Below are 72,089 nucleotides of genomic sequence, written 5' to 3' on the forward strand. Positions count from 1 at the left end.
CTTCAGTAAACCATGGCGTACGCCTTTTTGGAGCCTTTTTTAACTTCAGCGGTGCTATACTATCAATGGTTTTGCGCAGGGCGTTGTTAAAGTTGTTAGTGAGGTTATCAATAGAGCCCACATGCCCACATACTTTGGGAACGGTGCCATTACCGAGGGCAGTAGGTCAGCAAGAGTCGTCGTTGTGGCATCATTAATGTTGCGGCTGCTATAGCAGTTATTATTATTATTAGCTTGCCGAACATGAGTCTGAACTTCGAATTTTATAAGGTAATGATCGGACATTACTTTAGTATACGGGAGTATCATAACTTTGGAAACGGTGATACCTCTGACAAGCACTAGGTCTATTGTATTACCGCTGCGATGCGTCGGTTCATTTATTATTTGTGTAAGACCACAGCCATCAATTATAGTCTGGAGCGCCACGCACGGTGGGTCCAATGGGGTATTCATATGGATATTAAAGTCCTCCATTATAATTATATTATCGGCGTGCGTCACTAGATCAGCAACAAACTCTGAGAATTCACTAATAAAGTCCGAATAGGGCCCTGGGGGGCGGTAGATAACGGCCAGGCACAGTGGCAGAGGTGTGGCAGACTTCATAGAAAGCACCTCAAACGATTTATATTTATTATTTAAGTTAGGACTAAAGTTAAAGTTTTCGTTGTATATTAGTGCGACACCCCCTCCCCTTTTGAGGTGACGGGCAATATGCGCATTCGTATAGTTAGGAGGGGATGCCTCATTTATCGCAAAAAAGTCGTCTGGTTTAAGCCAGGTTTCGCTAAGACCGATGACGTTAAGGTTGTTGTCTCTAATGACCTCATTGACTAATAACGTTTTGGGAGACAAAGATCTGATGTTTAGAAAGCCCATATTATAGGTAGTGGGCTGTTTTAAGGAGTTGTTGATAAAATTATCCGTAGTAGCAATATTAATAATGTTGCGTTTATTATGCGCAGTGTACTTAAAATAATTACGACCATATCTAGGAATTGATATGACGGGAATTTTCAGATTGTCTACTTGGCGCTGCGATAAACTGAACGCATCATAATTTGCCACCTCAGTAGAACGCATGTCTAACTCTGACGTAGTCATAGACACAGTAGAAAAAACATTTTGTGAGTTGTGTATTATTCTACGAAAATTGCTATGTGTACAGGGATCATCCAGCCTGGCGCTGGCTAGTTCTAGCTTAACTGACTCCATACCCAGGCTAGCAGGCTCTGTAATTGCCTGTGACTGGGCTTGCTCTAGTGCAGTTAGTCAAATGTGGCTCAATGCGAAGTCTATGTTCCGAGACAAGAGGATAGCGCCTTCCTGGTTAGGGTGAAGGCCGTCTCTCCTCAGCAAGCCAGGTTTGCCCCAGAAAGAGGGCCAATTATCAATAAACGTAAATCCCTGTTGTCTGCAGAAGCTATCCAGCCACTTGTTAAGAGAGACTAATCTGCTATATCTCTCATCATTGCCTCTCCCAGGCAGGGGGCCAGAGACAATTACTCGATGCCTGGACATCTTTCTGGCGAGATTACAAGCCCTGGCTATGTTTCTCTTTGTAATCTCTGATTGTCTCATCCTAACGTCATTGGAGCCAACGTGTATTACTATATTCGCATAACTAGTGGTGCGGTTAGCCTGCCGTACGTGTTTACTAGACCTGTTGCGAGTTAGCTCCCTAAGATTAGCTTCAATGTCAGGTGCTCTGCCCCCGGGAATACACTTAATTGTGGCTGGTTTGCTAAGCTTTATGTTTCGGGTGATAGAGTCCCCTATGACTAAAGTGTGGTGCCCGGTAGACTGGGGTGTAGGACTAGCTAAAGGGCTAAATCTATTATGCGTCTCAACCGGTACACCGTAGCTTGTAGGCCGGTTAGGGCTGCTACAAGCTGGGCTAGTTAGCTAGCTACAGCTAACGCTAGCATATGTGTCCGCAACATCTAAAGTTACGAAATTACACTGCTCTAACTGGCGGACACGGCTCTCTAGCAAAGCCAACCTATCCATGAGTAAAGTGCACGAAGCGCAGGAAGCCATACTCACAGAAACCTTCCGTCGCCGAGTGGAGTGCCAGCTGTCTTCGGGAAGTGGTGGTCACGGTGGCGGGGGAGAAGCTTCCTTCAGACCGGCGCTGCCTTTCTCCGCTAGCCTCGTTAGCTTAGCAGCTAGCTAGCTGAGGGCGAAGTGGTGAGACAGAGATCGGGTGATTTGCAAGTTAAATTGAACTATTAAATATGTTCGATAAGTTGTAAATAAAGCTGCAAAACAGTTAAAATCACACAGATAGAACGATACTTAGCTTTTTTGCAACAAGAGCAGTCAGCGAGCAGTCATTCACGTTGACCCGGAACCGGAAGTTGATATGGGTTGAAAATGATTTGCATATCATTGTATTCCGTTTATATTTACATCCAACACAATTTACCTACTCATATGGAAACAGGGCTTGTAATATACCATAGTAAGCAAACAAATATTAAATACATGAATAATCTTTCTCTCAATAAAAAGAAAAATAGATAAAAGGATTCAAGATGTTCATCATAGTTCTTGTTCTGTGTACTTTGTGAACACTTGTAGTTTGAACAGTCTTTTAGACTTAATCATATTAGACTTCTGCGATAAGGTGGCGACTTGTCCAGGGTGTACCCCGCCTTCCGGCCGATTGCAGCTCCAGCGACTCCAAAAGGGAAAAGCGGTAGAAAATGTATGGATGGATGGATTTTAGACTTAGACTTAGACTTAGACTTAGACTTTATTGAACCACAAGGGAAATTTTTCCACACAGTAGCTCAGTTACAAAGGATGGAAAGTGTAAGGATGGAAAGGATAATGCAGGTATAAAGTAGACTAAAAATGTACCGTAGTAGCAATATAAAATATAACATACATGTAATATTTATTTACAATATGTAAATATAACATATAAGTTATATTTTATATTCGAGTATATATAAATATATATACTAATAATATAAAATATAACATAACTAAGGTTTGTATATAATATGTGAATACCGTATTTTTCGGATTCTAAGTCGCTCCGGAGTATACATCGCACCGGCCGAAAATGCATAATAAAGAAGGACAAAAACATATATATGTTGCACTGGAGTATAAGTCGCATTTTTGGGGCAAATGTAATTGATAAAATCCAACACCAACAATAGACATTTGAAAGGCAATTTAAAATAAATAAAGAATAGTGAACAACAGGCTGAATAAGTGTATGTAATATGACGCATAAATAACCAACGAAGAACATGCCTGATATGTTAACGTAACATATTATGGTAAGAGTCATTCAAATAACTATAACATATAGAACATGCCATACGTTTACCAAACAATCTGTCACTCCTAATTGCCAAATCCCATGAAATCTTCGTCCTCGATGTCGCTTCTAAACAACTCTGCCAACTCCAAAGGTATGCGCCACTTCCTCTTGTCGTTTTCTGCTGCATATTTCACTACGTCCAGCTTGTAATCTGCAGTACATGATTTCCTTTTCGGTCCAATTTTTGTTCAGCCCTTCTCTGTCTTTATAAGTAGCCGCCAACGATGAAATGATCCATTTTAATAGCTACGGCAGTAGCATATAGCAGTTAGCATTCCATGACCCACAATGCACTTCTGCCATGACCCTCCCCCGTCGAATTCTTATTGGTTGACGTGTGTGTGACGATTGCTGACATTTTCTTGGTCTCTTCTGCGAATGAGATAAATTATATTATTTGATATTTTATAGCCCTATATTTTGGCCTCCTCTCTGAGCTGCCACCTTATCGTGGTAGAGGAGTTTGCGTGTCCCAATGATCCTAGGAGCTATGTTGTCTGGGGGCTTTATGGTCCCTGGTAGGGTCTCCCAAGGCAAACAGGTTCTAGGTGAGGGATCAGACAAAGAGCAGCTCGAAGACCTTAATGAAGAAGAAAAAGCATGGACCCAGATTTCCCTCGCCCGGACGCGTGTCACCGGGGCCCCCCTCTGGAGCCAGGCCCGGAGGTGGGGCATGATGGCGAGCGCCTGGTGGCCGGGCCTGTTCCCATGGGACCCGGCCGGGCACAGCCCGAAGAGGCAACATGGGTCTCCCCTCCAATGGGCTCACCACCCATAGCAGGGGCCATAGAGTTCGGGTGCAATGTGAGCTGGGTGGCAGCCGAAGGCAGGGCTCTTGGCGGTCGGATCCTCGGCTACAGAAGCTAGCTCTTGGGACATGAAACGTCACCTCACTGGGGGGGAAAGAGCCTGAGCTAGTGGGCGAAGTCGACAAGTTCCGGCTGGATATAGTCAGACTCACTTCGACACACAGCAAGGGCTCTGGAACCACTTCTCTCGAGAGGGACTGGACCCTCTTCCACTCTGGCATTGCCGGCAGTGAGAGGCGACGGGCTGGGGTGGCAATTCTTGTTGCCCCCCGGCTCAAAGCCTGCACGTTGGAGTTCAACCCGGTGGACGAAAGGGTAGCCTCCCTCCGCCTTCGGGTGGGGGGACGGGTCCTGACTGTTGTTTGTACTTACGCACCAAACAGCAGTTCAGAGTACCCACCTTTTTTGGGAACACTCGAGGGAGTACTGGAAAGTGCTCCCCCGGGTGATTCCTTTGTCCTACTGGGGGACTTCAATGGTCACGTTGGCAACGACAGTGAAACCTGGAGAGGCGTGACTGGGAAGAATGGCCGCCCGGATCTGAACCCGAGTGGTGTTTTGTTATTGGACTTTTGTGCTCATCACAGTTTGTCCATTACAAACACCATGTTCAAACATAAGGGTGTCCATATGTGCACTTGGCACCAGGACACCCTAGGCCGCAGTTCCATGATCGACTTTGTAGTTGTGTCATCGGATTTACGGCCTCATGTTTTGGACACTCGGGTGAAGAGAGGGGCGGAGCTCTCTACCGATCACCACCTGGTGGTGAGTTGGCTGCGATGGTGGGGGAGGATGCCGGACAGACCTGGGAGGCCCAAACGCATTGTGAGGGTCTGCTGGGAACGTCTGGCAGAGTCTCCTGTCAACGTCTGGCAGAGTCTCCTGTCAGAGAAAGTTTCGATTCCCACCTCCGGAGAACTTTGAACATGTCACGAGGGAGGTGCTGGACATTGAGTCCGAGTGGACCATGTTCCGCACCTCTTTTGTCGAGGCGGCTGATCGGAGCTGTGGCCGCAAGGTAGTTGGTGCCTGTCGGGGCGGCAATCCTAAAACCCCTTGGTGGACACCAGCGGTGAGGGATGCCGTCAAGCTGAAGAAGGAGTCCTATCGGGTCCTTTTGGCTCATAGGACTTCGGAGGCAGTGGACAGGTACCGACAGGCCAAGCGGTGTGCAGCTTCAGCGGTCGCGGAGGCAAAAACTCGGACATGGGAGGAGTTAGGGGAAGCCATGGAAAACGACTTCCGGATGGCTTCGAAGCGATTCTGGACCACCGTCCGCCGCCTCAGGAAGGGGAAACAGTGCACTATCAACACCGTGTATGGTGCGGATGGTGTTCTGCTGACCTCAACTGCGGATGTTGTGGATAGGTTGAAGGAATACTTCGAAGACCTCCTCAATCCCACCAACCCGTCTTCCTATGAGGAAGCAGTGCCTGGGGAATCTGTGGTGGACTCTCCTTTTTCTGGGGCTGAGGTCGCTGAGGTAGTTGAAAAGCTCCTCGGTGGCAAGGCCCCAGGGGTGGATGAGGTCCGCCCGGAGTTCTTTAAAGCTCTGGATGCTGTGGGGCTCTCTTGGTTGAAAAGACTCTGAAGCATCGCGTGGACATCAGGGGCGTTACCTCTGGATTGGCAGACCGGGGTGGTGGTTCCTCTCTTTAAGAAGGGGGATCGGAGGGTGTGTTCCAACTATCGTGGGATCACACTCCTCAGCCTTCCCAGTAAGGTTTATTCAGGTGTACTGGAGAGGAGGCTACGCCGGATAGTCGAACCTCGGATTCAGGAGGAACAGTGTGGTTTTAGTCCTGGTCGTGGAACTGTGGACCAGCTCTATACTCTCGGCAGGGTTCTCGAGGGTGCATGGGAGTTTGCCCAACCAGTCTGCATGTGCTTTGTGGACTTGGAGAAGGCATTCGACCGTGTCCCTCGGGAAGTCCTGTGGGGAGTGCTCGGAGAGTATGGGGTATCGGACTGTCTTATTGTGGTGGTCCGCTCCCTTTACGATCAGTGCCGGAGCTTGGTCCGCATTGCCGGCAGTAAGTCGGACACATTTCCAGTGAGGGTTGGACTCCGCCAAGGCTGTCTTTTGTCACCGATTCTGTTCATAACTTTTATGGACAGAATTTGTAGGCGCAGTCATGGCGTTGAGGGGTTCCGGTTTGGTGACCGCAGGATTAGGTCTCTGCTTTTTGCAGATGATGTGGTCCAGATGGCTTCATCTGACCGGGATCTTCAGCTCTCACTGGATCGGTTCGCAGCCGAGTGTGAAGCGACCGGAATGAGAATCAGCACCTCCAAGTCCGAGTCCATGGTTCTCGCCCGGAAAAGGGTGGAATGCCCCAAGTGGAAGAGTTCAAGTACCTAGGAGTCTTGTTCACGAGTGAGGGAAGAGATCGACAGGCGGATCGGTGCGGCGTCTTCAGTAACGTGGTACCGATCCGTTGTGGTGAAGAAGGAGCTGAGCCGGAAGGCAAAGCTCTCAATTTACCGGTCGATCTACGTTCCCATCCTCACCTATGGTCATGAGCTTTGGGTCATGACCGAAAGGATAAGATCACAGGTACAAGCGGCCGAAATGAGTTTCCTCCGTCGTGTGGCGGGGCTCTCCCCTAGAGATAGGGTGAGAAGCTCTTCCATCCGGGAGGAACTCAAAGTAAAGCCGCTGCTCCTTCACATCGAGAGGAGCCAGATGAGGTGGTTCAGGCATCTGGTCAGGATGCCACCCGAACGCCTCCCTAGGGAGGTGTTTAGGGCACGTCCAACCGGTAGGAGGCCACGGAGAAGACCCAGGACACGTTGGGAAGACTATGTCTCCCGGCTGGCCTGGGAACGCCTCGGGATCCCCCGGGACGAGCTAGACGAAGTGGCTGGGTAGAGGGAAGTCTGGGTTTCCCTGCTTAGGCTGTTGCCCCCGCGACCCGACCTCGGATAAGCGGAAGAAGATGGATGGATGGATGGATATTTTATGGTAATGTGTTAATAGTATATGTCGCACCCCCGGCCAAACTATAAAAAAAACTGTGACTTATAGTCCGAAAAATACGGTATTACATGTATGTTATATTTTATATTGCTACATACGGTACGGTATATTGGTGCTTTGTTTGATGTATTTGGTTAATCCATTCCACAATTAACTCCACATACTGATATACTAAAGGTTTTAAGCGTTGTACGAGCATACAAATGTTTTAAACTAGATTTTCCACTAAGGTTATATTTCTCCTCTTTGTTGAGAAGAATAATTGTTGTACATTCTTGGGTAGCAGGTTATAGTTTGGTTTGTAGATCATTTTAGCTGTTTGCAAATGCACCAAATCATTGAATTTCAATAATTGTGATTTAATAAATAAAGGGTTGTTTTGTTCTCTATACCCAACATTATGTATTTGTGGAGATGCGGAGGCGACAGCAAGACAGGGCAAATGGTTGTCCTGACCAAGATGGCGGCCAGGAGGCGGGGCATGCAGCAGAGCGGAGAGGCGGGGCACGCCTGGAGCGACACTGCAGCCATCAGCGTCAGGTGCGTATACAACACACCTGCGCTCAATCGTTACATCGTCTGCTGCAGCATAAAAAGGGCGAGGGAAGAGCAATCGAGGCAAAATTAGGAGAGGAACAACCCGACAACAACGACCACGAGAGCGACGAGATCGACCGAGAGAAAGATGAGCCCCCGCAGCAGACGCAGCCCCCCGGACACCGAAAGGTGTGCCGCGACGACCAGGAAGAGCCAGCAAGCCACAAATTGGCGCGACAGACTGGCAAGACATAATGTTTGTTGGAAGAATAAACACGAGACAAACCTGCTACGATGCGTCTTGTATCGATCGGCACTGCACCCCACACGATGACGGCAGGAAACGCGTCACAGTATTATTCTAATTGATCTTTTTTGTAACAGTTATTTTATTCTGAGCTTGTCATTAGGCATGATGTCTTTATTTACATGCTATTTAGGCTAGCGTCAGTCATTTTTTTGTAGCCTCGCTAAATAGTATGAATAAACTTGATCAATACATCTCTCACAGGCTGCATGTCCCATAGGAATGACTCACTGCAGTAAATGCTGATGTGGCATTTATTTCTGCACCTAAATTTATGTTTACAGGTAAAATTCGGCACAAAATAGGCAGAGTATTAATTTCAGGATTGTTTTGTAACGCACACTTTTAGATCCAAAATGTGGGCGGGCCTGCATCACCTGGCTGATGTCACCGACAGAAAACTGCGGGAAATGTAATATTGCGAATTATGTTTTTTTTTGTTGTTTTTTTTTACTGCTGCTGCTACATATACTGTAATATTGTACATGGTAACTAGGATTTGTTATATATTGTATAAAAGTATATCGTAATATAATGTAATATAACAGTATATATATTATATACTGTAAATATAATATGTATATATTACATATGTTATATTCAATATTGCTACCATGGTACATTTTTAGTCTACTTTATACCTGCATTATCCTTTCCATCCTTTGAAACTGAGCTACTGTGTGGAACAATTTCCCTTGTGGATCAATACATTTTGTCTAAGTCTATATATTTTGGTGGCATTTTCATCCCGAATCACGACATTGTCGTGCAGAATTGGAAGAAATGATCAAATTTGGCTGCCAGATGCATTGTTGCAGGTTGTAGCAATACACCTGAAGGAGGGATTATACTGCATACACTTCCAAATAATGGGAATATGAGGGAAGTATGGACCTCTCCAGGCAAAATGACCGGCACAAAATGGGACGAACCAAGCAAGAGCCATGTATATTATCAGTGGTCATTTTAATGAGTCTGTCTTCCAAAAAAAAGGGTTTTGGTGGGAGTTTAGATGGAAAAATGTGTAAAGCCTGAAAGCCAAGTGTGATCCCAAAAGTCAAGAAAACCCTCGAGGGCAGAAAGACTGAGTCAGAACCAGAGGAAAAAAAGAGAAAGACGAGCAGACCCGGCAAGCATAGACACAATAAAAAGGAAGTAAGTGTCTAGTGTACTATTTTGCATCCTCTTCTACTGATGTTTTCCTTAATATGCATTGTTAATTTTCGCGATCAAAAAATATATGAAGAGAACCTGTCCGTGACATTTTGGTCATCTTAGCTACGGGTCCTTTAAGGAGTGCTCCTTCACCTGTGATGTTATGCAATGTACTGATGTACACGCACACACCAACTTGGAAGAGTGGCGTTGGCGTACTGTTGACTCGGGGAGCACTTTAAGTACCGAACCACTTCCTTTGACCAATCCGGTGACAGAAAAGCCTCCTCCTTCAAAATCCATTTCAAGTCTCAATATGACAGTTAGGAAGTGGAGCATGTTTCTCCTTCTTTCCTTCATTGACCTCCATACAAATATTCCTGACTTGAGACCTAAGGGCTGTGAGAATAAAAAGAAGAGTAGTGCTAATTGCGTCTGTTATCAGTGAATTAAAGTCTTAGATGTTAAGTGCATGTTTAAAAATACAGTATATAAGTTTTGGATTTTCATTTTAATCTGCTTGTTAGTTAAATTCTCTGTTGTCTCTCTGTGGTAATCCAGGGATTAAAAAAAAATGATTACATGGATCTGTGTTTATTTATTTTCTTCTCTGCATGACAGATATGTGGCCATTCCAGTGGGAGAAACAAAGCACTGCTCCTCCAACACTTACCGTTATACAAAACAATTAAATGCATCATATGGCGCCCTTCTCACCAGTCATTGATGATAACAGTGTTTTTTTGTTCACATACTGTATTGCTATTCCCCAATGTGGGCCCAATGTGGCGTCGACATCAATTGCATGCGCAGTTCGATAAAGTGAAAACAAAGGAAGTTGACCAGATTCCGTAAATGAAGAACAAGGAAGTCACTAGTACTACTACAAACTAAACTAAAAGTCTCCACACCTTGAAAATGATTGGGGTTTTTTATATGAAAATAAATTCAAGTAATATAACGTATAAAAGGATCAATACATTTGTATTTATATATATACTATATATAAATATATATATATGTCTATATATAGATATATATACATTTAGTTTTGGAATTGGATTGCATTGTTATGGTATTGCTGTGTTTTGTTTTGTTGGATTGATTTTAAAAAAAAAATTGAAATGAGAATCGATTCTGAATTGCAAAACCTGAGAATCGCGATTTAAATTCAAATCGATTTACATATATACATACACACATACACACATATATATATATATATATATATATATATATATATATATACAAACCCAGTTTCCATAAGAGTTGGGAAATTGTGTTAGATGTAAATATAAACGGAATACAATGATTTGCAAATCCTTTTCAACCCATATTCAAATGAAAGACAAGATATTTGATGTTCAAACTCAAAAACTTTATTTTCTTTTGCAAATAATAAGTAACTTAGAATTTCATGGCTGCAACATGTGCCAAAGTAGTTGGGAAAGGACATATTCACCACTGTGTTACGTATACTTTTCTTTTAACAACACTCAATAAACATTTGGGAACTGAGGAAATTGATTGTTGAAGCTTTAAAAGTGGAATTCTTTCCCATTCTTGTTTTATGTAGAGCTTCAGTCGTTCAACAGTCCAGGGTCTCCGCTGTCATATTTTTCGCTTCATATCGCACCACACATTTTCAATGGGCGACAGGTCTGGACTGCAGGCGGGCCAGAAAAGTACCCGCACTCTTTTTTTATGAAGCCACTCTGTTGTAACACGTGCTGAATGTGGCTTGGCATTGTCTTGCTGAAATAAGCAGGGGCGTCCATAAAAAAGACTGCGCTTGGATGGCAGCATATGTTGTTCCAAAACCTGTATGTACCTTTCAGCATTAATGGTGCCTTCACATACAGTATGTGTAAGTTACCCATGCCTTGCGTACTAATGCACCCCCATACCATCACAGATGCTGGCTTTTGAACTTTGCGTCAATGACACTCTGGATGGTTCACTTCCCCTTTGGCCCGGATGACACAATGTCGAATAATTCCAAAAACAATTTGAAATGTGGACTCGTCAGACCACAAAACACTTTTCCACTTTGCATCAGTCCATCTTAGATGATCCCGGGCCCAGAGAAGCCGGCGGCGTTTCTGGATGTTGTTGATAAATGGGTTTCGCTTTACATAGTAGAGCTTTAACTTGAACTTTCAAATGTACTTTCCAGATTATTGGAGCCCGGACATAAAACGCTCTATAGCCCGCAGACTTTTTTGGGGCTCTGGGATTCACTAATAAGCCGGAGTCCTTTGAACGCAGATTTCTTGCCGGGACATATGGTACAATACAATCAGCAAGATAGAATGGAGCTAGACCGTGTAGTATTTTATACGTAAGTAGTAAAACCTTAAATTCGCATCTTAAGTGCACAGGAAGCCAGTGCAGGTGAGCCAGTATAGGCGTAATATGATCCAACTTTCTTGTTCTTGTCTAAAGTCTAGCAGCCGCATTTTGTACCAACTGTAATCTTTTAATGCTAGACATGGAGAGACCCAAAAAATAATACATTACAGTAATCGAGGCGAGACGTAACAAATGCATGGATAATGATCTCAGCGTCGTTAGTGGACAAAATGGAGCGAATTTTAGCGATATTACAGAGATGAACGAAGGCCGTTTTAGTAACGCTTTTAATGTGTGACTCAAAGGAGAGAGTTGGGTCATAGATAATACCCAGATTCTTTACGGAGTCGCCTTGTTTAATTGTTTGGTTGTCAAAAGTTAAAGTTGTATTATTAAATCGATGTCGGTGTCTAGCAGGACCGATAATCAGCATTTCCGTGTTCTTAGCGTTGAGTTGCGAAAAGTTTGCCGGCATCCATTGTTTAATTTCATTAAGACCCGCCTCCAGCTGACTACAGTCCGGCGTGTTGGTCAGCTTTAGGGGCATGTAGAGTTGGGTGTCATCAGCATAACAGTGAAAGCTAACACCGTATTTTCGTATGATGTCACCTAGCGGCAGCATGTAGATGCTGAAGAGTACAGGGTCAAGGACTGAACCCTGGGGCACTCCACACGTTATCTTAACATATTCCGAGGTCACATTGTTATGGGAGACGCACTGCATCCTTTCAGTAAGATAAGAGTTAAACCAAGACAAGGCTAAGTCTGACATACCAATTCGTGTTTTGATACGCTCTAATAAAATATTATGATTGACGGTATTGAAAGCAGCGCTAAGATCGAGGAGCAGCAACATAAATCAGAATCCATCGTTAGCAATAGATCATTAGTCATTTTTGCGAGGGCTGTCTCCGTAGTGATTTGCCCTGAAACCGGATTGAAAGGTTTCACATAGATTGTTAAACGCTAAGTGTTCATTTAGCTGCTCTGCAACAATTTTTTCGAGGATTTTTGAAATAAAGGGAAGGTGAGACACCGGTCGGTAGTTTACCATGAGGTCAGGATCGAGGTTAGGTCTTTTAAGTAGAGGATGAAAAACCGCTTTTTTGAATGCTAGGGGAACAGTGCCAGAGGAAAGTGATAAGTTTATAATATTTAGCACTGATGGACCTAATAATACAAAGAGCTCCTTAATAAGTTTCCTTGGAAGTGGGTCAAGTAAACATGTTTGTTTTATTCCATTTACACGTTGTAACAATTCCTCTAATGTTATTTCCTCAAAACGAGAGAAACTATTTTGGAGGGCAGTATCCGCCGTATATTTAGCTTTAGCTAAGGTAAGCGCGCGTTTATAAAATATCAAACCATCACTCCATGCTTGATGGTGCACCTCAAGTTTAGTCGTGCGCCATTTGCGTTCCAGCTTTCTACATAATAATTTCTGAGCTCTAGTTTCTTCTGTAAACCACGGGGTACGCCTTTTTGGAGCCTTTTTTAACTTCAGCGGTGCTACACTATCAGCGGTTTCGCGCAGGGCGTCGTTAAAGTTGTTAGTGAAGTTATCAATAGAGCTTACATACTTTGGGAATGGTGCCATTACCGAGGGCAGTAGGCCAGCAAGAGTTGTCGTTGTGGCAGCATTAATGTTGCGGCTGCTACAGCAGTTATTATTATTATTAGCTTGCCGAACATGAGTCTGAACCTTGAATTTTATAAGTTAATGATCGGACATTACTTTGGTATACGGGAGTATGATAACTTTGGAAACGATGATACCCCTGACAAGCACTAAGTCTATCGTATTACCGGTGCAATGCGTGGGTTCATTTATTATTTGTGTAAAACCACAGCTATCAATTATAGTCTGGAGCGCCACGCACGGTGGGTCCGATGGGGTATTCATATGGATATTAAAGTCCCTCATTATAATTATATTATCGGTGTGCGTCACTAGATCAGCAACGACCTCTGAGAATTCATTGATAAAGTCCAAATAGGGCCCTGGGGGGCGGTAGATAACAGCCAGGTATAGAGGCAGTTGTGTGACAGACCTCATAGTAAGCACCTCAAACGATATATATTTATTATTCATGTTAGGACTAAGGTTAAAGTTTTTGTTGTATATTAGTGCGACCACCCCACCCCTTTTAAGGGGACGGGCAATATGCGCGTATGTAAAGTTAGGAGGAGATGCCTCATTTAGCGCAAAAAAGTCGTCTGGTTTAAGCCAGGTTTCGCTGAAACAGATGATGTTAAGATTATTGTCTCTGATGACCTCATTAACTAATAACGTTTTGGTAGACAATGATCTTATGTTAAAAAAAAACAATATTATAGGTAGTGGGCTGTTTTAGGGAATTTTTGATCAAATTATCCGTAGTAGCAATTTTAATAATGTTGTGTTTATTATGCGTAGTGCGCTTAAAATAATTACGACCATATCTAGGAATTGATACGACGGGAATTTTCCGATTGTTTGTTTGGTGCTTTGATAAACTGAACGCATCATATTTTGCCACCTCAGTAGAACCTATATCCAATTCTGAAACACTCAAAGCAGAAAAAACTTGTTCTGACTTAACTGACTCCTTACCCAGACCAGTAGGCTCGTGTCTTCCTTTTAAATCCACCTTCAGGACGGAAGGAAGCGGTGTACTGTGGGGATTAGCCTTTTGCTTTGTTTTTAGGCCCGCTCGGCATCCGCGTTTCTGCTTCCGATCACACCGCTTAAGTCTGTTCCGTAGACGGCCTCTGCTGGTACTATACTCCGCTGCTTCACAGGCCGCTGGATGTAGCTGGCAAAGTATTTCCATGCTAGCTAGCAGGTCTAGCAAGCACGCATCTTTCAGTCCGAAACGGCCCAATCTATCCACATCCAGAATTGTCTGGCAGTTGTAAGTGATCACGGAGTGTCCATGCTGTAAACCAGCCATGAAATTTGCAGAATTGTCCGGTATTTTTGCCAAATTAACCATCTTGGAACCCTTGAATTATATATATATATATATATATATATATATATATATATTTTTTTTTTTTTTTTATTTTTTTTTATTTTTTATTATTATTTGGCCACTATTGGCTAGTGATGCACCAAACATTCGTCGAAAGAAGAGTTTGCTTACCAAAACCAGATGTGGTGAAGTATCCACTTCTACTGACGGGCTGCGTCTTTCCCCGCGCATACGAATGACGGAGCTTGCTTAAAGCTGATGAAAAAGTCACACTGGGGTTGCATTGACTCAAGTCACATTTGAAAAGATCAGATTCCAATCAGATTCAAACTAGCTCCTGATGTAGCCTATATATGATTGGGAAAAGATCCAGATTGAAGCACTTTGGAGCGTTTACACTGGCAAAAAAATCTAATCTTTGCACTTGAGGGCAAAAAATTCAGATTTAGTGTGTAGTGTAAACGGGGCCTCGGATATGGGGCGCAAAGCCAATTGGCCAGGAAGGAATCCTCCAGGTGCGCCTCAAAGATGATCATACTTATTTGTGCGGTGCGATACTGCTCATATGAAGTGGATACAACCAAACAAATAAGAGACGAGACATTATCATCCCAAGTCGACACCTCTGTAAACAAGGACCTGCAGTTTTGCTTCTGACCTAACTGGTAAGACACCTAAAGAGGGCGCCCATTTGACACACATACCCTGAACTGATGAACAAATGAGTGAACATGAACCCCCACACCCCCATCCTTGTGGCACCCTGCAGAGAATTCCTGCCTAGGAATTTGGCCATGTTTCCTATACAGTAGACAAAACTTTTGCAGAATAGGGATGCAAAGATGATAGATTTTGACTGATCGATTACAGTCTAAATAGTCATCACGGTTTCACGACTATCACGATTAAAAGCACAACAAAGAATGTATACAATCACATAGACATTAAAGGCCTACTGAAATGAGATTTTCTCTTTTAAACAGGGATAGCAGGTCTATTGTATGTGTCATACTTGATCATTTTGCGATATTGTCATATTTTTGCTGAAAGGATTAAGTAGAAAACATCGACAATAGTGTTCACAACTTTTGGTCGCTGATAGAAAAGCCTTGCCTTTACCGGAAGTAGCAGCAAGTCTCGGGTTGTAGGGCTCCTCACATCTTCACATTGTTTATAATCATAGCGTCCAGCAGAAAGAGCTATTCCTACCGAGAAAGCGACAATTTCCCCATTAATTTGACCGAGGATGAAAGATTCGTGGATGAGGAAATTTAGAGTGAAGGACTAGAAAAAAAAAAAGCAACCCCCCCCCTCTAGGGGACCGAAAGCAATGGATGTCGAGCGGGTCTAACATGATACTGTGAAAGTTCAATCCATAGTGGCTCCAACACAGCCGCGAGAGTTAAGTTCAAGCGGATCCAAGACAGCAGCGAGAGTCCCATCCACAGGAGACCATCTCAAGCGGAGGCGGATCAGCAGCGTAGAGATGTCCCCAACTGATACAGGCGAGCGTTCCATCCTGGGTCCCGACGAGCGGTCCATCCTGGGTCTCGACTCTGGACAGCCAGTACTTCATCCATGGTCATCGGACCGGACCCCCTCCACAAGGGAGGGGGGGACATAGGAGAAAGAAAAGAAGTGGCAGATCAACTGGTCTAAAAAGGAGGTCTATTTAAAGGCTAGAGTATACAGATGAGTTTTAAGGTGAGACTTAAATTATAATGTCATATTTATTACTGTTGAAAACAACAGTAGTTAAATAACATAACAGTACAGAATAATAAATGTCTCCCTCTTACAATTAAAAGTAACTTTTATGTTCTTGTTTTTACATTTGCTGTCCCCATATGTGGCGAAGTTGGGAGAGTGGCCGTGCCAGCAACCTGAGGGTCCTTGGTTCGATCCCCACCTTCTACCATCCGAGTCACGTCCGTTGTGTCCCTGGGCAAGACACCTCACCCTTGCTCCTGATGGGTGCGGGTTAGCGCCCTGCATGGCAGCTCCCTCCATCAGTGTGTGAATGTGTGTGTGAATGGGTGAATGTGGAAATAGTGTCAAAGCGCTTTGAGTACCTTGAAGGTAGAAAAGCGCTATACAAGTATAACCCATTTACCATTTACCATTTATAATACCTTAAAATGCCTATAGTTTATCCACCGCAGGCAGGAGGAAGCAATCTCTATCATTAAATGGCGAGTGAATGAAATACCTGTTGCTGTTAGTTTTCACTGATGTGACACAATGCTAAGCTAAGTTTCAGTTATACATTTACATTTAACTCCCTACCAACTCAAGTATTCATGAGGTAACTTGCCACTAACAGAATTTAAAGGCCTACTGAAACCCACTACTACCGACCACGCAGTCTGATAGTTTATATATCAATGATGAAATATTAACATTGCAACACATGCCAATACGGCCGTTTTAGTTTACTAAATTACAATTTTAAATTTCCCGGGAGTTTCTTGTTGAAAACATCGCGGAATGATGACGTGTACGCGTGACGTCATGGACTGTGAGGAAATATTAGCGCTGCGCACACACACAGCTAAACGTCGTCTGTTTTCGTCGCATAATTACACAGTATTTTGGACATCTGTGTTGCTGAATCTTTTGCAATTTGTTCAATTAATAATGGAGACTATAAAGAACAATGCTGTTGGTGGAAAGTGGTGGATTGCAGCTGTCTTTAGCACCGAGACCCAGCCGGCGTTTCTTTGTTTGTTGTGAAAGCAGAGCAGTCAAGCCAACATGTTTTCTCTACGTCAACCAGCATGTTTTTGGATGGGGAAATTGTGATACATATCTTGCCTCCCACCCCAGCAGAAGGCGTGGAGCACCGCAGTGGCCAATGTGGTGTATGTGGGTGTTCAAATTGTGTTTTTCTTTGTTTTTATTGCTGTTTGTCTATGCATGGTGCAGTTCTATGTGCGCAATATGTATTATTTATTGCTCATTTTTTGGTTTTTCATTGTGATTTACTTTCGTACCTAGAAACGGCACAGCTGAAGTGGCAAGTGGTTTGCATCAGTTTTCCATCCATCCATCCATTTCTACCGCTTTCTTCCCATTCGGGGTAGCAAGGGCGCTGAAGCCTATCCCAGCTGCACTCGGGCGGAAGGCAGTGTATGCTCTGGACAATTCACCACCTCATCGCAGATGGACTGACAACCACTAGGGCCAATTTTGAGTTGCCAATCAAACTATCTTTGCCCTTTTAATGTATTGTAAGTCATTTATTTTCTTTAATGTTTCCTTTTTTGGGGCGGTATAGCTCGGTTGGTAGAGCGGCCGTGCCAGCAACATGAGGGTTGCAGGTTCGAGCCCCGCTTCCGCCATCCTAGTCACTGCTGTTGTGTCCTTGGGCAAGACACTTTACCCACCTGCTCCCAGTTCCACCCACACTGCTTTAAATGTAAGAATTAGATATTGGGTTTCACTATATAAAGCGCTTTTAGTCACTAGAGAAAAAGCGCTATATAAATATAATTCACTTCACTTCACTTCACTTTTGATTTCACCCTATTTTTTGTGGACTTTTTGTTTCTGCACTGCAATTATATGATTTACCCATTGTGGGCTAAATAAAGTCCATCCCAGAATAAAATGCAATAGAATAGAATGAGGAATGAGGAAAATACGTTGTGTATGTCCTAATAGCTTGCACTATTTTTCACTGTTGCACTGCTGTTCGTGCTGGTATTCATGTTTTATTTTTAACATTTTATTACTGAGGCGGTTCTCAAGGCACCCTTTTAAGTCCTCACCTTTTTGATTCGTGTAACTAAGGTGTTGTGGTAGCTAGTTTACTTCAGATGCAGTCAGTAGTCATACTCGTGTTCCTCAAGGTTCTGTTTTAGGTCCTCTCTTTTTCACCATTTGGGCTATTCAACTGGTGGCCTAAAAGTTTAGTTAAAAAACAACTTGTGAGACACACATTTTTGCAGTTGGGTCTTAAAAACACTAGAGCGCTGTCATAGAGAGGATCTTTGACTAGGGATGACATTCAAAAACCGGTTCTCCCAATTGTTCGATAAGAAAATAACCGATTCCATGGATTCGAATCCCTTTTTGGGAAACGGTTTCCGTTTACGAAGCCACTATAGTAAAGAAAAATATTTGGTTCTTTATTCGAATCCCTGGGAATGAATACCGTGTCACAAGAAATGTCCTGTGGCACGTCACAGGAAATGACGCCGCTCAGTCAATTGGCAGAAAATGCAGAAACAGCAACAACAATGGACCGGAAAAAACACTCCAAGGCATGGCTTCACTTGACTAAGAAAAACAACGAGGAAACCGCTATCTGCAATTATTGCCAGGCTTCGCTTTCCTTTAAAGGGAGCAGCACAACAAACATGTTGAAACATGTTCAAGTCATACATAACCTGAAGGTTAGAGAACGGTGTTGTGGAGAAGCAGTGACAGAGATGACGAAGCACGCCCATCTTTCTCTGCTTCAACCTGCAGTCCCAGTGATAGTGTCGGTGAGTAACCAACGCTAACTGTTGCCGGTTAATTTCCATATCGGCTCACTTGTAGTAGGGGTGTAGGAAAAATCGAATCGAATTTGAATCGCGATTCTCACATTGTGCGATTCAGAATCGATTCTCATTTTTTTTAAATCGATTTTTTTTTTAATCATTCCAACAAAACAATACACAACAATACCATAACAATGCAATCCAATTCCAAAACCAAACCTGAGCCAGCAACACTCTAACCGCAATAAACAGAGCAATTGAGAGAACAATATTATCAACAACAGTATCAAAATTAGTCATAATTTCAGCATAGGAGTGATTAAAAATCCCTCATTGACATTATCATTAGACATTAATTAAAAATGTAAAAAAAAGAACAATAACGTCACAGTGGCTTACACTTGCATCGCGTCTCATTAGCTTGACAACACACTGTGTCCAATGTTTTCACAAAGATAAAAAGAGTCATATTTTTGGTTCGTTTAGTAGTTAAAACAAATTTACATTATTGCAATCAGTTGATAAAACATTGTCCTTTACAATTATAAAAGCTTTTTACAAAACTCCACAACTCTGCTTGCATGTCAGCAAACTTGGGTAGATCCTGCTGAAATCCTATGTATTGAATGAACAGAGAATCATTTTGAATAGGGAAAAAATCGTATTTGAATTGAGAATCGAGTTCAATTGAAAAAAAAATTGATTTTGAATCGAATCGTGATCCCAAGAATCGATATTGAATCGAAATTGTGGGACACCCAAAGATTCGCAGCCCTAACTTGTAGCCTTTAGGCTAAAATAACTTTACATCTTATGTCAACCAGGACTGCAGTAATGTTAGCTAGACTAACGTTAACTAAGCAGAGTCAGTGGATAATGGTAACGTTAACATTAGCCTTTTTGTATGTGTCTGATAATGTTAACGGTATCTTGTAGCCTACACGATTCCAGATTTTGCAGGTCTGTCTAATAAACTAGTGCTTGCAAGATGTGAATTAAGATAATGTTAAGATAATGATAATCCTATTTCATATGATGACATTCATGACGGGCAGCACAGTGTGAGAGGGGTTAGTGCGTCTGCCGCACAATACGAAGGTCCTGAGTTCAATCCCGAGCTCGGGATCTTTCTGTGTGGAGTTTGCATGTTCTTCTCGTGACTGCATGGTTTCACTCCGGGTACTCCGGCTTCCTCCCACCTCTAAAGACAAGCACCTGGGGATAGGTTGATTGGCAACACTAAATTGGCCTTAGTGTGTGAATGTGAGTGTGGATGTTGTCTGTCCGTCTGTGTTGGCCCTGCGATGAGGTGGCGACTTGTCCAGGGTGTACACTGCCTTCCACCCGAAACGCAGTTAAGATAGGCTCCAGATGGACATTCATGGTGGGCAGAGTGACCAGGGCAGTGTTTGCTCTGTAGCACAGAGCGTTAACCCATTTACCATGGCGAGGTATAACCATTTACCATGGCAAGGTATAACCATTTACCATGGCGAGGTATAACCATTTACCATTGCAAGGTATAACCATTTACCATTGCGAGGTATAACCATTTACCATGGCGAGGTATAAAAATTTACCATGGCAAGGTATAACCATTTACCATGGCGAGGTATAACCATTTACCATGGCGAGGTATAACCATTTACTATGGCGAGGTGTAACCATTTACCATGGCGAGGTATAACACAGGGCGCAGCAAGATGAGTGAAGAGGAGACATTACAACATTACTTGCAAGCTAACGAGAATGATGGTGAAAAATCTCCTCCCCTGCAACTTGGTGAACACAGACGAATACAAGTAGGTTGATAATTATATTTTGCTGACATGTAATCGAGTAAAAAGTATTAAAACCATTACTCTGAGATTTGTTTCAAATGTAAAGTGCTGTACAATACAAATAAATGCAGGATTTTCCCTGCATGGATTTTTCTTAAGTGGCCCACTTAAAAGGGCACTAACAGTCAATATTTATTTATTTATTTATTTAGGGTAACAACAGTCAATATTTATTTATTTTTGGGGGTAACAACAGTCAATATTTATTCATTTATTTTAATCTATTTTATTCTTAAAAAATAAAAGTGAGCTTTTGTTAAACCAAGTATTGTGTTTTTTTCCATGTACAACAACCTGGATTCGATAAGAGAATCGACAATGGCATCGAAACCGATAATTTCTTAACAAACATCATCCCTATCTTTGACAATCTTTTTTTCCGAAGATCCTTAAAAATAGCAACTGCAACTCTGACAAAATAAACAGACCAAAATCAATTGTCTACTAGAGAGGACGTTGGTTCGAATATACAAAATAAGATCATGTATATACAGTAAGTACATATAATCAATCAATCAATCAATGTTTGTTTATATAGCCCTAAATCACAAGAGTCAATCAATCAATCAATCAATCAATCAATCAATCAATCAAAGTCTCAAAGGGCTGCACAAGCCACAACGACATCCTCGGTTCAGAGCCCACAAAGAGGCAAGGAAAAACTCACAACCCAGTGGGACGTCAATGTGAATGACTATGAGAAATCTTGGAGAGGACCGCAGATGTGGGTGACCCTCCTCCCTCTAGAGGAGACCGGATGCAATGGGCGTCGAGTGAGTCTAACATAATATTGTGAAAGTCCAGTCCATAGTGGATCTAACATAATAGTGAGAGTCAAAAGTGAGAGTAATTTATATTGTCTGCTGGACCTACTCTCTCTTTTATGCTGCAGCTGTTACATATACTGTGATATTGGACATGGTAATTGTTATACATTGTATATATTATATAAAAATATAATATCACATGATAATATAATATATCAGTATGCATCATATGCTGTAAATATAATATGTAACTATTACATTTATGTTATATTTTATAATGCTACTACGGTACATTTTTAGTCTACATTATACCTGCATTATCCTTTCCATCCTTACACTTTCCATCCTTTGTAACTGAGCTACTGTGTGGAACAATTTCCCTTGTGGATCAATAAAGTTTGTCTAAGTCTAAGTCTAAGAGTTATAAAGTTCAGCCACTGGTCCTCAGCTTTCTGGAAATGTGGCCCCCAAAACAATTTAGTGTAATATGTCTGCCTTAAAGGCCTACTGAAACCCACTACTACCCACCACGCAGTCTGATAGTTTATATATCAATGATCAATCAATCAATCAATCAATGTTTACTTATATAGCCCTAAATCACTAGTGTCTCAAAGGGCTGCACAAACCACTACGACCTCCTCGGTAGGCCCACATAAGGGCAAGAAAAACTCACACCCAGCGGGACATCGGTGACAATGATGACTATGAGAACATGATACTGTGATACTGATGATGCTGATGACTATGAGAACATATGAGAACATGATACCGTGAAAGATCAGTCCATAATGGATCCAACACAGTCGCGAGAGTCCAGTCCAAAGCGGATCCAACACAGCAGCGAGAGTCCCGTTCACAGCGGAGCCAGCAGGAAACCATCCCAAGCGGAGGCTGATCAGCAGCGCAGAGATGTCCCCAGCCGATACACAGGCAAGCAGTACATGGCCACCGGATCGGACCGGACTCCCTCCACAAAGGAGAGTGGGACATAGAAGAAAAAGAAAAGAAACGGCAGATCAACTGGTCTAAAAAGGGAGTCTATTTAAAGGCTAGAGTATACAAATGAGTTTTAAGGTGAGACTTAAATTCTTCTACTGAGGTAGCATCTCGAACTGTTACTGGGAGGGCATTCCAGAGTACTGGAGCCCGAAATGAAAAAGCTCTACAGCCCGCAGACTTTTTTTGGGCTTTGGGGATCACTAATAAGCCGGAGTCCTTTGAACGCAGATTTCTTGCCGGGACATATGGTGCAATACAATCGGCAAGATAGGATGGAGCTAGACCGTGTAGTATTTTATACGTAAGTAGTAAAACCTTAAAGTCACATCTTAAGTGCACAGGAAGCCAGTGCAGGTGAGCCAGTACAGGCGTAATGTGATCAAACTTTCTTGTTCTTGTCAAAAGTCTATGATGAAATATTAACATTGCAACACATGCCAATACGGCCTTTTTAGTTTACTAAATTGCAATTTTAAATTTCCCGGGAGTTTCGTCTTGAAAATGTCGTGTAATGATGACGTGTACACAAGACGTCACGGGTTTTTAGGAAATATGAGCGCTGCACACACACACAGCTAAAAGTCGTCTGCTTTAACCGCATAATTACGCAGTATTTTGGAGATCTGTGTTGCTGAATCTTTTGCAATTTGTTCAATTAATATTGGAGAAGTCAAAGTAGAAAGATGGAGTTGGGAAGCTGTAGCCTTTAGCCACACAAACACATGGTGATTCCTTGTTTAAAATTCCTGGAGGTGAAACTTTACTATGGATCAGAGCGCGGTCAAGCATGAACACGACGAAATGTCAACTAGCAGGTTTCAGTGAGAAAATTGTGGTAAAAAGTCGCTTCTTACCGGATATCAGCTGAGCTTGTGCCGTCCATAAAGCTGCCGTCGACTTCCCTGAGACACTGCGCGTCAACACACCTGTGCACACACCTCTGACTATCAGGTACTATTAAACTCACTAAAACACTAGCAACACAATAAAAAGATAAGGGATTTCCCAGAATTATCCTCGTAAATGTGTCTAAAAACATCGGAATCTGTCCCAATTTTTTTTTTTTACTTTTTTTTTTTTCTAGTCCGTCGCTATCAATATCCTCAAACACAAATCTTTCATCCTCGCTCAAATTAATGGGGAAATTGTCGTTTTCTCGCTCCGAATAGCTGTTTTTGTTGGAGGCTCCCTTTGAAAACAATGTGAATATGTGAGGAACCCTCAACGAGTGACGTCATCGTCTGCAACTTCCGGTAGAGGCAGGGCTTTTCTGTTAACACCGAAAGTTGCGAACTTTATCGTGGATGTTCTCTACTAAATCCTTTCAGCAAAAATATGGTAATATCGCGAATGATCACGTATGACACATAGAATGGACCTGCTATCCCCGTTTGAATAAGAAAATCTCATTTCAGTAGGCCTTTAAGAACTGTGCTGGACAATGGGTTGACAGGGCTTGTAGCTCACTGGCTCGTGCTAGTAGGGACGTGTAGACAAAAAAGTTAAAGTAGCAATGATTGCCACACACACACTAGGTGTGGTGAAATTTGTCCTCTGCATTTGACCCATCCCTTTGTTCCCCCCCTGGGAGGTGAGGGGAGCAGTGGGCAGCAGCGGTGCCGCACCCAGGAATCGTTTTTGGTGATTCAACCGCCAATTCCAACCCTTGAAGCGGTTTTCGAGCACTGTTGCAGAGGCACAAAAAGGCTTTGCATCATTTTATCCTGCAGATGTTTTCTTGAGACATTTCAGTGCAGAATCTGACCATTTGGCCTTCAGAGGGTCAGTTATGACTTGGACATCCCGCAGAAAAACAAGCTGATACGACGCCCTCTGTGAAACAGTTCACTATTTGTCCACTCCAGTCCATTCCGGCTCGACCCGCCAAGAACAACGGGGTCATTTTTTCAGTCTTGAACGTCCCTCCCATCCGTGGCTCTGCAGTTGTGGTCTCGCTTGGCAGCCGTTTGCAATAACCCAGCCCGCAGGCGGAACATATCTCATATCAGGTCTTGCAAGGAAGCTTGGTTTAGCAACAAGCACATCTTTCACTGGTATGTCAGGAAAGTACACAAAGGGCTTAACTCGGATAGGAAATTAAACACATTTAGTCATTTTCCCTTTTCTCAGCGGCACATGTTTCCGATTCCTCAGTGACTAAGTGCTCCAGGCTTGAAGACATTAGTGTCCTAGCCTGCTCTTACTCCCTCAGTCACTCCTTCCATCAACACACCTGAAGACAGGCGGCCTATTCATGCACTACTTGTCCTCCTGTCCAGGCCATGCATTCTTTCTGTAAAAAAAAAGGAGTGTTAAGTGCTTCCTCAATGTAAGCCTCACTGTAATTATTAAAACAGTTTATGTGAGTTTCCAAATGTGCTTCCTGTCGTCAAATTAAGTGCACGAGCGCATGTGCAAAGAACATAAACGTGGATTTTTCACAATTGTTGCCGCTCATAAAAGGGTGATATCGGCGGGAGATGTCTGACATGTTTGCGCAGGCCGCAGGCCGCAGGCCGCAGGCTGGCGTGGAGCGCTCGGATCTGCGGTGGGCTGCGTGTCTGCGTGTCTGCGTGAAGCTGGCATGGACGCACGTTCCCCTGCATCTGGTCCTCATTATAGGAGCCGAGAGTATAAAGCTAGGAGGAGACAGGAGCTGGGAACACTCTTATTCCAGGACTGGATCATGGGCTTTACTGCGTGGCTGTGTTTGCTGTGCCTGCAGGCCAGCCTGCTGTCTCATGCGCTCCATTGCTCGGCAGGAAGCGAGGCCGACTTGTGCGTCAATACACAGACAGCCGACGAGCAGGTAAGACGTCGTCTTCTTCTAATGCGAGAAACACTCCCTTGACCTCGTTGAACATTTCCTGTAACACTGCGTGCTGTGGTCACAGCTTGTTCTATCAGTATCATGTTGTCATCCTCCCAAAGACAATAAATGACACTTAGAACAACTAATCCTATTAAACGACACTAGGAAATAACAAAAGGATACAATTTACCCATCTTTTCTTTTTTTTATTAATCGATCCAACATAACAATACATAGCAGTACCATAACAATGCAATCTAATTCCAAAACCAAACTGGACCCAGCAACACTCAGAACTGCAATAAACAGAGCAATTGTCTTTACCCATCTGACATCCACTCTATATGCCAGTGGTTCTCAACCTTTTTTCAGTGATGTACCCCCTGTGAACATTTTTTTAATTCAAGTACCCCCTAATCAGAGCAAAGCATTTTTAGTTGAAAAAAAAGAGATAAAGACGTAAAATACAGCACTATGTCATCAGTTTCTGATTTATTAAATTGTATAACAGTGCAAAATATTGCTCATTTGTAATGGTATTTTTTGAACTATTTGGAAAAAGATATAAAAATAACTAAAACCTTGTTGAAAAAAAAACCAAGTAATTCAATTGTAAATAAAAATTTCTACACAGAAGTAATCATTAACTTAAAGTGCCCTTTTTGGGGATTGGAATAGATATACATCTGGATTCAACAACTTAATTCTAAACATTTCTTATTAAAAAAAATTAAAATCTTTAACATCAATATTTATGGAACATGTCCACAAAAAATCTAGCTGTCAACACTGAATATTGCATTGTTGCATTTCTTTTCACGGTTTATGAACTTCCATTCATATTTTGTTGAAGTATTATTCAATAAATATATTTATAAAGGATTTTTGAATTGTTGCTATTTTTAAAATATTTAAAAAAAAAATTCACGTACCCCTTGGCATGCCGTCAAGTACCCCCAGGGGTACATGTAACCCCATTTGAGAAACACTGCTATATGCTATAGTCCGATGTTTTTCAACCACTGTGTTGCGACACACTGTGCCGTAAGATACAGTCTGGTGTGCCGTGGGAGATTATCTAAATTCACCTATTTGGACCAGTAATTATTTTCTGCAAATGATGTGTTGTTGTTGAGTGTCTGGACTGTCGGGAGATCGGCAGACTTACCACATTACACTCTTCCATATCAGTAGGTGGCAGCCGGTAGCTTTGTAGATGTCGGAAACAGCGGGAACCAGTGTACAGGTAAAAAAGGTTTCAAATGCTTAAACCAAAAATAAACAAAAGGTGAATGCTCCTAAAAAGAGGCATTGAAAGTTTGGGAGGGCTATGCAGAACGAAACTAAAACTGAACTGGCTACAAAGTAAACAAAAACAGAATGCTGGACGACAGTAAAGACTTACTGTGGAGCAAAGACGGCATCCACAAAGTACATCCGAACATGACATGACAATCAACAATGTCCACACAAAGAAGGATAAAAACAACTGAAATATTCTTGATTCCTAATACAAAGTAGATGCGGGAAATATCACTCAAAGGAAGACAGGAAAATGCCCAAAAAATAGGAGCGCAAGACAACAACTAAAACACTACACACAGCAAAAAACTCAAAATAAATCAGGGTGTGATGTGACAGGTGGTGACAGTACACCTACTTTGAGACGAGAGCTCTAGTGATGCATGCTTGGTTTATGGTTTAAAGTCATATCCAACAATTGCAACAACGACTTTTTACTGCCAACTGAATTTCATTTTTTAATGATTTCTGCTGGTGGTGTGCCTCCGGATTTTTCCAATGCATAAAATGTGCCTTGGCTCAAAAAAGGTTGAAAAACACTGCTATAGTCTATCAAATATACAATATTTGGAGCAAAAATCAAGAAATGTTTCTCAGGGATAATAAAAACTCTTTGGTGCAATGTACAAATATCCTATATTTGTTTTACTCCTCTATATCAGTGGTTCTCAAATGGGGGTGTGCGTACCCCTGGCGGTACTTGAAGGTATGCCAAGGGGTACGTGAGATTTTTTTTTTTTTAAATAGCAGCAATTCAAAAATCCTTTATAAATATATTTATTGAATAATATTTCAACAAATATGAATGTAAATTCATTAACTGTGAAAAGAAATGCAACAATGCAATATTCAGTGCTGGCAGATAGATTTTTTGGTGACATGTTCCATAAATATTGATGTTAAAGATTTCTTTTTTTGTGAAGAAATGTTTAAAATTAAGTTGATGAATCCAGATGGATCTCTATTACAATCCCCAAAGATGGCACTCTAAGTTGATGATTACTTCTATGTGTAGAAATATTTATTTATGATTAAATCACTTGTTTATTTTTCAACAAGTTTTTAGTTATTTTTATAAATTTTTTCCAAATAGTTCAAGAAAGACCACTACAATTTAGCATTATTTTGCACTGTTATACAACTGAATACATCAGAAACTGATGACATAGTGCTGTATTTTACTTTTTTATCTATTTTTTTTAACCAAAAATGCTTTGCTCTGATTAGGGGGTACTTAAATTAAAGAAATGTTCAGAGGGGGTACATCACTGAAAAACGGTTGAGAACCACTGCCCTATATAACCTGTATGTATTTTACGCCCTTGTCCTGTGTTGCGCTTAAAGGGGTCGCACTTTGTCCCGTATTACCATGAGAATCCGAACTACTTTGTAAAAAAAACCTTAATGACTACAATGGATTTTTCTTAAGATTTTTTTCCCAAAATAATGATAATATTTTTTTAAGTTATAACCCTCATCCTTTCTGAAGGAATGTTTCAATCTTTGGAGTGAATAAGGCTGCATTTGCAGTTTTTGTGGCAAACTTTTCCGACCAAGAGAAGCCAAAGGATGCTGGGGCACTGTTTATTTGAAGGGGAACTGCATTTTGGGGAAGACCCAGGACACGTAGGGAAGACTATGTCTCCCAGCTGGCCTTGGAACGCCTCGGGATCTCCCGGGAAGAGCTGGACGAAGTGGGTGGGGAGAGGAAAGTTTGGGCTTCCCTGCTTAGGCTGCTGCCCCGCGACCCGACCTCGGATAAGCGAAAGTAGATAGATGGATGGAACTGCATTTTTGGGGGGAATTTCTGCCTATCGTTCACAATCATTATGAGAGACAAGAACACACGTCTTTCTTTTTTTAAAGATGATAAAAAAAAACGCTTGTAAGATGCGGCTCATGGGAGTCACCATTGTAGCCGTCAAAGCCTCCTAAAATAACTTCAAAGCCCTCCATCAAACATTTTATATACACACTGCAAGTTTATAAAGGATGTAGTAACAAACAGATTCATATAACAGAATAAGCGGTACAAAATGGATGGATGGATAACAATATGTAACATGTTCAATATTTACCATATTTTGGTCATTCTAATCATTGCCGGATCTAATTCTTTCATTTATTTTCGTTTTCCAAAGCGGTGCACGTCTGACTTCTGGCAACAACCCTTCCAGATACAAAACGCTTGTGTGTGTTCTAATCATGGCAGATTCAGTAACAAACAACAAAGACGACTATTTTTGGACAAATGAGGATTCACAAACGTATCTTTTTGAGTCTGAATATATGGAGTGTGAACTGCTGCTTCTAGAAGCCAGTAGGAAGGAAGAGTGTGACATTGGGGCAGACGTTAAAGTGAAGCCAAGGTATTTTCACATAAGTGGTGTGCTTACCTATAGTGGGGCAAAAAAGTATTTAGTCAGCCACCGATTGTGCAAGTTCTCCCACTTAAAATGATGACAGAGGTCTGTAATTTTCATCATAGGTACACTTCAACTGTGAGAGACAGAATGTGAAAAAAAAATCCAGGAATTCACATTGTAGGAATTTTAAAAATGTTATTTGTAAATTATGGTTTATATTGATCTTTCACAGTATCATGTTCTCATATGTTCTCATAGTCATCAGTATCATCAGTATCACAGTATCATGTTCTCATAGTCATCATTGTCACCGACGTCCCACTGGGTCATTATTGTCACCGATGTCCCACTGGGTGTGAGTTTTCCTTGCCCTTATGTGGGCCTACCGAGGATGTCGTAGTGGTTTGTGCAGCCCTTTGAGACACTAGTGATTTAGGGCTATATAAGTAAACATTGATTGATTGATTGATATGGTGGAAAATAAGTATTTGGTCAACCATTCAAAGCTCTCACTGATGGAAGGAGGTTTTGGCTCAAAATCTCACGATACATGGCCCCATTCATTCTTTCCTTAACACGGATCAATAATCCTGTCCCGTTAGGAGAAAAACAGCCCCAAAGCATGATTTTTCCACCCCCATGCTTCACAGTAAGTATGGTGTTCTTGGGATGCAACTCAGTATTCTTCTTCCTCAAAACACGACGAGTTGAGTTTATACCAAAAAGTTATATTTTGGTTTCATCTGACCACATGACATTCTCCCAATCCTCTGCTGTATCATCCATGTATCCATTTTGGTATAAACTCAACTCTTCGTGTTTGGAGGAAGAAGAATACTGAGTTGCATCCCAAGAACACCAGACCTACTGTAGAGCATGGGGTGGAAACATCATGCTTTGGGGCTGTTTTTCTGCTAAGGGGACAGGACGATTGATCCATGTTAAGGAAAGAATGAATGGGGCCATGTATCGTGAGATTTTGAGCCAAAACCTCCTTCCATCAGTGAGAGCTTTGAATGGTTGACCAAATACTTATTTTCCACCATAGGTTACAAATAAATTCTTTAAAATTCCTACAATGTGAATTCTTGGATTTTATTTTCCATATTATGTCTCTCACAGTTGAAGTGTACCTATGATGAAAATTACAGACCTCTGTCATCATTTTAAGTGGGAGAACTTGCACAATCGGTGGCTGACTAAATAGTTTTGTGCCCCACTGTATAATTAAGTGGAAAAAACGTCCCTGACCAGCTGGATTAGACGAACAACTGTCCATCGAGTGAGTCACACTTTGATATCAATCATGATACACGCAGCACGTCATGCGTGTTATTACAACTACAGTGTCTGGCTAGCTGTGTACAAACAAAATGTGAAATGTGGGCTAATGCCGTAGCATGTCGATGTGTTATCATACGCAACAAAAAGAGTTCTTCCCTATTCTCTTACAATAACAATGTCGCTACAGTTTGGTTATTAAACAGGTTACGGAACATAAATTAAGTATTGTCGACAGTTGTTGAAAGCATTTTTAAGGTGATTTAGAGGTAGAATTGATTGCTACCATTAGCTGCATTGCGAGCTACTGAGAACAAGACAATTTTTGTATGTTAGAAAGCGGAAACATTTTTACTTTTGTCTTCTTGTCTCCCATAATGATTGTGAACCAAAGGCAAAACTGGAAAAAAAAAAAAGTGCTCTTCCCCTTTTAACAATTGTTGAAAAATGGTAAAAAGCAATTCAACTTTTTTCTCATCACGTTTCATATTCTCCGCTGCCACATAACATTTTGGCCTGACATAAGAAAATATTATTATTTTAAATCTTTTAAATGTTTTATTTTTTTTTATATTTTTTTATCATTGTATTAAACGATTATAGAAAAATACTATGATTGATATTTAAAAAAAAATTAAAGTAAAAATGATGGAGCAGGGGGAATTGCAGGACAAATAGTTGGATAATATATATATATATTCTTTTAAGAAAATGAAAAGAAAAAAAAACGGCCCCCGAGCTTCGTTTGACGTATCATTATGCTGCCCCTGGTGAAAAAAATTTGGACACCCTGGTAGTATTTCGGGATGTTAATTTTACAACAATTTACCATTGCTACTGTTGGGGTGATAATCCAATTCTTTAGTCAAACTCATTCCTATAATATATTATTCTGAAAAAAAAAAAAAAAAATACAATAATAAAAGCTTTTCAAAACGGGTTACAGGTTAAAAAAAGCTCCTTTACCTGCAGCCTAAAAAATATATTTTTGAAAAGTGATTCTAAAAAAAACAACAATGTTTTAATCTATTCTTAAAAATTATGATCTGAATCGATTTTTTCAGCATCCCTATACCACTATATAATGCATAGGGTAGTTTAATACTCTATAGAAGTGTTTCCCAAACGGTGGTACTTGGTACGCTTGCTTCGTTTAGTAGTACGCCAAAGAATCACTTTAATAAAGTACAGTGTTTCATTTTCCTATTTTCAAACACAGTGTTACTGTTCAAACTGTGTGTCATGTTATAGTGGCCAAAAATACTAAAGATAGTATGCATGTATAAACTTCAGCCTTGTATTTAATGAATACTTACGCCTACTACGCTTAAGTATTTTAATGTCGGTCATTAGTGGCACTTAGAGAGCCAAGTGTTTCCTGAGGCGGTACAACAAGTTTGAGAACCGCTGCTCTGCAGTATTTAACAACTAAATGTTTCCATTAATTCAATAAAGTATAATTAGTACCATATGTACTTCTATTAGGGTCTAATGCTCATGGAATACATGGAAAACAGTATTGAGACACATGTTTTTAATCAGGGGATGGGCATAAAAGCATTGGAGCATGAGTATGGTGAGAAAATGAGAACCATATCATCTGTAAAAACTATACACTACAGTATTTCTATCTACTGTGTGTGTGCTTCTTAATGTGACTCCAGGAAAAGAGAGAGAGTGTGTGTGTGTGTGTGTGTGTGTGTGTGTGTGTGTGTGTGTGTGTGTGTGTGTGTGTGTGTGTGTGTTTTCTTGTATTTCTACCTTTCTTGAGACATCAACAAGGAAAAGTACCTTCCATATGGGGAGGTGTGAACAAGTGATGACATAAAGGATAGTCCTAATACTGAAAACCATTGCATCTAATAGAGAATGTCTCATTTGCACCCCTGGTGGTGAAATCTATTAAAATGGAGGTGGTCCCAAACAGGAGGGATTTTTCAAATTGACTGTGTGTCGGTTTTAAAGGTGCTCCCCCTCTGGTCAACATATGTAATAACAAGTGTGACTGAGGAATTGAAATGCGTCTCCTTTGGCCAAAATTAATTTTAAAAATAAAATATATATGTACATAAAGACATACTGTAGTAACTTCAAGTAATTAATAAAGATTAAAAACGAATTACAAACAAAATAATTCAACAACAACAAAAGTAACTAAAAGCAGTCTTTTTCTCACAATGTGTTGACTTTTTTCTGATAAAATTGGGAACAATTTCTCATATTCTTTCTGTTTTTTCTAATATTGTAATATTTTCTCATAAAACATTTTTCATGTAAAATTAGTACTTTTTAATGCAAAATTGTGACATTTGTCATAAAATTTGGATGTATATCACAACAGTGCCGATTTGTTTGATGTTCTCGTAAAATAGTGACATTTTTTGAGTAAAATTATGACTTTTGTCGATTACAATGATTATTATAATATTGCCAACATTTTCAAGTTTCCTTCTAAAATTGTGACTTTTGTCGAGTAAAATTACGACTCTTTTCATAAAATTGACAACATTTTAAGCTTCTCTTTAAAAAATGTTACTGTTATTGAGTAAAAGTCTAACTTTTATCATAATGCTGCACAAATGTCCAGTGTTTCTTGTAAAATTTTGACTTGCGTTGAGTAAAATTACAAATTATTATAATACTGTCCAAATTCGATTTTCTTGTGGAATTGTGACCTTATTCTCATTTTTCACAACACGCTTTTTATATATGCACAGTATGAATATATAATTAATGTTGTAAACACAAATCTTTAGATATCTCGAAAGTGTAGTTTGAAAGAGGTTGTCATTTTTTGGAGGTCTCAAGAAGGTAACAAATACAAAAAAGTGTGTGTGTGTGTGTGTGTGTGTGTGTGTGCGTGTGCGTGCGTGCGTGCGTGCGTGCGTGCGTGCGTGCGTGTGTGCGTGCGTGTGTGTGTGTGTGTGTGTGTGTGTGTGTGTGTGTGTGTGTGTGTGAGACGACAATAGCGGTCAGGTTTGCTCCAAGATCGCAGCAGACAAAATAACCCTGAACTGCAAAGACATATAATTAGATTTTCTAACCGAAACAGCATTTCATTGTGATGGTTTTCACAGCACACCAAAAATAAACCCAGCGTGGAACAAAATAAAAATCCGCCTGTTGTTGTTTCATGTGGCCACTGACTGTTTGACTTCAAACGTGCGGTTGCTGGTTTTGCTGTGGACGTGGTGCTTTGTCCTCATCTGGACTATATATGCATTGTACAGCTGCGGTAGTTGAAAGGACCTTCTTCCATCCGGGGAAGTTCGTACCACATTTATGTGCTTTTTCTGTAGTAAGTTATTGGAAAGGTAATTGCAATGTGTGCATGCTTATACTCATAACATTTTAGACAGATGTTACTTTGCTTTAGTTGAAGTTGGCTAAGTGGCTTCCACCAAACTTATTTGTGCATAAAATGGGGTGAAACACAGTATTAGTCAAACGTTTGGAGACGATTTCTTATCCAGTATATGCAAATGTGTCCCAAAACTTTTGACTAGCATGACTTTATGCACAAGTTCATTTGAAAATGTACTGAATTGCATTTGGAATTATTTTAGTAAATTTTTTGAGACACCCTTGCCTCCTATTGAATTAAAAAAACATATTTTTTGCATAAAAGTTAGGCAGTCTAACTCACAATGTTTGCAGCAGAAGCTCAGTTTGAATGAACTCATGTGCAAAAAAAAGCATGTTTACTCTAAGCTTTTACTAGTCCACATTTAGAAATACGTAAATTAATATACAAAATTATTTTGATGATATGACATTTTTGCAATGCAGTTTGCTGAAAATGATGGAAAGCGCCACTCCATTAAACAACTGACGCTGTGATCAATTGCCACACAACACATTTCAACATACTCAACACTCTACTGCCGTCTGGCGGCTATGATGGATAGTGCACTCCCACAATTTGTCATGTTCCATGTGTCAGGTAAACCGCGAGTAATGGGGCCATTTGAATCCCCTCCCCCACTGTATGTCCTTACAAATGTCACTCAAAACCGAGCATTATTGCATTTCTGTCAGCTAGTCGGTTAGTTTTAAAAAAAAAGTTATGAGCTTTCAGAAAATGTCCGAAAGAGGAACAAGTGATTAGATTTTGGGGGTGGATCCGGATCATTTCTAACACGTTGTGAAGTGGAACTTCACTGCGTGTGTATTGTTTGAAGTCCGGCCTCCATCCACAGAGATGAAGAGAGTGGATGACTGACAAGACGGTTTAGTCTGTTGACACAAAGAAAACAAACACGTCCAGACAAAAAGCCTGCTCAGGGGCCTTGTCGTTAGATCGGTAGGTTGTGAGTTCAAACCCCTGCCGAGTCATACCAAAGACTATAAAAATGGGAGCCATTACCTCCCTGCTTGACACTCAGCATCAAGGGTTGGAATTGGGGGTTAAATCACCAAAGTGATTCCCGAGCGCGGCCACCTGTGTTGCTCACTGCTCCCCTCACCTCCCAGGGGGTAGAACAAATGGATGGGTCAAATACAGAGAGTAATTTCACCACACCTAGTGTGTGTGTGAGACTATAAGTGGTATTTTAACCTTTAACATAGCACTTTCATTAATTCTTTGATTAATTACTTTATTCCTGATTAAACTTTGAGGAAATATCACAAATTAAATTTAAAACAACACAATAGATTTTGAATTGCTCCGGATCACCGTGTGTGTTCAGGATTTTTATAAAGGATTATTTACTAGTGTGATCACGCCTTGTGTATTCGCATATGACAAAACAATACAATTTGCATTCCCTGAATTTTTATTTGTATTTCTCTGGGTCTACCACTGATTAATGCAAACATAGCCTCATGTTATCATATTCTAATGGGACATTATTTGTCTTTCTACCTCTCAGACTGCTGACCAAAGGCTGCAGAGGCCACCACCTGCATATGAACAACAGGTACGTGCTCTCACAAACACACACACACACACACATACAAACACACACACACACACACACACACACACACACACACACACACAAAAAATGAGCAATGGCAATTGTGCCTCAAGAAGATAAACAAGTGAGGAAAAGGAAACCAGGTGTAGCTTGGTTGAATCTTCCACACACCGTGAAATGCAAATCACCTACAGTACATTGCCGTCTGTCAGCAGTATCAACATTGTGTTAGTGATACATGTCGTAATAAAACTATGGTGGCGTGACCATGGAAACATAGTCGAGCCCAGATGAGCAATCTGGCTTCCCGGCAACTAGGAAATAGAAGCGGAATGACTTGATGCATGTTCCAATCATATGTCACCGCTCAATAGCCAAATGCTGCAATGCCACGAAAAACGGGCACAATTATCGATAAATATATGCCCTTGGTAGTCACAGTAAGCACTGTAAATAGCATGAATGTTGCGTTCTCGACGCATTTTGGATTCGCGTGTGTTGTCACCCCTAGATGCTAAGGACTGGAGTAAGCAGGATTGAAGGTAGGAGCTTGTTTTAATATAAAAATACAACAAAAGAACACTTGTCAGAGAAGCAAAACAAAGGTCTCCCGTCCAAAGGCAAAACCCAGTAACTCAATTTTGGTCAAAACTGAGCTGATAATAATTTTGGAGTTGCTAGTTGATATGCTTTACATTAGTGTATGCGATATTGTAATTTGTTCCATAAGTAAGCTGTTACGCGCATGGCAGGACCTAGCAACTACCACATAACCGCGTAGATACAACAGAAAAACCTAGTATCTCAAGGGACCAATCGGAGCTTCTTTGTCAGTCGCCTTATTGTCTTTAATGAGACATTTGCACGAATGGGGGCCGACGGTCAACCTGATTATGTGATATTATGGCACGAGGGGATATTTGGAAGATTGGCCCAGGACGTTTCAAGCACCTTCATTAAATGTATTGTTCTTGATTCTTCCCCTTGCATACTCTTTTGGGCAGATAACTGTGGAGGTCAAAATAAAAACTGGACGCTGTACACGGCTCTTGCCCAATGTGCAAACGCAGAATGGGGCCCACCCGAGATTGTGATAAAATATCTGGAGAAAGGGCACACGTTCATGAGAGCAGATTCAATCCATGGCTCAATCGGCAAGAAAATGAAAGCTCAAGAAAACATCTATACGCTTGATGACTTTGTAGATCTTTGTAAGACAGCATCAAGATAGATTGGTTTTCCTTTGTTTTCTCAAAATCAGCTAGAAGTGAGTTACTAGGTTTTACCTTTGGACGGGAGAGGTGTGCCTTAGCACGGGAAGCGAAATGCTAATAGTTAGCAAGAGTAGAGTTCACAAATCCATAGAAGCGCGAGCCGAGCGCGCGGAAGCTAAGCAAAAATTTAGCAGAGTACATACGAAAGAGAATTACTCACTCAACTGTTGCAAAGAGCAAACAAATCGTCCAGAAAGAATTAATGTAGCAGGTGGTCTTGAATACTAACATAACAATCCAAAACAGGTGTGCGTCAGGCGCCAGTGCAGGTGAAACAAATGACGTATCCATGGTGACTAATATATAAACTAGGAAGTGCTCAAACGAAGGGATCGGCAGAGTCCAGAAATGATCAAAACACAAAAAGGGATACAAACATAAACTAGAGATGTGATCCGGGAACCAGATCACAACAATGAAGTGTCAAATTGTCGGCAAATTACCTACAGAAAGTCATCAAAAATGTTTATGTGTTGTGGAAGATAACAGCACCCGCGACCCCGAGAGGGACAAACGTTAGAAAATGGATGGATGGAACTTCTATTACTAAATAGTTTCATACAAAAGGGTAAACATTCACCGAAAGCATGTACAAACCCCATTTCCATATGAGTTGGGGATTTGTGTTAGATGTAAATATAAACGGAATACAATGATTTGCAAATCATTTTCAACCCATATTCAGTTGAATATGCTACAAAGACAACATATTTGATGTTCAAACTGATAAATGTTTGAGTTTTTTTTTTTCAAATAATCATTAACTTTAGAATTTGATGCCAGCAACAGGTGACATAAAAGTTGAGAAAGGTGGCAACAAATACTGATAAAGTTGGGGAATGCTCATCAAACACTTATTTGGAACATCCCACAGGTCTGCAGGCTAATTGGGAACAGGTGGGTGCCATGATTGGATATAAAAACCAAAAAATGCTCAGTCTTTCTCAAGAAAGGATGGGGCGAGGTACACCCCTTTGTCCACAACTGCGTGAGCAAATAGTCAAACAGTTTGAGAACAACCTTTCTCAAAGTGCAATTGCAAGAAATTTAGGGATTTCAACATCTACGGTCCATAATATCATCAAAAGGTTCAGAGAATCTGGAGAAATCACTCCACGTAAGCGGCATGGCTGGAAACCAAGATTGAACGACCATGACCTTCGATCCCTCAGACGGCACTGTATCGAAAACCGACAGCAATCTTTAGAGGATATCACCACATGGGCTCAGGAACACTTTTACAGTTCGTCGCCACATCTGTAAGTGCAAGTTAAAGCTCTACTATGCAAAGCGAAAGCCATTTATCAACAACATCCAGAAACGCCGCCGGCTTCTCTGGGCTCGAGATCATCTAAGATGGACTGATACAAAGTGGAAAAGTGTTATGTGGTCCGACGAGTCCACATTTCAAATTGTTTTTGTAAATATTCAACATCGTGTCATCTGGACCAAAGGGTAAGCGAACCATCCAGACTGTTATCAACCCAAAGTTAAAAAGCCAGCATCTGTCGCTTTTTACCTTATTACCTTTGGGGTCGCCCCTCGCGACCCCAAAGGTAATAAGCGGTAGAAATGGATGGAGTTTGAACATTAAATATCTTGTCTCTGTAGTGCATTCAATTGAATATGGGTTGAAAAGGATTTGAAAATCATTGTATTCTGTTTTTATTTACCTCTAACACAATTTCCCAACTTATATGGAAACAGGGTTTGTATCATGTTGTATGCATGCATGTTCGAAATAAATTCAAACTCAACTCAACTCAACTGTAGACTACAGTAATAGGCTGTAGCCCAGAGGATCGTCCAAGTATCATTGCTACCCAAGGTAGTCACCCGGCAACTACAACACAGCCATAATGTCGAAATACTTCATCACATTCTGTGTAATTCCTCTAAGAACTGGGCTTTAATGTGCTGAATCCACGGATGTACGTTGTTCTGCTGGAATTTGGTCAACTTGACAGTCGCATATATGACTATTTGCAATTTTGTTAGCATTCCGCGTTGTTAGCATTGCGTGTCCCGCCTTGTCATTACACATCGTTCATGCTAAAGGCTGACAAATGTTGAAAGTGCATCAACAGATTTCATTTTCCCTGAACATTGCACGGAGAAACTGCTGATAGCTGATAGCAGTCTTGTTAGTACTGGTCCGTCTTGCGTCTCGTCTTTAAAGGGGAACATTATCACAATTTCTGAAGGGTTAAAACCAATAAAAATCAGTTCCGAGTTGCTTATTTTATTTTTCGAAGTTTTTCTCAAAATTTTACCCATCACGCAGTATCCCGAAAAATGGCTTCAAAGTGCCTGATTTTAACCGTCGTTATATCCACCCGTCCATTATCCTGTAACGTCTCAGCGTGACCACACAGAAACAAAAATGGCGGATAGCACGGAAAGGTATAGCGATAGTAGCTCGGATTCAGACCCGGATTTCAGCTGCGTAAGCGATTCAACAGATTACGCATGTATTGGAATGGAGGGTTGGAGTGTGGAGGTAGGTAGCGAAAACGAAATTGAAGAAGAAACTGAATCTATTGAGCCATATCACGGCAGACAGCGGCACGGGAGGAAGCGCGGACGAATTCGGCGATCGCCTTCTAACCAACGATTGGAATGTGTTTGTTTGGCATTAAATGTGGGTGGAGGGAAAGGCTGGATGCAAATATAGCTACAAATGAGGCATAATGATGCAATATGTACATACAGCTAGCCTAAATAGTATGTTAGCATCGATTAGCTTGCAGTCATGCCGTGACCAAATATGTCTTATTAGCACACTCCACATAAGTCAATAACATCAACAAAACTCACCCTTGTGATTTTGTTGACTTTATCGTGGGAAATGCATCTGCTTTGAGTGTCGCAGGATATCCACACATTCTGGCCATCTCTGTCGTAGCATAGCTGTCGTTGGTAAAGTGTGCGGAACAAACGAGGGACTTTCGCATCTTTTGACCACTGGTGCAACTTGAAACTGTCCCTGATCGTGTTGTTACACCCTCCGACAACACAGCAACAAGGCATAATGTCTCCAAGGTACGGGAAAAAAATAGAAAAAACGGAAACTAACAGATCTGATTTGACTTGGTGTGTGTAATGTGTTTGAGAAAATGGCGGGTTGCTTCACGATGTGACGTCATGGGTGAAAGGTCATTGCTCCGTCAGGCGAACAATGGAATGGCGTTTAAGTCGCCAAATTCACCCTTTTAGAGTTTGGAAATCGGTTAAAAAAACATATGGTCTTTTTTCTGCAACATCAAGGTATATATTGACGCTTACATAGGTCTGGTGATAATGTTCCCCTTTAACATCCATCCATCCATCCTTTCGGGGTCGCGGGGGGCGCTGGCGCCTATCTCAGCTACAATCGGGCGGAAGGCAGGGTACACCCTGGACAAGTCGCCACCTTTAACATCGCTCGCGGTAAAGTCTCAACGATGTGGAGGTGTGGTATTGAGTTGAAGATGCAGTCCATCAAAAAGTCACTATGCAGATACAGTCTTGTTGTTGTTGTCAGCATTGTTCACCATTAACCCGAAAACCAAAGTCCTGCTTGGTGAATATCTTAATCGATAGCACAACTTAATAAAAGAAACATAAGACACATACTGCAGTGTAATTAGGGTTGCGAAAATTTATCAAATAAATTGATTGATTAAATCAATTTAGCAATCACTTACTGAGTCTAACTTATAATGGTTTTAATTGTCTTGAAGGAACTCTCCTGAAAGAATAAATAAAGTACTATCTAATCCATCTAATCTAATAACATGTGCTTATTTAAGTGCCCAGAGCTTTGAATAAGCAGACATAGTTTCTGCAAGACCTGGGGAGCACACTTTTTTGAGGGGGTGTTTTTTAATTTTTATTAATGCACAGACGTTTAAAGTACAACTTCAATGTTGATGATGTGCATTTACTATTTAAAAAAGAAGATCGAAGGTTATGGCAAGCAAAAAGGAAAAAAGTTTTTGAAAAATGTTCTATAAAATATGCATTGAGGCTACAAAGTGTGTTTTATCCAATTACTCGATTCCTAAAATAATGGATAGCTGAATGCAGCCCTCACTGTAATATGTATACGACGGGGGGGTATAGCTCGGTTGGTAGAGCGGCCGTGCCAGCAACTTCAGGGTTGCAGGTTCGATCCCCGCTTCCGCCATCCTAGTCACTGCCGTTGTGTCCTTGGGCAAGACACTTTACCCACCTGCTCCCAGTGCAACCCACACTGGTTTAAATGTAAAAATTTGATATTGCGTTTCACTATGTAAAGCGCTTTGATTCATTAGAGAAAAAGCGCTATATAAATATAATTCACTTCACTTCACATAAATAAGAAATAATGGGACTGTTTGCAACATTTACACAGATGCCTAGAGGCCACTAACTTTCCAATGTATTTTACACAGTATATCCCACCCTTTTAGATCATCTGGGACAGGGGTGTCAAACGTACGGCCCGAGGGCCGGATCAGGCCCGCAAACAGGTTTTAGCCGGCCCTCGGGATGAGTTTGCGAAGTAAAAAAAATGTACTGAAATTTTTAAATGAAATAAACAGCTGTTCTAAATGCGGCCACTGGGTGTCGTAATAGCAATTCTTTGTATCTTTGTAGATGATACTAAATATGTACAAAATAAACCACAGGATGTAAGTACATCAGCCGAGGAAAATAATCAAACTACATAAATAACATCCTGTAATTTGATTTTGATATAATTTTTTGGTAAGACTTCAGTATGGTCCAAATAACTTAATTTAGAGTTATTTGGACACGAGGGGAATATATAAGGGTTAGGTTTAAAGGCCTACTGAAATGAGATTTTCTTATTCAAACGGGGACAGCAGGTCCATTCTGTGTGTTATACTTGATCATTTCGCGATATTGCCATATTTTTGCTGAAAGGATTTAGTAGAGTACATCCACGATAAAGTTCGCAACTTTCGGGCGCTAACAGAAAAGCTCTGCCTTTACCGGAAGTCGCAGACGATGACGTCACATGTTGATGACTCCTCACATATTCACATTGTTTTGAATGGGAGCCTCCAACAAAAACAGCTATTCGGACCGAAAAAACGACAATTTCCCCATTAATTTGAGCGAGGATAAACGATTTGTGTTTGAGGATATTGATAGCGACGGACTAGAAAAAAAAAAACGCGATTGCATTGGGACGGACTCAGATGTTTTTAGACACATTTACTAGGATAATTCTAGGAAAAATCCCTTATCTTTCTATTGTGTTGCTAGTGTTTTAGTGAGTTTAACAGTACCTGATAGTCGTAGGTGTGTGTCCATGGGTGTTTTGACGCCATGTCTCAGGGAAGTCGACGGCAACTTTATGGACGGCACAAGCTCAGCTGATCTCCGGTAAGAAGCGACTTTTTACCACAATTTTCTCACCGAAACCTGCTGGTTGACATCCGGTTGGGATCCATGTTCGTTGTGATCCATAGTAAAGTTTCACCCCCGGGAATTTTAAACAAGGAATCACCGTGTGTTTGTTTGGCTAAAGGCTAAAGCTTCCCAACTCCATCTTTCTACTTTGACTTCTCCAATATTAATTGAACAAATTGCAAAAGATTCAGCAACACAGATCTTCAAAATACTGTGTAATTATGCCGTTAAAGCAGACGACTTTTAGCTGTGTGTGTGCGCAGCGCTCATATTTCCTAACAGCCCGTGACGTCACGCGTACACGTCATCATTACGTGACGTTTTCAAGAAGAAACTCCCGGGAAATTTAAAATTGCAATTTAGTAAACTAAAAAGGCAGTATTGGCATGTGTTGCAATGTTAATATTTCATCATTGATATATAAACTTTCAGACTGCGTGGTCGGTAGTAGTGGGTTTCAGTAGGCCTTTAAGGTTACTAATAAGCAATAATTCTGAGGTTATTTGAGGGAAGACTCTTAGTTAATGGCTTACTGGTTGTGCAATAAGGCCATGCAGAATAAGGCATTAATAAGTATTTAATAATGACTAATTAAGAGCCAATAAGTTACTAATTTGCATGTTGATAAGCAATTTGTGAATATGTTCCCCATGCTAAAGTGTTACCAATTTTTTTTTTCCCGACAGATTGAAAATGACCACCAATCAGTTGACTGATGAACATTATCACATCATTTATTCAGAAAATATTAAATGACAAATAAAGAGAGAATAAACCAACAACATTATGATTTGTACATTTTCAGAATGTGCTTGTTCTATTTTTCAATTTGAAGTTGTCTTTATTTTTAAGTTATTGTGCCGTGATTTTACTAGTGCGCCCCACTTTGGGGTAGACTTTTCTCCATGTGGCCCCCCCCGATGTAAAATGAACTTGACACCCCTGATCTAGGACGCAACGACGTAACTACGTGCGTACATAACACATGCACGCGCATTAGCTTTGGATGTTGTTATCTAATGATAACGATTTGGAGAGTTAGCGTTAGCCGTCATTGAATGTATATTTTATTATAACGACAACATGACTGTGAATTGTTTGTTGCCTCTCTTGGACTGTTTTAGTATACCTGCATGGGCTCCCTGCGTGTTCCTGTTGACGAGGTAGGGTGAGTGACCGCTATAAAAAACAAACATTTTCCTCGGGCCGGTAAATACTTTTATTACATAACCTTAGTAATGTCGTGGAAATTTCTTAAAGACGATCCTTTAGTGACAAATAGCTTTGAAATGATTTTTTAAAGTAACAAACAAATAATAACAAGCTTTGCAAAGCAAGACCAAACCAGAACGACACATCCGTTCGTTCCAGCTTGTTCTAACTCTTTTAGAATATGTCATGACAATTATACATTCTCAGAAGTCCCACCCTCCATGCTCATTAACATACAGTATCCCAGTGGAATGAATACCCAAAGTCCTGTGAAGGGGAGAGGGTGTCGTTTGCCCAGAAAGGGGGGAGGGGGGGTCACTCAGGAAAGGGGACCAATTTAGCCCAGAGGGGGGTCAGGATAACACATATGCCCAGTCAACTAAAGTCCACATGTTACATCCAAGACAGAGGAGACAGAGCTTGATCAAGATTAGATGTTTCTTGCAAAGCGTCACATTCCTAAGCCTAATAAACAACTTTTGGCGACCCGTTCAAAGAACATCATCAATTAAAATGAGTATGAGTAATTTTGCTATCACAGTAATTAGAAAAAAATATATGCACAGTTTTAAAACAAATGTGTTCTGTTAAACCACCAATGTTAAGCGATGTACAGGATTTGAAGGGATTCCCATGGTTTTATGATGGATCTCAAAGAGGGGGTGGTTTATCATTTTGCAGTGCAGTCTGCTGAAAATGATGGAAAGCGCTGCTCTACATAGTAACTGACGCTGTGGTCAACAAAACACATTTTAAGATATCTAACAATCCACTACCATGTAATTAAAAAGTATAATGTATCCCTCAATGTGTCACGTTCCATGTGTTAGGTAAACCTTCCTACTGTAGTTGAGCCGCAATATTTGAAGCGTGCTGTGGCGAGGAACGCCAAACTCGGAACATGGTCTCCGTGTTACACACATGCGCGGTAGCGGTATCCCTTATTTTGTTTCCAGGGAGTCGGCAACACGAGCCATGGGGTACTTATCTAAGTTTCGAGTAAGCGGCCTACATTTTTGTGCATATTGCTCACAAAATGAATGACTGACAAAGTCAAGAGCCTGCGCCATAATGTAATAAATTTCAATTCCAGATTGGAAAGCTGTTGCCGTTGTGCTGACAGCCCATTTGTTGGCCACACAGGCAGGATCAATACAATGTCCTGTTTACGAACAGATCAATGGGAAATGCAGGGAAGGGTTTTCATGAGAATTTGACTCCATGTATCGGTGGACTGCTAACAAAAGAGAGGAAACGGGACTTAGATTAACGTGGGTGTGGATTCTGTAGATTTTCCTTAGGCGCAAGAGACAATCGGAGCGGAGAGGCCATGCCCACTTGAGCCACCCCAGCCTCCCGGGAGTCATCCATGTAAAAGGCTTCCCAAAAGCTCTCATCCAGGTAACGGCCGTGCACATTTAAGGATGTAGAAGAAGAAGTTCATGTGTCTGATTGTCAACCCCTTCACCAGGCTGACAGGTCCAGGCGACACTTGGCTCAAGCAGGCAATAAGAAAAAGAGCAAGCGTAAATCCCGCGTCGGCTCCTTTTCCCTCCTTAGCAACGATAAGAAATCCAACCCCCTACAGGTGAGTCTCCATGGCAACCCCCTGAGCAGACAAACAGCTGGGGCAAAGAGCTTAGATCATTGTGCAGCATGCAGGCACTGATCACACACACGAAGCTCCTGAATTGTAACATCCAGACTGAAAATTAAAGCAGGCTGTCCTCCTGCAGGTGATCAGGGCCAGAAGACAGGTGAAGAACAAGACGCCCAAATAGGGCCAAGTCCAGTCCATCTGGGGCTTTCTCTGTGCTGGTGAGTCATTGTGTAATGTCATTGTACCCTCACACACACACAAACACACACACACACACACACATACACACACACACACACACACACACACACACACACACACACACACACACACACACAGAATTTTGGCAGTATAATAACAAAAGTCCTCATTTTATTCAACGCAAGTCAAAATTTGCGATATTATGATCCATCCATCCATTTTTTACCGCTTATTCCCTTTGGGGTTGCAGGGGGCGCTGCTGCCTATATAAGCTACAATCGGGCAGAAGGCGGACTACACCCTGGACAATTCGCCACCTCATCGCAGGGCGCGATATTATGATACAATTTGGAATTTCACTCAATAACAGTCGCAGTTTTACAAGAAAAGGTTAACATTTTGGCGATTTTATGAAAAGAGTCATAATTTTACTCGGCATGTGTCACAATTTTATGAGAGAACTTTCAAATTTTGGCAATATAATCCATTTGCCACCGCTTATCCCTTTTGGGGTTGTGGCAATATAATAATAATCAGAATTTCAAATTTGGCAAAATTATGACAAGAGTCATCATTTTACTCAATAAATGTTACCAATTTGCAAGAACAACAACAACAAAAAGGTGAGAAAAATGAGAATTTTCTATGACACATTTCATCATTTTGCATTAAAAAGTCATCATTTTGCATGAAAAAAGTAATAATTTTACGAGAAAATATTGTAATATCACAGGAACAGAGACAATATGAGAAATTGTTCCCCATTTTATCAGAAAAAAGTCGACACATTGTGAGAAAAAAACTGCTTTTAGTGAATTATTTTATTATTATTTTTATTTTGTATGTAACTGCTTTTTTATCATCATTATTTACTTCAAATTATTACAGTATGTCTCTATATACATATTTATTTATTTATTTTTATTAATTTTGGCCAAATGGGGCACATTTCAATTTCCAACACACACGTGTTATTACATATATTGACCAGAGGGGGAGCACTTCTAAAACCGACACACAGTCAATTAGAAAAATCCCTCCTTTTTGGGACCACCTTAATTTTGATAGATGTCACCACCAAGGGTGCACATGACACATTCTCTATTAGATGCAATGGTTTTCCGTATTGGGACCATGATTTATGTCCCAACTTGTTCACACCTCCTCATATGGAAGGTACTTTTCCTTCTTGATGTCTCAAGAAGGGTAGAAATACAAGAAAAAAAACACACACACACACACTATTACACACACATATTCTTGTATTTGTTACCTTCTTGAGACCTCCGAAAAATGCCTACCTTTTAAAGACCACCCTTTGTAGATATATAATGTTTTGTATTCACAACAGTAATGCAAATATAAAAAAGGTTGTTGTGAAAAATTTGTTGGAATTTCACAAGAAAATTTTGCCAGTATTATATCAAAAGTCATAATTATACTTGACAAAAGTCACATTTTTTAAAGAAAAGTTAAACATTTTGGCAATATTATAATAGTCAGAATTTTACTTGGCAAAATTATGACAAAAGTCATAATTTTACTCAAAATATGTCACTATTTCACAACAGCAACAAAAATTGGCAATATTGTGATAAAAGTCAGAATTTTATATGACACAGGTTACTATTTTGCATTAAAAAGTGATACATTTACGTAAAAAAGTAATTTTACATAAAAAAAAGTAATCCTTTTACAAGAAAATATTGCAACATTACAGAAACAGAAAGAATATGAGAAATAGTTCCCAATTTTACCAAAAAAAAGTCGAGACATTATAAGAAAAAGACTGCTGTTTTACTCAATTTATTTTGGGGATTTTTTTGTTTGTAATTGGTTTTTAATCTTCATTACTTACTTCAAGTTACTACAGTATGTCTCTATATACATATTTTTATTTTTTATTTTTTGCCAAAGGGGGCGCATTTAAATTTTTGCTAACACCTAATAACACTTGTTATTACATATGTTGGCCAGAAGGGGAGCACTTTTAAAACCGACACAGTCAATTGGAAAAATCCCTCCTTTTTGGGACCACCTTAATTTTGACAAATTTCACCAGCAGCGGTGCAAATGAAACATTCACTATTAGATGCAATGGTTTTCCGTATTGGGACCATGATTTATGTCCTAACTTGTTCACCAGTCCTCTGATTGATTGATTGATTGATTGATTGATTGATTGATTGATTGATTGATTGATTGATTGATTGAGACTTTTATTAGTAAATTGCACAGTACAGTACATATTCCGTACAATTGACCACTAAATGGTAACACCCAAATAAGTTTTTCAACTTTTTTAAGTCGGGGTCAACGTTAATCAATTCATGGTACAAATATATACTATCAGCATAATACAGTCATCACACAAGTTAATCATCATAGTATATACATTGAATTATTTACATTATTTACAATCCGGGTGGTGGGATGAGGAGGGGATTGGGGCGGGGGTTTTATGTTTGGTTGATATCAGCACTTCAGTAATGAACAATTATATTATCTGAGAAATGGACATTGAAACAGTGTAGGTCTGACTTGGTAGGATACAGTATGTACAGAGAGATGAGCGATGAGGTGGCGACTTGTTCAGGGCGTACCCCTCCTTCCGCCCGATTGTAGCTGAGATAGGCACCAGTGCCACCCGCGACCCCAAAGGTAATAAGCGCTAGGAAATGGATGGATGGATGGATATGAAAGGTACTTTTCCTTGTTGATGTCTCAAAAAGGGTAGAAATACAAGAAGACACACACATACACACACGCACACACACACACACACACACACACACACACACACACGCACGCACGCACGCACGCACACACACACACACACACTCACACACACACACACACACACACACACACACACACACACACACACACACACACACACACACACACAAAAGGCCATCAAAAATTATGTTTAACCTGTGTTTTCTTTCTAGGGAGAACCGGAGGATGACAGACAACAATAAGAAGCCTAAAGAACACAAAACGACTCGTTATTGTGTGTCTGCCACTGTAAAATAATCTATTATTAGTCTGTCAGCAAATATATGCAAAGGTTCTAAATTGTAGGTGCCTGCATTTTACAGGAAGCCAAATGGCATTCATTATTGTTGTATTTTATCAGATATTGAGGGGTATATTTTTGCAGAAATGTTTTGTTATTGTATGATTTCAATTAAAGTTTGAATGAGACTTCTTGGTACTTCTTGCTTTCTAACATTCATAAAATGGAGCCATGTTATTCTTCTTGAATAATGCTTTACTTGTTCGATGAAGACAAGGGACTAAGGATTGTCATAGTCAAATCTGATTTGTTAGATTCAGCCCAGTCGAATCGATGGCGTATTTTTTAAAAAGCACATCTAATAGGGATCCCCACAAACAAAGAGATTGGGATTCTATACATTGGTCACTTACAGTAAGTTTAAGTAACAATACATGGATGTACACATAGCCGCTACAGGAAGTAGAGAAAAGAATGACTTGGAACTGGAAATAGCAAACATGTCATGTTTGAATGCCTATGTTTTGCTCAGATCGCCGAATCAACTTCAGTCTTAAGTGAAAAATTTGAATGCTGATGGTATCAAATTATGAAAAGTGTGCAAAAAAAAAAACAGGACTGTTTTCACTGCTGGACTCTAGAAAGAAGTTCCGCAGCCTCCTAAGCAGAACCTCCAGCTTCTGTAACAGCTTCTTCCCTTAGGCCGTAAGACTCTTGAACGCATTAAAATAATCCCCTCAAAGCATTTTTGGTTGAAAAAAAGAGAAAAAGAAGTAAAATGCAGCACTATGTCATCAGTTTCTGATTCATTAAATTGTATAACAGTGCAAAATATTGCTAATTTGTAGTGGTCTTTCTTGAACTATTTGGGAAAAAAAGATATAAAAATAACTAAAAACTTGTTGAAAAATAAACAAGTGATTCAATTATAAATAAAGATTTCTACACATAGAAGTAATCATCAACTTAAAGTGCCCTCTTTGGGGATTGTAATAGAGATCCATCTGGATTCATCAACTTTATTCTAAACATTTCTTCACAAAAAAATAAATCCCTAACATCAATATTTATGGAACATGTCCACAAAAAATCTAGCTGTCAACACTGAATATTGTATCGTTGCATTTTTTTTTTCACAGTTTATGAACTTACATTTATATTTTGTTGAAAAATTATTCAATAAATTTATTCATAAAGGATTTTTGAATTGTTGCTATTTCTAGAATATTTAAAATAAAATCTCACATACCCCTTGGCATACCTTCAAGTACCCCAGGGGTACGCGTACCCCCATTTGAGAACCACTGGTCTAGAGCTGGCTTCACGGTGGTAGAGGGGTTAGTGCGTCTGCCTCACAATACGAAGTTCCTGGGTTCAAATCCAGGCTCGGGATCTTTCTGTGTGGAGTTTGCATGTTCTCCCCGTGAATGCGTGGGTTCCCTCCGGGTACTCCGGCTTCCTCCCACCTCCAAAAACATGCACCTGGGGATAGGTTGATTGGCAACACTAAATGGGCCCTAGTGTGTGAATGTGAGTGTGAATGTTGTCTGTCTATCTGTGTTGGCCCTGCGATGAGGTGGCGACTTGTCCAGGGTGTACCCTGCCTTCCGCCCGATTGTAGCTGAGATAGGCGCCAGCGACCCCGAAAGGGAATAAGCGGTAGAAAATGGATGGATGGATGGATGGTCTAGAGCTTGGCCGAGTAGCTGTGTAATACTCTTCCATATCAGTAGGTGGCAGCAGGTAGCTAATTGCTTTGCAGATGACGGAAACATGGTTTGTCATGATCACAATATGCGGTAGGCAGCGTGTACGTAAAAAGGTATCTAACACTTAAACCAAAAATAAACAAAAGGCGAGTGCCCTGAAGAAAAGGCATTGAAGATATTGGATGGCAACGCAAAATGAAACTAAAACTGAACTGGCTGCAAAATAAACAATAACAGAATGTTGGACGACAGCAAAGACTTGCGACGTGTGAAGCAGACAGCGTCCACAAAGTACATCCGTACATGACATGACAATCAACAATGTCCACAAAGAAGGACAGTGTCCACACAACTTAAATAGTCTTGATTGCAAAAACAAAGCAGGTGCGGAGAATATCTTTCAAGGAAGACACGAAACTGCTACAGGAAAATACCAACAAAATATGAGCGCAAGACAAGAACTAAAACCCTACACATAGGAAAACAGCAAAAAAATAAACTACAAATAAGTCACAACGTGATGTGACAGGTGGTGACAGTACACCTACTTTGAGACAAGAGCTATAGTGATGCATATTTGGTTATGGTTAGAATTCATATCCAACAATTGCGAGAACAACATTTTATTGTCAATATTAGCAACTGAGTTTTATTTTTTTATGTTTTCTGGTTGTGGCATGCCTCTGAGTTTAGAGGGACACAAAAAATATAGTATCTTTTTCTCAGCTGTGGCCCGTATGGGCGGAACGCAGTAGTAATAAACTTTTCCACCACATGTGGCAGTAATGATAATCTCAAACAAATAGAAGACGTCCGGGGCAAAAGTTATAAAGAAGTTTCTTAAGGGCAAAAATTATGACGAAAGTGGTGAAGCTGTATTTTCATTTGCAGTTTAATTTGATTGACATTGCAGCTGGGATAGCCTCCAGCACCCCCAGTGACCCTGAGAGGGACAATTGGTAAACTTTTCCACCACTTGTGGCAGTAATGACAAACTCAAACAAATAGAAGACGTCCATGGCAAAAGTCATAAAGAAGTTTCTTAAGGGCAAAAATTATGACAAAAGTGGTGAAGCTGTATTTTCATTTGCAGTTTAATTTGATTGACATTACAACTGAGATAGGCTCTAGCACCCCCAGTGACCCTGAGAAGGACAATTGGTAAACTTTTCCACCACTTGTGGCAGTAATGACAATCTCAAACAAATAGAAGACGTCCGGGGCAAAAGTCAAAAATAGGTTTCTTAAGGGCAAAAATTATGCCAAAAGTGGTGAAGCTGTATTTACCTTTGCAGTTTAATTTGATTGACATTGCAGCTGGGATAGGCTCCAGCACCCCCAGTGACCCTGAGAGGGACAATTGGTAAACTTTTCCACCACTTGTGGCAGTAATGACAATCTCAAACAAATAGAAGACGTCCGGAGCAAAATTCAAAAATAAGTTTCTTAAGGGCCAAAACTATGACAAAAGTAGTGAAGCTGTATTTTCATTTGCAGTTTAATTTGATTGACATTGCAGCTGGGATAGGCTCCAGCATCCCCAGTGACCCTGAGAGGGACAATTGGTAGAAATGGATGGATGGATGGATGTTGTGTTCATATTTTTAGGTATTGTGAAGGTATTAATTGGTTGTGCATGATTTTTTATGGATACCGCTGTATTACAAGCTTGAAGCAGCACTTGGCCTCCAATTACAGATGGCAATGCTGCAGGTAGACTTTATGGTTTGCAAACTACTGAGGGCATATAGCCTGTTTGCAGCAAAAAAGGGCGGAGTGGAGATTAGACCAGCTGTTTTTCGCATCAAATTATGTCTATTTGAGTATCTTGTGTCACTTCTAATTCATTTGCCCACAAAATGGAAACAAAGTGTGGTCCAGACCGGCAGATTAGACACAAGTGCTTCTGCAGGACGCTGACGTCAATGCGTGCACAGGCCAGAGCTGGGACTGCGATGCCTATTTACAGCATCAGGGTGAGCCGGGATTCAATAAATCACCAATGAGTGAAAATAACAGATGAAAAGACTGTTATTGAAAAAAGGGTTTCCTTATTAGAAACCCCCTAGTGTGATGCAATCTGACGAGTACATTGCAAGACGAAGCGGATGACTCATCCACCGAAATCAAAGCCTGCAGTTATTAAAACATTTATAGGCTTCGCAGGTGCGAAAATAACCTGACAAAACAGCCTGTTTCCTTCAGCATGTTAGTGTTGCTGAGGGCAATAGTGCTGACACAACCTGCTGGAGGAGGAAGCACACCGTCGTCTTGGTTACAAACAAACCTGGGATGCCAGAAACAACAACGCTCCTCCTCCAAAGTACAATGGTTGTATTGTTCCTCTTTACAGACAGTTAGTAAACATGGCCTCCGGTTGCTTCCCTGTCACCATGGAGCAGGACATTTGTGACACAAAAAAACAATGATTTTTATAAGAACATGATGCACATACTCCAATAATATGTACCCACCTACCTTTCTATCTAGTTGCAGTATCAATCAATCAATCAATGTTTATTCATATAGCCCTAAATCACAAGTGTCTCAAAGGGTTGCACAAACCACAACGACATCCTCGGTAGAGCCCACATAAGGGCAAGGAAAAACTTACCCCAGTGGGACGTCGGTGACAGTGACAATGATGACTATGAGAAACTTTGGAGAGGACCGAATATATGGGCAATGGATGTCGAGCGGGTCAAACATGATATTGTGAAAGTCCAATCCATAGTGGATCTAACATAACCGTGAGAGTCCAGTCCAAAATGGAGCCAATATAGTAGCGAGAGTCATAGTGGAGCCAGCAGGAAACCATCCCAAGCGGAGGCGGATTAGCAGAGATGTGCCCAACCGATACACAGGCGAGTGGTCCATCCTGGGTCCCGACTCTGGACAGCCAGTATTTCATCCATGGCCACCGGACCGGACCCCCTCCACAAGGGAGAGGGGGACGGAGGAGAAAAAGAAAAGAAATGGCAGATCAACAAGTCTAAAAAGGGGGTCTATTTAAAGCAGGGGTCTCAAACTCAATATGCCTGGGGGCCACTGGATGCAGAGCCTGGGTGAGGCTGGGCCGCAAAAAAATATTTCTTAAAAAAATGTTTTTAAATGTCTTTATTTTTATTTTCAACACAAAATAAAACCAAAATATAAATGAACAAAATGAAATTGAAGAAATGTGAGGCAATGCAAATTAAATAATAAAAAAAAACAAATAACGGTTTGATTTGGTCCAGGTTATCAGGGACTGTTATTACTGACGGACAGGTGTCGCGGTGTGACTGCAACCAGGCACGTGAGAAAACTCTCTTCTCCATGGCAAGGTTTCTGTCGCTTTTACTCATTTGCCGCTTTTCCACTAACACAGGGGTAGGCAACCCAGAACGTTGGAAGAGCCATTTTTGACCTAAATAACACAACGCTGTCAAGCTGCATTCATTAAAAACTCGCGGGCCGCACTAACATTAAACTTTCATATTAAGGTGGGATCCGCAAAATAACGTCTTGCAGGCCGCAATTGGCCCGCGGGCTGCGTGTCTGAGACCCCTGATGTAAAAGCTAGAGTATACAAATGTGTGTTAAGATGAAACATAAATGCTTCTACTGAGGTAGCATCTCCAACTGTTACCGGGAGGGTATTCCAGAGTACTGGAGCACGAACGGAAAACGCTCTATAGCCCGCAGACTTTTTTTGGACTTTAGGAATCACTAATAAGCCAGAGTCTTTTGAACGCAGATTTCTTGCCGGGACATATGGTACAATACAATCGGCAAGATAGGCTGGTGCTAGACCGTGTGGTATTTTATACGTAAGTAGTAAAACCTTAAAATCACATCTTAAGTGCACAGGAAGCCAGTGCAGGTGAGCCAGTACAGGCGTAATATGATCAAACTTTCTTGTTCTTGTCAAAAGTCTAGCAGCCGCATTTTGTACCAACTGTAATCTTTAAATGCTAGACATGGGGAGACCCGAAAATAATACGTTACAGTAAAGGAGACGAGACGTAACAAATGCATGGATAATGATCTCAGCGTCGTTAGTGGACAAAATGGAGCGAATTTTAGCGATATTACGAAAATGAAAGAAGGCCGTTTTAGTAACGCTTTTAATGTGTGACTCAAACGAGAGAGTTGGGTCGAAGATAATACCCAGATTCTTTACCGAGTCGCCTTGTTTAATTGTTTGGTTGTCAAATGTTAATGTTGTAATATTAAATAGAGGTCGGTGTCTAGCAGGACCGATAATCAGCATTTCTGTTTTTTTGGCGTTGAGTTACAAAAAGTTAGCGGACATCCATTGTTTAATTGGGGGCGTGGTTAAGAGGGGAGGAGTATATTTACAGCTAGATTCACCAAGTCAAGCATTTCATATATATATATATATATATATATATATATATGTGTATTTATATATATATATATATAGGGACGGCGTGGAGCGGTTGGGAGAGTGACCGTGCCAGCAACCTGAGGGTTCCTGGTTCAATCCCCACCTTCTACCAACCTTGTCACGCCTGTTGTGTCCTTGAGCAAGACACTTCACCCTTGCTCCTGATGGTTCGTGGTTAGGGCCTTGCATGGCAGCTCCCGCCATCAGTGTGTGAATGTGTGTGTATGGGTGAATGTGGAAATAGTGCAAAGCGCTTTGAGTACCTTGAAGGTAGAAAAGCGCTATACAAGTATAACCCATTTACCATATGTAAATAAAAAAATACTTGAATTTCAGTGTTCATTTATTTACACATTTACACACACATAACACTCATCTACTCATTGTTGAGTTAAGGGTTGAATTGTCCATCCTTGTTTTTCTAACCATATGCATGTACAGTAGATGGCAGTATTGTCCTGTTTAAGAGTGTCACAACATCGCTGTTTACGGCAGACGAACTGCTTTACGGTAGACGAAAACGGACTGCTGTTGTTGTGTGTTATTACGGCGCTGGGAAGATGTTAATGAAACTGCCTAACAATAAACTCACACAAGAAACCAAGAACTCCCCCTCGATCATTCTACAGTTATAACCTCATTGGGCAGACATGCTGTTGTGGGAAAGCGGACGTGAAAACAAGCTGTCGACACGTCACTCAGGTCCGCATGGAGCTGGAGGGGGCGTGGCAACCAGGTCCGCCTGAATTACGGGAGATTTTCGGGAGAAAATTTGTCCCGGGAGGTTTTCGGGAGAGGCGCTGAATTTCGGGAGGATTGGCAAGTCGAGGGTCCCTGGTTCAATCTCCACCTAGTACCAACCTCGTCACGTCCATTGTGTCCTGAGCAAGACACTTCACCCTTGCTCCTGATGGGTGCTGGTTAGCGCCTTGCATGGCAGCTCCCTCCATCAGTGTGTGAATGTGTGTGTGAATGGGTAAATGTGGAAGTAGTGTCAAAGCGCTTTGAGTACCTTGAAGGTAGAAAAGCGCTATACAAGTACAACCCATTTATTATGTATTTATTATAAGTATGATCTCGATCATCCTACCAACATATAAAGCCCTATATCTGCCAACCGGGCTACCAACCAACATATCCACCCTTGACCTTTCTACTTTGTACATACCTGTCTAACTCTCAACCTAACTGACCACATATATCTTCAGTATTTACCACTTCGTACATGCCTCTCTCATTAACCAATAAACTGTACCAATCCACCTACCTATCTACTTATCCTTCAATCTCTCGATCACCCTACCAACATATTAACCCACCGATCTTTACATCTAACTCTAACAACATACCCATTTACCTATCTACCTACTTTTCACAGTAACTACCGATCTCGCTACCTGACCACACATGTACCAACCTTTGTATCTACCTCTGTAAGTACATCCATATCAATCTACCTTTCTCTCTTCCTATCCACCTATCTACCAATATACCCTTCTGACTGCCAAAACACCTATCTTCCTCTCTACCTCACGGTTGACATACAATACTTACCCACCTACCGCACTAACTACCTACACTACATACCTATCCGTCTATCATTATAACTACCTGCAATTATATACCTGTCTATCTTCTTCTCTACCTACCAACATACATACCCATCTACCTTTCGAAATACCTGCATACCTGTCTAACTCTCTACCTAACGTACCACATACTTTCAGTATCCACTACTCTGTACACACCTCTCTAGTGACCAACCAGCATACTGTACCTATGCACCTACCTAAATTATTATCCTTCAATCTCGATCAACCTATCAACATATCAACCCACATAGCTGCCTAACGGGCTACCAACCTACATATCCACTCTTGACCTATCCACCTCTCCACCTACCAACATGAAGACCCATCTACCTCTCTAAGTAGCAACATATTTATCTACTTAGCCCAGTACCTACCTATCTCACTAACTAACCACACACCTATCAACCATTCCAAATTCCATCTCCCTCTTTACCTACCCACCTATCTACCAATCTTTCCTTCTAACAACCAACTCATCTATCATCGTCTCTACCTAACTGTTGACATACGGCACCTACCCACCTACCGCACTAACTACAATGCATCCGGCAAGTATTCACAGCGCTACACTTTTCCCCCATTTTGTTGTTACAGCCTTATTCCAAAAAATAATAAATTAATTGTTGTCCTCAAAACTCTACACACCATACGCCATAATGAAAATGTGAAAAGTATGTCTAATTAGTTTTTTGTTGCAAATATATTAAAAATATACACTTATACACATAAGTATCCACAGCATTTGCTCAATACTTTGTTGATGCACCTATGACAGTGTGGAGAGACGCAGCCGAGGGGCCGACAGGAGGCTGAGAGAGGCGCTCTGGACCAAGATGGAGGCCAGGAGGCGGGGCATGCGGCGGCGAGGAAGACGGCAATCGGAGTCAGGTGCGTCGGACACACACCTGCTCACAATCTGCGCATCTGCTCCTAGACTTTAACAGAGACGAAGGGGGCAGGATCGAGAGAGTGAGGAGAAAACCACGGCAGCCCGACCGGGAGCCTGACAACCGAGATCAAGCCAAAATGAGTCCCCACCACAGACGCAGCAGGCGAGCACCGAAAAGTGCAGCGAGACCAGGAAGAGCAGCCGGCGCAGTAAAAATGGGCGCGCTCGACTGGCCCGAAGAAAGGTCGTGTGAAACAATAAAAGTAAATCAAACCTACTACGACGCGTCATGCGTCCAGTGTCACCTCAACCCACACGAGGACGGCTGGGAGTCCGTCACAGACAGCAATTACAGACTTAATTATTTTTTAACACAATGCCACAAGCTTGGCACACCTATCTCTGGGCAGTTTCACCCATTCCTCTTTGCAGCACCTCTCAAGCAGGTTAGATGGGAAGCGTAGGTTTTCTACAAGGATGTCTCTGTACATTGCTGCATTAATTTTTCCCTCTATCCTAACGAGTCTCCCAGTCGCTGCCCCTGAAAAACGTCCCCACAACATGATGCCGCCACCACCATGCTCCACTGTAGGGATGGTATTGACCTGGTGATGAGCGGTGCCTGGTTTATTCCAAACATGTTGCCTGGCATTCACAAAGAGTTCAATCTGTTTTCCATCAGACCAGAGAATTTTGTTTCTCATGATCTGAGAGTCTTTCAGGTTCACTTTGGCAAACGTTTTACCGAGCAATGTCTTCCCTCTGGCCGCTATACCATTGCTGGTTTGCTGCAGTGATGGTTGCCCTTCTGGAAGGTGCTCCTCTCTCCACAGATGAATACTGTAGCTCTGACAGAGTGACCATTGGGTTCTTTGTCATGTTCCTGACTAGACTAAGATGAATGCAGCAATGTACAGAGACATTGTGCAAAACTAATCAAAGATAGGTGTGCCAAATACTTGAGGCTTTAATTGCTTCCAATGGTGCATCAAAAAAGTATTGAGCAAAGGCTGTGATTACTTATGTATGTACATGTGATTTATTAGGTTTTTATTTCCAGTAAATTTCAAAAAGCTCTAAATATATATATATATATATATATATATATATATATATATATATATATATATATATCATCATGGGGTATTGTGTGTATAATGTTGAAGACAAAAATGATTTTATTCAATTTTGGATTAAGGCTGCAACATAACAAAATGTAGAAAAAGCAAAGCGATACTTTCTGGATGCACTGAAACCTACAAACCAATCAGTGTATCTTTATAACATCCTGGATTTATATACTTATCGATCTGCCTCTCTACCTACATACATACCACCCCATCCGCTGCGCTACCTAGTGATTTATCTTCCTTTCAGTATTGGGCAGTAGCTCACTAACTACATTTCCCAGTAGATTGGCAGTAGTTCAGTTCAGCAGTAATGAAACAACTAGACAGAGGTGGGACGAAGTCATTGTTTTGCAAGTCATAAGTCTCAAGTATTTGCCCTCAAGTCCCGAGTCAAGTCCAAAGTCAAGATTGGAATGTCTCAAGTCAAGTCCCAAGTCCTACATTTTGAGTTTCGAGTCCTTTCAAGTCCTTTTAACCACAGACTAATATATTTACACGGATTGTGTATGCTTTTAAAACGTTGTGTTTATTTATTAAGTGCATTTAAAATTGCAGGAAAAAAAATAGTGCTGACATTGCACTTTATAATAGCACTACTTTAAGCAAACTATGAATAATAGAACACACCCAAACATGTGTCCTTTATCATAGTTACACATATGACAAAAAAGCGGGTGAAAATCAGTGGTATTCAGTGAGGTAAAATGAATTAAATGCGCTGACAGTTCATTGCTCCTGACAAATGTATTGCACTGAATGGAGCGGATCACAGACATCTTATAAGTAGACGCAGCATCAACCGCTGTATATCCAGTAGGACCGCTATTGCTTACTGGATCCTTCATCACTGTCTGTAATCTTCGAACCGCACGTTTTGCATACTGGAATTCGTTTTTTGTTGACCAATTCATACTTTTTATACCCGAACGAAACATGGCATGATAATGTTTCCTCACCTGCAGTTGTTTGACAGCTCTTTTTTGTTGGTTTTCCTGCAATTTGATTAGATAAATGCTGTGGGATGAGAACGATGTAGATCTAATTTGATTGGCTGTTGTACTGACAGGCAGTACACACGCTGACACACACACACATACACAATAAAAGATACAGAGCGCTCCTGAATAACTTTTTCATCTTCGGGTTTTGGGGAAATTAGCAAGTCTTGTCAAGTCAAAAGGCTCAATTCCAAGTCACAAGTCATTGAAGTTAAAGTCTAAGTCAAGTTGCAAGTCTTTTTACATTTTGTCAAGTCGAGTCTAAAGTCATCAAATTCATGACTCCAGTCTGGCTCGAAAACCTTTATGAAGAAGACATATCGAGGACCCAGATTTCCCTCACCCGGACGCAGGTCACCGGGGCCCCCCTCTGGGCACGATGGTGAGCGCCTGTTCCCATGGGGCCCGGCCGGGCAGAGCTTGAAGAGGCAACGTGGGTCCCCCCTCCAATGGGCTCACCACCCATAGCAGAGGCCGTAGAGGTCGGGTGCGATGTGAGCTGGGCGACAGCCGAAGGCAGGGCCCTTGGCGGTCCGATCTTTGGCTACATAAGCCAGCTCTTGGGACGTGGAACGTCACCTCACTGGGAGGAAGGAGCCTGAGCCAGTGCGCAAAGTGGAGAAGTTCCGGCTGGATATAGTCGGAATCACTTCGACGCACAGCAAGGGCTCTGGAACCAGTTCTCTCGAGAGGGCTGGACTCTCTTTCACTCTCGCATTGCCAGCAGTGAGAGGCGACGGGCTGGGGTGGCAATTCTTTTTGCCCCCCCAGCTCAAAGCCTGCACGTTGGAGTTCAACCCAGTGGACGAGAGGGTAGCCTCCCTCCGCCTTCGGGTGGGGGGGACGGGTCCTGACTGTTGTTTGTGCTTACGCACCAAACAGCAGTTCAGCGTACCCACAATTTTTGGGTACACTTGAGGGAGTACTGGAGAGTGCTCCCCCAGGTGATTCCCTTGTCCTACTGGGGGACTTCAAAGCTCACGTTGGCAACGACAGTGAAACCTGGAGAGGCGTGATTGGGAAGAATGGCCGCCGGGATCTGAACCCGAGTGGTGTTTTGTTATTGGACTTTTGTGCTCATCACGGTATGTCCATAACAAACACCATGTTCAAGCATGAAGAAAAAGTCCTATCGGGTTCTTTTGGCTCATAGGACTCCTGAGGCAGTGGACAGGTACCGACAAGCCAAGCGTTGTGCGGCTTCAGCGGTCGCGGAGGCAAAAGCTCGGATATGGGAGGAGTTCGGGGAAGCCATGGAAAACGACTTCCGGACGTCTTCGAAGCGATTCTGGACCACCATCCGCCGCCTCAGGAAGGGGAAGAAGTGCACTGTCAACACTGTGTATGATGAGGATGCGGATGTTGTGGATCGGTGGAGGGAATACTTCGAAGACCTCCTCGATTCCACCAACATTTCTCCCTATGAGGAAGCGATGCCAGGGGAATATGTGGTGGGCTCTCCTATTTCTGGGGCTGAGGGTTGCCGAGGTAGTTAAAAAGCTCCTCAGTGGCAAGGCCCCGGGGGTATATGAGACCCGCCCGAAGTTCCTTAAGGCTCTACATGCTGTGGGGCTGTCTTGGTTGACAAGACTCTGCAGCATCGTGTGGACATTGGGGGAGGTGCCTCTGGGTTGGCAGCCTGGGGTGGTAGTTCCTCTCTTTAAGAAGGGGAACCGGAGGGTGTGTTCCAACTATTGTGGGATCACACTCCTCAGCCTTCCCAGTAAGGTCTATTCTGGTGTACTGGAGAGGAGGCTACGCCGGATAGTCGAACCTCGGATTCACGAGGATTCACGTTTTCGTCCTGGTCGTGGAACTGTGGACCAGCTCTATACTCTCCGCAGGGTCCTTGAGGGTGCATGGGAGTTTCCCCAACCAGTCTACATGTGCTTTCTGAACTTAGAGAAGGCATTCGACCGTGTCCCTTGTGAAGTCCTGTGGGGAGTGCTCAGAAAGTATGGGGTATCGGACTGTCTTATTGTGGCGGTCCGCTCCCTGTACGATCAGCGTCGGACAGATTTCCAGTGAGGGTTGGACTCCGCCAAGGCTGCCCTTTGTCACAGATTCTGTTCATAACTTTTATGGACAGAATTTCTAGGCGCAGTCAAGGCGTTGAGGGGATCCGGTTTGGTGGCTGCAGAATTAGGTCTCTGCTTTTTGCAGATGATGTCATTCTGGTGGCTTCATCTGGCCAGGATCTTCAGCTCTCACTGGATCGGTTCGCAGCCGAGCGTGAAGCGACTGGGATGAGAATCGTTACCTCCAAGTCTGAGTCCATGGTTCTCGCCCGCAAAAGGGTGGAGTACCATCTCCGGGTTGGGGAGGAGACGCTGCCCCAAATGGACGAGTTCAAGTAACTCGGAGTCTTGTTCACGAGTGAGGGAAGAGTGGATCGTGAAATCGACATGCGGATTGGTGCGGCGTCTTCAGTAATGCGGACGCTGTATCGATCCGTTGTGGTGAAGAAGAAACTGAGCCGGAAGGCAAAACTCTCAATTTACCGGTCGATCTACGTTCCCAACCTCCCCTAAGGCCATGAGCTTTGGGTTATGACCGAAAGAACGAGATCACGGGTACAAGCGGCCGAAATGAGTTTCCTCAGCCGGGTGGCGGGGCTCTCCCTTAGAGATAGGGTGAGAAGCTCTGCCATCCAAGAGGAACTCAAAGTAAAGCCACTGCTCCTCTACATTGAGAGGAGCCAGGTGAGGTGGTTCGGGCATCTAGTCAGGATGCCACCCGAACGCCTCCCTAGGGAGGTGTTTCGGGCACGTCCGACCGGTAAGAGACCCCGGGAAAGACCCAGGACACGTTGGGAAGACTATGTCTGGGAACGCTTCGAGATCCCCCGGGAAGGGCTGGACGAAGTTGCTTCCCTGCTTACGCTGCTGCACCCCCGACCCGACCTCGGATAAGCGGAAGGAGATGGATGGATAGATGGAGTCTGGCTCGTGGCTCGAGTCCAAGTCATGTGACTCAAATCCACACCTCTGCAACTAAAAATGTGTGAGGCATTACATTGTCATTGCTTGGATATTTTTTCAATGAGTGGCGATTTCCGTAGACCTGTGGAGCGAGGTAGCTTAGCTACAAAGCTACAAACTACAAAGTAAGAGAAAATGAGAACAGAAGAAATGGACTGCAATTTTAGGGCCAGGGGACGAAAAAAACATGTGGATAATCTATGATGATTGTTTGGTGTACGTATGAGAAAATACCTACTGTTTGGTTGGTTTACTATGACGAGTCACGATTGGTTAAAGTTCGGGCAAGACATTACAAACTGGCCAATCAGAGGCAAGATAGGGAGGGTCATCGAACCAGGAGAGGAAATCACAAACCAATACGCTCATCCAACATGAGTTTGAGGGAGTCGGAGAAGTGACAAGGGAATATTCAAGTGGGCAATCAAAAAAATGAAACCAAGCTGACAGAGGCATATTCTCCCTCAGATTTTAATTTTAGCGATGTCGACGACGTCCAGGAAACCCACAATGCGTCTACTTGGCCACATTCAGACGTTTGGATAGACAATGCCAAAAACATTCATGTTTAGTTGTTTACTTTTTTAAGCCCAAATCACAACTGCTCTCAACATGGAAGACGTGGAATACACATTTAAGAACACACATTAAGGTGAGTTGACTTCAAAGTCGTACTGCACATAATAACTATTATCAACTGTTCCCAAACAACACAAAAGTCCTTATTTGTATGGTCAAGATTTAGATAGACACTGTTTTGTTTACCGTAGGCAGAGAAAATGAATACAATTGTAGGGGTGGGGTGGGCCAAAGAAAAGGCAAACTAAAATAAATACAATACATATTGTGGGGGAGCAGCACGGTGGAACAGAAGGTTAGTGCATGTGCCTCACAATACAAAGGTCCTGTGTAGTCCTGGGTTCAATCCAGGTACTCCGGCTTCCTCCCACTTCCGAAGACATGCACCTGGGGATAGGTTGATTGGCAACACTAAATGGTCCCTAGTGTGTGAATGTGAGTGTGAATGTTGTCGGTCTATCTGTGTTGGCCCTGTGATGAGGTGGCGACTTGTCTAGGGTGTAGCCCGCTTTTCGCCCGATGCAGCTGAGATAGGCTCCAGCACCCCCCGTTACCCCAAAAGGGACAAGCGGTAGGAAATGGATGGATTGGCAAATCATGGGGTGTGGGAACCACCCGAATGAGTTGTAGGGTGTCCCCAGCTAAATGACAGTTAATAGTAATGGACCCTTATTGGGGCTATTGGGTTCCATATGTACAGTTTCAGTTATATTTCCATTGTTATCTACAAACCCCGTATCCATATGAGTTGGGAAATTGTGTTAGATGTAATTATAAACAGAATACAATGATTTGCAAATCATTTTCAACACATATTCAATTGAATGCACTACAAAGACAAGATATTTGATGTTCAAACTCATAACCTTAATTTTTTTTTTGCAAATAATAATTAACTTGGAATTTCATGGCTGCAATGCGTGCCAAAGTAGTTGGGAAAGGGCATGTTCACCACTGTGTTACATCATCTTTTCGTTTAACAACACTCAATAAACATTTGGGAACTGAGGAAACTAATTGTTGAAGCTTTGAAAGTGGAATTCGTTCCCATTCATGTTTTATGTAGAGCTTCAGTCATTCAACAGTCCGGGGTCTCCGCTGTCGTATTTTACGCTTCATAATGCGGCACACATTTTCGATTGGATACAGGTCTGGACTGCAGGCGGGCCAGGAAAGTACCCGCACTCTTTTTTTACAAAGCCACGCTGTTGTAACACATGCTGAATGGGGTTTGGCTTGTCTTGCTGAAATAAGCAGGGGCGTCCATGAAAAAGACGGCGCTTAGATAGCAGCATATGTTGTTCCAAAACCTGTATGTACCTTTCAGCATTAATGGTGCCTTCACAGATGTGTAAGTTACCCATGCCTTCGGCACTAATGCATTCCCATACCATCACAGATGCTGGCTTTTGAACTTTGCGTCAATAACAGTCTGGATGGTTCGCTTCCCCTTTGGTCCGGAAGACACTATGACAAATATTTCCAAAAACAATTTGAAATGTGGACTCGTTTGACCACAGAACACTTTTCCACTTTGCATCAGTCCATCTTAGATGATCTCGGGCCCAGAGAAGGCGGCGTTTCTAGATGTTGTCGATAAATGGCTTTCGCTTTGCATAGTAAAGCTTTAACTTGCATTTACAGATGTAGCGACGAACTGTATTTAGTGACAGTGGTTTTCTGAGGTGTTCCTGAGCCCATGTGGTGATATCCTTTAGAGATTGATGTCGGTTTTTGATACAGTGCCGTCTGAGGGATCGAAGGTCACGGTCATTCAATGTTGGTTTACGTGGAGTGATTTCTCCAGATTCTCTGAACCTTTTGATGATATTATGGACCATAGATGTTGAAATCCCTAAATTTCTTGCAATTGAACTTTGAGAAACGTTGTTCTTAAACTGTTTGACTATTTGCTCACGCAGTTGTGGACAAAGGGGTGTACTTCGCCCCATCCTTTCTTGTGAAAGACTGAGCATTTTTTGGGCAGCTGTTTTTATACACAATCATGGCACCCACCTGTTCCCAACTAGCCTGCACACTTGTGGGATGTTCCAAATAAGTGTTTGATGAGCATTCCTCAACTTTATCAATATTTGTTGCCACCTTTCCCAACTTTTTTGTCACGTGTTGCTGGCATCAAATTTAAAAGTTAATGATTATTTGCACACAAAAAAAACAAAAAAAAACGTTTATCAGTCATGTTGTCTTTGTAGCATATTCAACTAAATATGGGTGTAAAATTATTTGCAAATCATTGTATTTCGTTTATATTTACATCTAACACAATCTCCCAACTCATATGGAAACGGGGTTTGTATATATGAACTCAAAACATGGTAGTTTGGGAGGAATTTTATTTGGTTTGACTTAGCTCCGCAGTCGGGAAAATATGTTTAAATTAAATAAGTTCAGTTTTATTGATTTCTGTTGATGTAAATATGGAGTTTGTTACAGTATATCTTGTGAGACAAACATTTTATACTTTACCTTTGGCCAGGTTTTCATTTTGCCACTGTAGTTTCTGTTAAAACTGTATTTTTTTGTGCTGAAAAGTCTCTATTGGAATATATATTATGGTGTTTATTTATTATTGTTTCACTGCCTTTGATTTCATTTGTTTCCTGGGCTCTTTCCCTCATTGTGTACAGGGTATGCAAATCAAAGAAATGTTCAAAAAAACAGACAGAGGGATTGTTTTTAGTTTGTGTTTACTATGATAAACAATCAAACTGAGCATTTTTTTCTCGTTTGGTGGAAAGTTGTAGATCCATCTTCTTCCGCTTATCCGAGGTCGGGTCGCGGGGGCTGCAGCCTAAGCAGGGAAGCCCAGATTGTACATTAAGTTATAAATTCATAAATGTGTACCTTTGATGTAACAAGCTACTTCTGCCGTGCAGCATGTAGTATAGCTTGCTAAAATTCTTTGGAGATAGCTTCCCCTGTAGCTGAGTTACATTTAACCAACAGTAGCTTGGAACTCCGGCTCATCACTGCTTCCTTTCTACCGCTCAACTTACCTGTCTATCCGCATACCTTTTTTCTTCTCCAACTACATTCACATACCTTCTAACCCAACTAGCCCAACAACCAACATATCTATCTTTTGTTCTATGTTCATATTGTGGCCTAAACCAAATACACTATGTCCAGAAGACAACGCCACCCTTAATAGGAAATCCTATAGCAAATTACTAATATCTAGACCAGGGCAATATCCCTACGTAAGCTGTCCAGAATGAGCAGGACGACAGAGGCTGATTTACAAATCTAAGGAACAATTTTATTAATTCAATACAATAGTTCAAGTTACCACAGGAGGAGTCTTGTGTCGAGTATTTACCACATAAAGTTTGATGTGCTGCAGTGTAGGACAACGGGTATTGGCTAGTAGTGATAGGGCTACCTAGGGGGCGAGGCCAGAAAGGGTTACTGATGGTAGGGCCTAGTCAGAAAGCTTAAGACCAATAGGGGGCATGCAACCCACTGCAAGTCCACAGCACACAAACTAATAGTGTAAAACCAAATAATCAAGTGATAGGTAAGGGTATAATGAATTTAAATAAAACAAACCATTAATCAAATATGCAAGTAATCTGACTTAAAGAGGAACATTATCACAATTTTAGAAGGGTTAAAACCAATAAAAATCAGTTCCCAGTGGCTTATTTTATTTTTCGAAGTTTTTTTCAAAATTTTACCCGTCCCGGAATATCTCTAAAAAAACCTTTAAAGTGCTTGATTTTCGCTATTTGCTTAAGCCACTGTCCATTTCCCTGTGACGTCACATAGCGATTCCAATACAAACAATGGCAAATAGCACAGCAAGATATAGCGACATTAGCTCGGATTCAGACTCGGATTTCAGCGGCTTAAGCGATTCAACATATTACGCATGTATTGAAACATATGGTTGGAGTATGGAGGCAGATAGCGAAAACGAAATTGAAGAAGAAACTGAAGCTATTGAGCGAATATCTATTGACGCTATTCGGCCATGCATGTCTGCCTTAGCATCGCGGGTAAAATGTGCAGACCAACCGATCAGGACTTTCGCATTGACACTGGATCAACTTAAATCCGTCGATTGGTAAGTGTTTGTTTCGCATTAAATGTGGGTGGAAAGAAAGGCTGGATGTAAAAATAGTTTCAAATGTACATGCAGGTAGCCTAGATAGCATGTTAGCATTGATTAGCTGGTAGTCATGCCGTGACCAAATATGTCTGATTAGCACATAAGTCAACAACATTAACAAAACTCACCTTTGTGATTTCGTTGACTTTATCTTTGGGAATGCATCTGCTTTCAGTGTCGCAGGATATCCAGACATTCTTGTCATCTCTGTGCCATCTCTGTTGTAGCATCGCCGGTAAAAACCAAACGAGGGACTTTCGCATCTCTTGACACTTGAGCAACTTAAATCCGTCGATTGGTAAGTGTTTGTTTGGCATTAAATGTGAATGGAGGGAAAGGCTGGATGTAAATATAGCTACAAATGAGGCATAATGATGCAATATGTACACACAGCTAGCCTAAATAGCATGTTAGCATCGATTAGCATGCCGTGCTGATCGATGCACATTCTACATAAATCAACTTGAATCTGTCCCTGATCGTGTTGTTACACCCTCCGACAACACACCGACGAGGCATGATGTCTCCAAGGTATCTGAAAAAAGTCGAAAAAAAACGGAAAATAACAGAGCTGATTTGACTTGATGCGTGTGATGTGGTAGGGAAAAATGGCGTTGAGTACCGATGTGACGTCACGTTATGACGTCGTCGCTCAGAGAGGCATAAACAGAAAGGCGTTTAATTCGCCAAAATTCACCCATTTAGAGTTCGGAAATCGGTTGAAAAAATATATGGTCTTTTTTTTGCAACATCAAGGTATATATTGACGCTTACATAGGTCTGGTGATAATGTTCCCCTTTAAACTAAGCCTGTACGCCTATAACCCTCACACCATTGCACGTGGCGCGAATAAAAAATAACTTATATTTACATTGGCACAAGTTTACCGTGGAAAAAACATAGATAAATAGTGCGCCATATTCCCTGTGGACAGGTATTATGAGATTAGTAAAAAGCAATACAATTTAACAAATACATCAATAACGTACACTAAAACATAATCTGAAAATACGCATCATCAAAATAAATTTCAATACCTTTTAAAACCAGGCCTGCCAGCTAATACTGGAGACTGGAGAGAGTGAGTGGGTAACTGGAAGCTACAGGGGTAGTAAAAGTTTGAATGAGCCAGATGGACTTAAATGCAGCAACCGTGTATAAAATTCAAATGACACTTTCCTCATACCTGAAACAGCTACTTCACCATACACTTCAGGGCTACAACCAGAGCTTTAAAGCTCAAACACACTGTGAAAGGGGTGCACATATTTGAAAAATGGAATAATCAAGATGGAGTAATCCAACAAAGGTAATTCTAAAACAGGGGTAGGGAACCTATGGCTCTCGAGCCAAATGTGGCTCTTTTGATGACTGCATGTGGCTCTCTGATAAATCTTAGCTGACATTCCTTAACACAATAAATAATTAATAATTCCGCTGGTAATCCATCCATCCATGCTTGTCCCATTCGGGTCGCAGTGGGTGCTGCAGCCTATCTCAGCTGTATTCACAGTGTTAAAAATAACGTTCAAAATGTAAAACATTCTCATGCATTTTAATCCATCCATCCGTTTTCTAGAAGTCGCATTCATGGGAAGAAGTTTTTTATTTATTATCTGTTAGTTTCAGAATAACAATGTTATCAAAAGAACAAGAGACTTATTGTACTCTAAATATGTTGGTCGTACTTAAAAATGCACGCATTTAGTTGTAGTCAGTGTTAAAAAAATATGATTTGGCTCTCACGGAAATACATTTTTAAATATTTGGCTTTCATGGCTCTCTCAGCCAAAAAGGCTCCCGACCCCTGTTCTAAAAGCTACACCTACCACAACACCAGGCAGGCAGTGTAATTGCACAAAACTCCACACTTCTAGCAGGGTGTTGGGTTTCTGGTTAACATTATAGAAGGGATTATCATTATTGCACTATTATTCAAATGTAGTGGTTACAAAAATCAGACAAAACTCATAAAACCTACATTAACACATATCCAGTAGCTAGCAGGTCTGCTCACCAAACACTCAAAAGTCAGGCTTTGTTGCAAAGGGAGGTCCGCAGGGTTTCCTCTCTTTTTTATAGCCTCCCCAGGGCCCCAAAGGGCTACCTGTTCTCGCACCCTCAACTTGTCACACTACCTTCCAACATACATACATAATGTACCCACCTGCGGCACTAAATCCCTGCATACCTATCAGTCTATCTACCTGTATACCAGTGACGTGCGGTGAACTAAACACCAGGTGAGGCATGCATACTTTTTTTATTTACTTAAATTCATATGTGCAGCTCTACTCATTGTTGATTTAGGTTGCACATTAAAGTTACAGGAAAAAAAGGGAGTTATTCGCTGTCATAAAAACGTTATCATAATGATATTATGATATGATACATGATAAAGTTGTTATTAAATACTTTTTGGTCCCATTTGCTTTTAACGAAATAAATCAAGTTTTGTGAGGTGGCGACTTGTCCGGGGTGTAGCTGAGATAGGCATCGCCGCCCCCCCCGACCCTAAAGAGAATAAGTGGTAGAAAATGGATGGATGGATAAATCAAGTATTGTGAGTGTATATTACCTTTCTGTATTTGTATCTGAAGCAGTAATAGCTGTCCTCCATGAAAACGTACTTTGTATGATCGCATTCATTTTGTCTTAAAGTCCAGTTTAGAGAAGTTTTTAGTTTTGGATACAGTATATAATCCTCCATATTGGCAGAAACATTCATTTAATTCAATGTCATTCCAAGAAATTAAACAAATTTTTTCATCTGACAAAAAACACCCACAAATGCTGGCTTACTCTAATAAAAATGCCATGTTTGTTATAAATACAGTTAAAAAAAAGAAAAGAAAAAAAGGCTGGCCTCTGCTGGAGAGACCTGTGTCTGCTCGCTTGAGTGCCCCCACTTCTTCCAGTGTGGCAAGTCAGAGTACTGCTGAGGCATTGAACTGCAAGTTGACAATGTATCGCCCCCTACCTTGAGGCAGAGGTACATGCTGCCTCATGGCCTGCCTTTTCCCCGTGGCAACAGGCATGCGCCCCCTCACACGCAAACCCAATACACACTGCGTGTAGCCGTGGAGGCACCTCCTGTGTCTCCCTCACTTCTCATCTGCTGCATTGTTTTGATCAGGAAACATGGAATTTCCGCAATTTTGACCATGAAAATTATCAAAATATACCGGAACCACACCAAAATCCCATAGAAAGCATAAACCAAAAGAGAAATATTAAAACTTATTTTATTTTATTACTTCGTTTTGGAACATCTCATGGTTAAGCCACCTGGTGGCAGGTGAGGCACTGCCTCATTTGACTCCCCTGACAGCAGGTCACTGCTGTATTCTGTACCTACCAACATACAGTTTCCATTCGCCTCTCTGCCTACCTTTTTACCTACCTACCCATGTACTTCTCTTCCTACCGACCTCCCTATCGTCCTACTTGTCTATCTTCAGACATTCCTTCCAATTTACTGATTATCTTGCCAGTCAGTACCAACACACCCAACCAAATGCCTATCAATCATCATCATCCACCTATCTACCATTATTCCTAGCTACCGCACAAAAATACTTTGTACACACTAAATCTCAAAATCACTAAATGTTTGGCCCAAATTTGAAGTGATCTAGAAAAAAAAAACAGGCTCCATGATTACAATAAGAGGTGACACACTTACTGTACTTCCTAACCCAAACAAATGTTATTATTATTATTATTATTATGCAAAGTGTCACTATTCATGAGTGGAGTATTTACCTCACAAATGAGAGGAAATGACCACACCTCATGTGTGTGTGTGTGTGTGTGTGTGTGTGTGTGTGTGTGTGTGTGTGTGTGTGTGTGTGTGTGTGTGTGTGTGTGTGTGTGTGTGTGTGTGAGTGTGTTCGTGTGTGTTCTTGTATCTCTACCCTTCTTGAAACATCAAGAAGGAAAAGTAGCTTCCATATGAGGACCGGTGAACAAGTGAGGACATAAATCATGGTCCCAATACGGAAAACCATTGCATCTAATAGAGAATTTCTCATTTGCACCCCTGGTGGTGACATCTATCAAAATTAAGGTGGTCCCAAAAAGGAGGGATTTTTCAAATTGACTCCGGTTTCCTCCCACCTCCAAAGACATGCACCTGGGGATAGGTTGATTGGCAACACTAAATGGTCCCTAGTGTGTGAATGTGAGTGTGAATGTTGTCTGTCTATCTGTGTTGGCCCTGCGCTGCAGTGGCGACTTGTCCAGGGTGTACCCCGCTTTCCGCACAAATCTAGCTGATATAGGCTCCAGCCACCCCTCCGCAACCTCAAAAGGGACAAGCGTTTCAAAATGGATAGGTGGATGGACGGTGTGTTGGTTTTAAAAGTGCTCCCCCTCTTGTCAGCGTATGAAATAACAAGTGTGTGTAAGAAATTTAAATGCGCCCCCTTTGGCCAAATTAATTTAAAAATATATATATATATATGTATGTATATACAGACATACTGTAATAACTTGACGTAAATAATAAACCAATTACAAACAAAAAATTTAAAAATAAATAAAAGTATTTTTTTTTCTCACGTGTCGACTTTTTTTTATAAAATTGGGAACAATTTTTTCTTATTATTTCTGTTTCTGTAATATTGTAATATTTTCTTGTAAAATTATTACTTTTTAATGCAAAATGGGGAAATTTGTCGTATAAAATTCTGACTTTTATCACAATATTGCCCAAAAAAATGTTGTTCTTCATCAATCAATCAATCAATGTTTATTTATATAGCCCTAAATCACAAATGTCTCAAAGGACTGTACAAACCACTACGACTACGACATCCTCGGAAGAACCCACATAAGGGCAAGGAAAACTCACACCCAGTGGGCAAGGAGAACTCACACCCAGTGGGACGCCAGTGACAATGATGACTATGAGAACTTTGGAGAGGACCTCATATGTGGGCAGGGGACCGAAAGCAATGGATGTCGAGCGGGTCTAACATGATACTGTGAAAGTTCAATCCATAGTGGATCCAACATAGCCGCGAGAGTTCAGTTCAAAGCGGATCCAAGACAGCAGCGAGAGTCCCCTCCACAGGAAACCATCCCAAGCGGAGTCGGATCAGCAGCGTAGAGATGTCCCCAACCGATACACAGGCGAGCGGTCCATCCTAGGTCCCGACTCTGAACAGCCAAGACTTCATCCATGGCCATCGGACCGGACCCCCTCCACAAGGGAGGGGGGGACAGAGGAGGAAAAGAAAAGAAGCGGCAGATCAACTGGTCTAAGAAGGGAGTCTATTTAAAGGCGAGAGTATACAAATGAGTTTTAAGATGGGACTTAAATGCTTCTACTGAGGTAGCATCTCGAACTGTTACCGGGAGGGCATTCCAGAGTACTGGAGCCGGAACGGAAAAAGCTCTATAGCCCGCAGACTTTTTTTGGGCTTTAGGAATCACTAATAAGCCGGGGTCCTTCGACATATGGTACAATACAATCGGCAAGATAGGATGGAGCTAGACCGTGTAGACTGACTTTTATCACAATATTGCCCCAAAAAATGTTGTTCTTGTAAAACAGTAAAAAAAAATTGAGTGAAATGATGACTTTTTTCATACTTTTTTCCAAGTAAAATTCCGATTATTATGATAACATTACCAAAATGTTTAAGTTTTCTTATAAAATTGTGACTTTTGTCGCGTAAAATTACAACTCTTTTTTTAACATTACCCAAATGTAATGCTTTTCTTGTAAAATTGTGACCGTTATTGAGTGA

At 41.5% G+C, this 72,089-nt stretch overlaps 1 protein-coding gene across 1 annotated transcript; it reads left to right on the forward strand.

The window, feature by feature from the left end:
• Positions 1-25,106: 25,106 nt before the first annotated feature.
• On the forward strand, positions 25,107-48,117 carry si:dkey-12l12.1 (uncharacterized). The gene is made up of 6 exons (XM_061922025.1): positions 25,107-25,346; positions 35,173-35,220; positions 44,400-44,510; positions 44,581-44,697; positions 44,846-44,927; positions 47,862-48,117. Exons 1-5 carry the CDS (start codon positions 25,122-25,124, stop codon positions 44,888-44,890), a joined length of 546 nt encoding a protein of 181 aa, XP_061778009.1. The 5' UTR covers positions 25,107-25,121; the 3' UTR covers positions 44,891-44,927; positions 47,862-48,117.
• Positions 48,118-72,089: the final 23,972 nt, after the last annotated feature.

This window comes from Nerophis ophidion, linkage group LG15 (genome assembly GCF_033978795.1).
Source record: "Nerophis ophidion isolate RoL-2023_Sa linkage group LG15, RoL_Noph_v1.0, whole genome shotgun sequence".
Taxonomy (NCBI): domain Eukaryota; kingdom Metazoa; phylum Chordata; class Actinopteri; order Syngnathiformes; family Syngnathidae; genus Nerophis; species Nerophis ophidion.

What these genes read in the sequence shown, in the direction of transcription:
- si:dkey-12l12.1 (XM_061922025.1), top strand. Translation starts at nt 25,122, where the DNA reads ATGGACGCACGTTCCCCTGCATCTGGTCCTCATTATAGGAGCCGAGAG. An exon ending in CACAGACAGCCGACGAGCAG is followed by an intron (nt 25,347 to 35,172) that starts GTAAGACGTCGT and finishes TCTACCTCTCAG; the next exon opens with ACTGCTGACCAAAGGCTGCA. An exon ending in CACCTGCATATGAACAACAG is followed by an intron (nt 35,221 to 44,399) that starts GTACGTGCTCTC and finishes TGGATTCTGTAG; the next exon opens with ATTTTCCTTAGGCGCAAGAG.